General features: G+C 34.0%; 2 protein-coding genes, 1 non-coding gene and 1 pseudogene across 3 annotated transcripts; 3 read left to right on the top strand and 1 right to left on the bottom strand.

Moving 5' to 3' along the window:
* The first annotated feature begins 11,290 nt into the window (after window positions 1-11,290).
* On the top strand, window positions 11,291-12,154 carry LOC112720831 (14 kDa proline-rich protein DC2.15). The gene has a single exon (XM_025771926.3). It carries the CDS (start codon window positions 11,449-11,451, stop codon window positions 11,845-11,847), a length of 399 nt encoding a protein of 132 aa, XP_025627711.1. The 5' UTR covers window positions 11,291-11,448; the 3' UTR covers window positions 11,848-12,154.
* Window positions 12,155-13,687: 1,533 nt separating this feature from the next.
* Window positions 13,688-21,040, top strand: LOC112721343 (plasma membrane ATPase 2-like; annotated as a pseudogene).
* A 7,496-nt stretch (window positions 21,041-28,536) lies between these two features.
* On the bottom strand, window positions 28,537-28,644 carry LOC112724569 (small nucleolar RNA R71). Its single transcript, XR_003163725.1, has one exon. It is a non-coding gene; the product is annotated as a small nucleolar RNA R71 (small nucleolar RNA).
* Window positions 28,645-49,253: 20,609 nt separating this feature from the next.
* LOC112720830 (14 kDa proline-rich protein DC2.15) lies at window positions 49,254-50,136 on the top strand. The gene has a single exon (XM_025771925.3). The coding sequence runs from the start codon at window positions 49,361-49,363 to the stop codon at window positions 49,880-49,882; it is 522 nt and encodes a 173-aa protein (XP_025627710.1). The 5' UTR covers window positions 49,254-49,360; the 3' UTR covers window positions 49,883-50,136.
* Window positions 50,137-72,089: the final 21,953 nt, after the last annotated feature.

The following is a 72,089-nucleotide window of genomic DNA, read 5'->3' as shown; positions in this document are numbered from 1 at the left end:
ATATTTATATATATATTTTATTTTTTTTCTTCTTCTTCTTTCTTTTTCTTTAACCAGAGTTTTATTGGATTTTTATAATGTAAATAATATGATCTAATATTCATCTATAATTCTTGGGTCTATATTTCTGGCTAATCTAAAAATATCCCTCTTAAAAATATATTATATATGCTACACATCCAAGTATTTTTTTATCCAAGTTTTATCCAAGTAGGTCTAACACCAATAAAAACCATTCATTAAAAGAGCGTCATTAGGGGTGTTCAAAACCGATTCGGACCGACCTAAACCGACCAACCGAACCAAAAAATCGAAAACTGAATAAACCGAAAAAATATGTTTTGCTATTTTTATTGCAGTTCGGTTCAGTTTTGGGTTTTGATTATGAAACTCCAACCGAACCGAACTGAACCGGTATATTAAAAACCTTAAAAAACCAATCCCCCACCCCCAAAACGTGCGTGACCTAATCCCCCCCCCCCCCAAATCCCCAATTGCCCCAATGTAAACCTAGCTCTATTCTCTCAGTCTCGCACTCTCGTACTCTCAGTCTCGAGCTCGAAGCCCTTCCTTCCACCACCTGGCAGCGCTGCAGAAGCCTTCTTCCTAGCGCCACCGAAGCCTTCTTCACAGTGCCGCCGAACCTTTCCTCCTCGCGGACACCACCACCGATCCCCAACCAGCACCACCCTCGCGAAGTCGCGGTTGTCGACACACATCGGCGCCACCCCCAACACCGTTTTTGGCCACCCGCAGCACCGAGCCACCCAGCACAGCACCACCGAGACATGAAGCCCGAGCCTCTGAATTAGGTATGTAATTATTTAAATACTTATCATACTGCTCTTCAGTCTCTGAACTAACTTCATTGTTAGATTCTTCTATTAACTAGAAAAGGAATTTAAAGGTTCAACATAAAAAAAGGGTAGAGAGCCAACAGAGGGTAGTTGTTTATGGTGAACAAGAACAAAGAAAAGTTATTGTCATCAACATAATAATCCTGTGATTTACTTGTTATTGATACATTGTTATTGCTTCATTGTTCTGATTGCTAGTTCACTGATCATTGTTCATTTTATTTGTTGTTCTATTTTTATTTATTTGTTGTTGTGTTTCTGCTCTTGATTTTGTACTATTGCTATATTATTATTATTATTATTTGTTGCTCTTTATTTGTTGTTGTGTTTCTGCTCTTGATCATTGTTTAATTTATTTGTGGTTGGCTTGTTCTTGATTCTATGGTTGAGTTGTTGATTCTGATTTAGTTTTTTAATTTTAAAATTTTTGTTCTGTTTTGATTTAGGGAAACTCTGGTTTTGGGTTGATTTTGAACTTTTTAGTTTAGAGGAAGACTTTGGAAGAGCTAAGGTATATAGCTAATGTGGGAACCATGAATTAGTTCAGCAGGCGATCGACAGTTGGTATGTCTATGAACATCACTCTAATAGACTATATTTATTGATCATTTCTAATATTATTGTGCCTGTTTTGACCGTGCCTTGAACATGATTACTTCTGCTGACAGTGAATGTAATAGACTAAGCTGACTTTCATGAAGCTGTTCACCATTATATGATTGATGAGAAGCTCCTGAAATTGAACAAGGATGGCCTAAGATTGATGAGAAGGTGTAAAAGATTCACCATTATATGATTCCGACCATTTATTTTATACTTTTTCATAACCTCTGTTGCATATAATCTGTTTGAAACCATTTATGTAATTCTTGGATTTACTTGTGCTGCAGGCGGATATGTACAACTTAGGTGAAAGAGAAAAAAATTGTGGAATTGGTGCACCACATGAACATTTTTGGAATTAGTTTGGTTGTATTTTTTACTTAGTTTGGTTCTATTTCTTGATTCAGTTTGGAATTGGTGCACCATTTTTACAAAATTTTTGAAATTAATTTGTTAGTGATTTATAAGTTAATCATTGTTCCATCTGCATCTACTGATTTTGCAAAATTGTTAATTATTTTAGTACCCTAGATATGATTTGATGATTAGAATAGGAAAGGTTTTCAAAACAATTTAAAAACCGAACAAACCGAACCAAACCGAACCGCACTATTAATATAACATTGGATCGGATGACTTTTCATTAAAAAACCGAACCAAACTGCACCGCAAACCCCCCTAAGCGTCATTACACGCAGATTCTTCTTCTTCTCCTCCTCCTCCTTCTCCTCTTCTTCTTCTTTTTTTTAAAGAAACTAGCTCAACACAACAAGTGGAGCGTACGAAGAACAATAAACAAGATCATCAAAACTATAAAAAGAAAAGAAAAACTAGTCAACACAAAGAACGATAAACTTTATTCTTTGTTATTTTCGGTATTGCTTGTCATCAACAACAAAAATGATCCACACCTAGCCACTCCTTGTAGTTTGTACATCACAAATGGGTAACTTCTTCAACCCCTTTTCCTTTATGCTGAAAAATCATTGTATTCCTTTTTAGCCAGATATTCCAAATAATCGCACAGAAACACACCATCCAATTCTTACGCACCTCCTTGCTATTGGATATCTCAGTCCAACTTAGAAAATGCTCCTTCAACATCCCTGGACATGTCCATTGCCTACCAACAAATGATAGTCAAGCACACCAAACCTGTTGAGAAAAGTCACAACAAAGAAACAAATGGTGACAATTTTCAACACCTTTGTTACATAACACGCAAATAACATCTTCATGGTTGATAACCCCAAACCGACTCAGCCTCTCCTTAGTGTTGACTTTTCCAGTCAATACAAACCAAACAAATAGTTCAACTCTTGGTGGCACTAGCCCTTTCCAAATTGTCCTCGTGAAGCTATAGCTTGTTATATCCTCCAGAGTTATTTCCGCCTGCAAAACCTGCACAAAAGAGTTAGTAGAAAAGACTTCTTGTTTATCAAATTTTCACACGACTCCACCCTCTCTGCCATTAGCAAGTTTGACCAGTCTTAGTGTATCATGTAGCTGGTTCATTAAATCCAACTCCCACTGGAATAACTCTCGTCTCCATTGGAAGTTTCAGATCCACTAAACCCCATCCCAAAACCCACAGTCCCCTATAACGAATCCTCTTTGGTTTGAAACTGAGAAGAGTCTTGAAAACTGATCTTTCAGAGAACCACCACGCAACCAGACATCCTCCCAAAAATGAGTCCCACTTCCATCACCAACCTCCATTGACAGTCCAGTAACCATCTTCTGTCTTACTTGCTGATCCTTGAACTATATCTGGCATATATTCTTCCAAGGGCCTCCTCGAACAGGTAAAACCTGGGAGGACAACATCACATTTGGGTCCAGGTTATTACAAGAGCATACCACCTTCTTTCACAACGGGCACTCCTCTTTAGAAAAACGCCACCACACTTAAATAAAAGGGCTGTATTACGCACCATGGCATACCCAACACCCAAACCACTAAACTTTTTGGGTGCCTGCACCATCTTCCACCTGACCAAGGCCATACCATTCTTCTTACCATCTTCCTTGCTCCACATAAATCGTCTCTGTAGAGAAATCAATTTTTTTGCAACAGCCTTTGGCATCTTATATAGACACAGATAATAAATAGGGAGACTATTTAACACAGATTTGATGAGCACTAACTTACCGGTTTTATTGAGGATCTTGGCTTTCCATAAGCTCAATTTATCCTCCACTTTGTCTATAATTGGCTTTCAAGTCTTCACTAATCTCGGGTTAGCTCCTAGCGAGATCCCCAAGTATTTAACTGGGAGAGAGGCTTCCTGACAGCACAGTATGTTGCATATACGCTGTACCCATCGATCATCACAGTTGATTGGAATCAAGTTAGATTTGTCAAAGTTAATACTTAACCCCGACATCAATCCAAAGCAACGTAGAATCCTCCTATAATTTTTAACGATCTCTTCCTCTGGAAGGCAGAACAGAATCGTGTCATCTGCAAACTGTAGATGCGACAGCTCAATATGATCTCTACCAACTAGTAGCGGAGATATGCGCCCTTTTTAACCGCCTCCCCAAACATCTTGTGTAGGGCATCCACAACAAGTACAAACAAAAATGGAGACATTGGATCACTTTGCCGAAGGCCCCTTTCCACCTTGAATGGATTAGAAGGTGAACCGTTTATCAATACATATATAGAACACGTACTGACACACTCCATGACCCACCCCCTCCATCTCCGACCCGTCCATATCCCATCTTCTCTTCTTCTCTTTTGTTATCGTCATCACCAACAATACAAACATTTTGTTAATGGATTATTTTTTCAATCGAATTGAATAGAATGAAATTGCTAAATTGAATTGAATGGACGCAAGTGTTCTGAATATGAATTGAATTGATGATCTTTAAATTGTAAACAGAGGTGTTTTGAATTTGATTTTATATAATGGATTATGTTTTATTCATTTAGTACTATACAATTATTTCACCATGAGTACGTGTTAGGTTCATTATGCAGAAAGCTGTTTGAATTTGATTTTATATCATGGATTATATTTCGTTCATTCAGTACTATACAATTGTTTCACCATGAGTACATGTTCAATTGATTATGCAAAAAACTGTTTGAATTTGATTTTATATAGTGGATTATGTTTTGTTCACTCAGTACTATATAATTTTTTCACCATGAGTATGTGTTCGATTCATTATGTAGAAAGCTGTTTGAATTTGATTTTATATAATGGATTATGTTTCGTTCAGTACTATACAATTGTTTCACTATGAGTACGTGTTCGATTCATTATGTAGAAAGCTGTTTGAATTTGATTTTATATAATGGATTATGTTTCGTTCACTCAGTACTATACAATTGTTTCACCATGAGTACATGTTCGGTTCATTATACAGAAAGCTATTTAAATTTGATTATATAATGGATTATGTTTCGTTCACTCAATACTATACAATTGTTTCACCATGAGTACGTGTTCAGTTCATTATGCAGAAAGTTGTTTGAATTTGAATTTATATAATGGATAATATTCTATTCATTTAGTACTATACAATTGTTTCACCATAATAACATGTTCGATTCATTTCTATTATGCACAATTCAAAACTCTTTTTTCTCACTTTCTACTGCTTCTTCACCAGGGAGAGAAGGAGGAAAAGACAAAAAAAAAATACAGGAGTAACAACAACAAAAGAATGACGATAAGGAGAAAATACGTGAAGAAGAAGGAACGCGAAAAAGAATGAGGAGAATGAGGAGGATGAGGAACGCAAAGAAAAAGGCGAAAAAGAAGAAGAAGATTCATGCGTAAATATGCGTGAGAAGAAGAAGAAGAAGAAGAAGAAGAAGAAGAAGAAGAAGAAGAAGAAGAAGAAGAAGCGCGAGGGAGAAGCGAAAAAGAAGAAGAGAAGCGTAAGGAAAGAGGAAAGTGAGAAAAATGTGTGACCTAAAACTATTTGGATAAACTTAAATGCCAAAATTATTTGGATGCGAAGAATATCTCTAATTCATAAAAGATATAATTTGAATCATCTCTGTAAAAGTTTTTGTGTATATCTCGCATAGAAATCTATCTAATTTCTCTCCAAATTCATTATATTCTCCAAATGCTATAAATAAATAATTTAATATATGTCAAAGTATATTATATACCCCTAATTATTATATATTCTTCTTAGATTATTATATACTTGAGTCTTAGGGTGTTTTACAAATACCCCCATTTTCGTAGACATGCCAACCCAGAATAAAGAAGCTCACTGCAACCTCAAGTCACGATCGTACATATATAGTTATATTGAGGATTAAGAGAGATACTCTTAAATTTACCTTGAGAACAGCAAATATGTATAACGCTATGTCTTTGGAAAGAACATATAGGAGCGAGATAAGAGTTGATAGGAGGTCCCAAATTTAAAACTACAAGTTCAACTACTCGTAACTCCACAAAAATTAACACAAAAAAAATTATATAAAAATTTTGCCCGGGAGATATTTCATTTGTCAAATTTATTTATTCATTAAGAATGCTAGTAGGTTTTGTAATTTGTAGTTATTAATTAGCTATGATTAATGTTTTAATAGTGTGAAATAATATTTAATGATGTGAGATTATTCATTTTTTTTGCTGATTAAGTGTTAACTAAATTTTAATAAAAGTGCTGACTTTTTAAACTTTAATTATGTTTCTAATAAGTTTTCCTTTTTTGTTACGTGAATTTGTATAGATTTTTTTTTTATTAGTCTTATGCTAATTTTTTTTCTTTTTGGAGTTAATAAGAATAAAATTTTAGACTTTTTGACTATAGAAATTTTGGTACCATAATATAAAATCACTTCTAAAAATTTAGACTAATAAAAAGATGCATATGTATGATTATACCTTTAATACTTACTATATAAAAATATATTGGGAACAAAAATCCAATAAGATAGTAGATGAACTAACCCAAAAGTTTAATTTAAATTATAATTCTATGATATAATTTTTTGTCTCAAAAATTAAGTGATTAAATAAAAATAAAAAATATTATTTGTATATTAAAATTAGTTATTAAAATTAATTATTATGTATTTTTGTATGAATATATGTGTTATTTATCTCATTTTTAATGTATATTTTGTATTTTAATATATATTTTATATTAGTAATTGATCTTAGTAGCTGATTTTAGTGTATACCTAATATAATTGAATAAAATATATAAACAATTATATATATGATAAATACTATCATTAAGTACTAACTAATTTTTATAAGAGGAATGTTAGAAAATTATTAAAATTTATTATTTTTGTCTATTACTTAATTATTAATATTTAAAAATATAAAAAAATTATGTTGTTAAATTATTAAACTAAAAAAATTAAACTAAAAAAATTAAATATTATTAAATAATAACAAAAAATAATAAATTTTGATGTAGTAGCATTTCTCATTTCATAATACTTAATGTTCTCGCGGTAAAGGACCATTATATTGTTAACGTATCATAAGCTAAAATTCAATTGCTTTGATAATAAACTAGCTTTCACAACGTACGTCTCATCCTGGTTGTCTCTTTTGTCTCCCAATCACATCATGATAAAACTTTTGCATTTGTTTACACCTATGCATTCAAAGACATCGATGTATTGTACATATAGATATAGATATAGATATATAGTTAGATACAAGTTATTAGAATTACTAATTGTTAATGTGAAGATCTGGTGTGTTGAGTTGGGGTGTACTCATGACTCATTACTAGATCCGAATTTCAAACCCAAAGAGTGACGCATAATGGGACCCACTATTTCACGGGCGAATGCTTGCGTTTGAAGTCCGCGAATTCCGCTGGTATAACTTAATTATGGAATTATGGATTCACAGACAAATTTTCTTCCAACCTAGTTGTTTTTAACTTTTTGTTTCCATGTTTATCAATAATTGAATAATATATTGTTTGATTTAAGAATATATTATTACAGCTAGAGAATAACATATAATAAAACTGCTCATTACTAAAGTAAATTACAATTACTACACCTTTCTGAGTTTTTGATTAGTAATTAGTAAAATTATAGTAAATTTCGATCCAAACTAGTTACAAAATTACACTTAATCCAATTTGTTTTAAGGTGGATATTCCTATAATTATCTTTATATAAAAAAAAATTTATTATTAAATGATGGATTATAAAATTTAATTTTAATATATTATAAAAATATTATCTTTATTTAAAAATATTATTTTTTACAAGTCACACTTTTAAATATATATTTTAATGGAAAAATAATTTTGACATTTTTATGGAATAAAAATCTTTTTAACTATTGTTGTTGTTATCTCTTGTAATCTTAATTAACTTGATGTATATCACGTACGTCAGGGAAAAAAACAAAAGCTTACTGTATATATACTTTTCTAATTACTTTTATACAAGTTTTATTATGCAAGTATCTGGCTTTTAAAATTTTACAAAAGTAACATTTAATAAATACTAAAATATAAATAAAGTTTAGTTTATTTTAGTTTTCTTTAGTCTCATCTACTACTGGCACAAGTAAATTTGTTGTGATTCAAATAGAATTTGGCTTATGTCATAAAATTATTTCTTCGATTATAAAAGTTAAAATCAACCCAAAAAAATACATATATAATTATATTTTAATATATTCTCTTACGTAAAAGTTTTTTATTTTTATATATTAAAGCTTAATTGTGTAGATGTATTTTTCTTTTTGTCTGGCCTTGCTTTATGCTGAATTTATTGCTTCTTGAAATAATAAAAATAGAATTTTAAATTTTTTTATTTTAAAAATTTTGATATCTATTATATTTATTATATTATTATATATCTCTAATTTTACGACCAAAATGTGCTACATATCATTTTTTCATTATAATTGAAATCAAATTTTTTCCTCTAAATTAAAGAATTCTCCTATTCTTACTAATTTTACAACAAAAAAAAATATGTCACATATTACTCTCTCATTGTAATTGAAATTAAATCTTTCCCTTCAAAATTAAAGAATTCTTCCCTCCTTATATATTTTACAACCAAAATGTACCACATAACACTCCTTCATTGAAATTGAAATCAAATCTTTCCCTTCAAAATTAAAGACTCCTCTCCTCCCTCTTCCTTTCTCTATTTCTCTCATTCTTTCAACCACTTTATCTATTTTATATATCATTATCAATATCAATGACTAATTACTAATTTGACAATCAAAATGTGCAACATGATATTCTTTAATTGTATTAAAATTAAAATTGAAATATTAAAATTGAAATTGAAATATACCTATATTATGTATCATACATTACTATATAATTTAATAATCAAATGTGTCACATGACACTCTCTTATTAAAATTGAGAGAAAATATTTTTTTTCAATATTAATAAACTCTCTTCTTAAATTCTCTCATCTACCTCTTTCTATTTTTCTATTTCTCTCTACTATTTTTACTCTATATATAATTTATATTTTATATTAATAATTTGACAAATCAAAATATGTCATTTGATATTTTTTTACAATTAAAATATTTTTTTCTTCTAAAATTAACAAACTCTCACTCTCACTCTCATTCTTCATCTTTATCTTTCTCTCTCTTTTCTCCCATTCTCTATTTTTTCTATCTTTCTCTGCTATAGAAAATAAAATTAACAAAATAATATAATTTAAATAAAAATATTATTATTATTATTGTTATTATGAGATAGACTCGATGTAATAAGAATTCTACTTTCTCTTTTTGGCCCTAATCCTAAAGACTTCTATTCTCTCTTATTTTCTATCTAATTCTCTATTTCTTGATACAAATTTGTATTAATTTAATTATTCTATTAGTCAGTTTTACCAAATATATAATCAGGTTCTTATAGATTTTTTCCTTTCAATTAGATTTCTACACTACTTTTAATTTTATAATTAAGTTATTTTCGTCTCAAAAATATTAAAATTAACATAATATTCCTCTAAAAAAATATGTGGTCAAAGATTTAATTGATTCTTAATTGTTGGTACATTCAAATTTAAAAAAAATATTTTGTTAAATTTAACATTTTATATACTGACAAGGATTTTATTATAAAATTAAAAACAGCGTAAAAATCTAACTAAAAAAAATAGGATTACAAATTCAGTAAAATTATAAAAATCATTAGAATAATTAAATTTTTTTAATTAAGCGTTAAATATTTTTTTTTATGTTAGCGTTGGCTGCCATGTTAACTATTCAATGTTAACTCTTAAGACTTTTTGTTTATTTAAATAATAGATCATTCAAATGTAACTTATGTTTGTTCAACCAATTCAACCTTTTCATTCGACATATAATCATATCATATATGAGAGCTTCTTACTAATGGCTAATACCAATAATTTGTAACTTTCAGTGACTTTACTGGCTTACTGGTTGTAACTACTCATGGATGTCAATCTAGCAAAAGCTTTGATCGATCATCTTGTCCTTGCAAGGCTAATCACTCTTTCTTATATATGAATTAGTGTTTTTTTTTTTTTTTTTTTTTTTTTTTTTTTTTTTTTATGGATGAGATATATATCAATTGAGGAAGAAACAGAGTATTCGTACCTACAAAAAAACACTCCAACTCTAAGATTCAAGTTAATAAATTAACAACATATTCTTTTTTTTTGTAAAGCTATTTCTTTTTATAAGTATAATAGAATTATAGTTGTTGGCCAGTTACAAATAATTTACTAAAAACAGAAAATCATAACGTAATTATAAAGTTAAAATTCAATTTATAAATCCATTACAACTGAATTATTACAGACATATCACATTTTATTGTTGCCCCTCACTACGAGTACATTATCATTAATTTGTTTGAGCATATAGCTTGCATGTCATCCAATGTGATCAAAATTACGCACTATCATTCGTATTCAAATAGTTTAATTAATACTCCTATATTCATCACCTTCATAAATATCTAGGTTTACTATTTGTTTCCTCTATAATCATGATTCAACTATGGCCTTTGCATGGTGACATCGAGTTTGAAACGGGTGATAAAGCACAATAAATTTATTAAGATTCAAATTTAGATTTTCAAAATTTAACTTAGTATAGAATCAATTACTATTGTAATCAATTTCACTTACTGTAAATCAAACCTAATAAGTATTGTTTAAGCATAATTCGGAATGACAAATAGACCGAAATTCGTCCAACCAATTTGTTTAACTCACTAATAAAGACGGACCAAGTTAAAGTTTTGAGTCCACTAAAATATAAAAAAAAATCTCGCTTAATTCGCACGGGCTAATTCATAGACTTTGGTGGATTTCGACGAAATAGATTAACAAGCTTGTCACCCTTAAATGTTATTGCAATATTCTTTTCTATATATTTATTACTTAAAAAAAATACGGATAATCAAATTTTAGTTAGTCAACCTTAATTAACTTTTTTAAGTTTAGAATTTATAATTTCGAATTTAGAGTTAAAAATTTATAATTTAAGATATAAAATTTAAGATAATTAAAATAATTTAAAAAAATAGACGGAAATATTAATTTCATAACATTACTTCTTATAAGGAAAATGTGTTTTGGATTTTATCTTTGTAAAGTTTTATTAAAATGACAACACTACTTATCCAGAGATTCGGCAACTCCCCAATATATCCTCTTATGTCACAAGACTCCAAAACCTAGTTACGTGAGATTACTCTGCCAGCTACTACTTTCATGTTCACACATGCATGACTGATATTTTATTAACCAATCATTTAGTTTCGTCTCTTGCTCGTTAAATTTTTTTATAACAATCATTGTACGTTTAATAAATACATATACAACTTAGAACAACTCATACCTCACACTTTGGTCCTCTTAAATCAGACACCCCCAACACTATATAAACCCCATGCACTGCGAATTAATTCTCATCTTCAACTCAATAAGCTCTATTAGCTATAATACATAGCACACTTAGTGAGTCAATTGAAGATTCCGAAAACCCTAGTGTTTGATATGGCTTCCAACAGAGCTAGTTCCTCCATTGCTCTTTTCCTCATAATCAATGTTCTCTTCTTTGCACTTGTCTCCGGATGCGGAAACAAGTGCAATAATAGACCTAGTCCTAACCCAAACCCTAACCCTTCAGGTGGTGGAGCATGTCCACGTGACGCGCTCAAACTTGGCGTGTGCGCCAACGTTCTCAACGGCTTGTTGAATGTAACTTTGGGGCAGCCACCGGTGACTCCTTGCTGCTCCCTCCTCAACGGCCTCGTCGATCTTGAAGCCGCCGTTTGCCTCTGCACCGCCCTTAAGGCAAATGTTTTGGGCATCAATCTCAACCTTCCCATCTCCCTCAGCTTGCTCCTCAATGTTTGCTCAAAGAAAGTGCCACATGGATTCCAATGTAACTAAGCGCTTTGGGGGTGCACGATAAATAATGCATTATATATGTTGTTGATTCATGCATGTATGCATGCTATAGTTGTGGTTTCCTATTAGTGTTTGTTTTTCTTTTCTATTACTTATTGGTGTGGGATTGGTTGTTGTATGTACGTGCATGGTTGATTAACGACTCGTTGTCAACCTTTAATTTTCAGTTTATTGTATGTTGCAACGCGTTGTATTTTTACCGTGTATTTGAGATAGTTTATGTTCTTTATTTCATTGAGAAATAATATATTGTAATAATCACCCAGTTAATTATTTATTTTGTTCTCTCTCTCTCTCTCTCATGAGACCAGCAGCTTCTCTGACAAAGAGAAAAATTAAATATGTAACAAAGGAAAAACAAATAAACATGCAAATCCTGAATGAAACACCCGTGAGTAATGTGGTATATAGTCCACCGAGTCCATGCATATCTCCGGAGAGAAAAAAAAAACTAGGTATGCATTGTAAATGTTGCAAGGGTGAGAAGAGTACAAAGTTAGTTTCACATCAAAGTAAGTAAAGAAGAGTGAGAAGTTTATAAGATGAGAAATCTATTAACTTATTACATTAAGGTTTTGAGGTGGATGTGATGTCTTCTCATCTCACTACCACATTTTTTATCTATTGCAACATATTTTCAAGACAACATTTTAAAAGAGTTGTCTAAAATAAAAATAGACAACACTTTATACTAATTGCTAATAAATAGAGTTATTACAACATATTTTTAATCAACATATTATAAGTGATGTCTTAAATAAATTAAAAGACACTTAACAAGTGTTGCTCTATCAAATATATAAGACAATTATTATAAAGTCAATATGTTACATTTTATAAGTGTTGTCTTTAAATTTATTTTAAATTTCGTCTCCTAAGTGTTGCCTAAAATTTTTAATACCTTTCTCAAAAATAAATCTTATAATTGGTACATTATTTAGCTTTGCTTCCCAGTTTCCAGTTTTCCACCGATTTTGAAATAAAACGAATCCAACTTATCAGGAAATAATAGAAGTATTTCTCAAACGAGAACGAGCAAGGAAAGGGACTAGGTCTAGGGTTCTACATTGTGTTGAAAAAAGTGAGCACGGCGATGGGGAGGGACACGGAGAATGACGAAGAGAACGAGAGAAAGGGAGATCCGCCATCGAAGGAGGAAGAAGAGAAAGATGGAGAAGGCGACAATGGAGAGAGAAGTCGCCACCGCTGCTTCCTGCACCTCTAGAGCTATCTCTGCCTTGCGCTGCTGTTGCCGTTTCTATCTTGCGCTGCCGGATCCGCCACTTCTGTAATCCCTCTTCTCTGCCTTGCGCAGCCTGAGCCGTCTCTGGTTGTCGTCGCTGCTCGATGGTCGTCGTCGGCTCGTCAATGCCTCACGTCTTCGCTGCTCTGCCTGAGCCGTCTCTGCTGTAATCCTCACTGCTCGCTGCAATCATGTCTCAGGTTAGGGTTTTTTCTCCTCCGTAATCTTAGGAAGCTAATTCTATTCTCAGATTGGGGAAATTGAGGAATGTGTTTATTGTCTAATCATGTCTCAGGTTAGGGTTGCTCTTATGATACTGATGGCTTACCTTTCATACCTGCTTGTTGAGGTGAGAATCTCCTTTTAATTTTAATGGAGGTATTTTTCCATGTCTATTCATTATTGATGCAATTAATTCTAATACTAATAATTTTATTTTCAAGAGTCACAACCAAGTACGTCAAAAATTTCAACATGTTTGATTTATTATGAGATTGCTGATCTGAATTAACCTATTGCGGGCATGTTTTTGCAACATTGTCATTCATTGTTGAGATATTTATATTCCTTTATGTTGGGATGGATGCACTGGACATAGAGAAGTGGCGATTCATAAGCCAAAGGTAATACTAACATTTCTAGATTAATAAACTTTGTAAAACGTGAAAATTTTAATTAACATTTTTGGTCTCTTGATTCATTAGTCCTGGAAAATCAGTTGGGATCAGTTCAGTGCTTCTAGGACTTATCCTATTTGGAAGAGCAGCATTTGTTTTCCCTCTCTCATTCTTATCCAATTTGCTCCAGAAATCCCCACATGTGAAAATTGACATGAAGCAACAAGTATGTGTTTTCTTTTCCTGTTTCAATTTCTTTTCAGAGCCTTCCTTGGTACATGACTCTTATCTCCTATGATCTTGTTTCACAGGTCACAATCTGGTGGTCTGGTCTCATGCGAGGTGCTGTTTCTATAGTACTTGCTTACAACCAGATGAAGTAATCAAACTTCATGGCTAGCTTTCAATACTAACTAAATCTGTATCTGGTTTAGCAATAAACTGAATCTTTGACATGCAGTTTACAAGGCTAGGCCACACTACGTTGCGTGAGAATGCCATCATGATCACTAGTACCATTTCTGTTGTTTTCTTCAGCACAATGGTTAGACACTAATCTTTTCTTGACCAACTTGGTTTGTAAGTAATAAAACAAGTGTTTGATTGAAAATATTGAACTAAAAGTCAACACTAAAAGGAAAAGGGGGACTTTGGTGGATTTGAAAAACAATAGTGTCAATGCATCATTTTCTCATACATGTGATGTGATCCCAGCATGTAATAATGTTTATCTTATTTTTCTTCTTGTTTTGGTTATTACAATTACTGGTTTCATGTCTGTAGTATTGGATTTTGTATCACCTTCTGAGAAACCTAAGCATAATTCTCCACGTTATGGGAGGTTACTGTAGAACAACAATATCTCAGGTCAAATTCTGCCAGAGTTTGGAACCCTTCCAAAGCTTCAGACATTGGATCTTTCCAATAATTGATTCTCTGGGGTGATTCCTTCCACTCTCGGCCAATTAGATAGACTCCAATACCTGTGAGTAGTTTCTTATTTTGTTTTTCCTTTTATTATCATTTTAAGGAGTAAATTGATTTATTAATTTTGGTACTACTTGTGAGTAGTTAATGCAAATAAGTAAAAATTAAACAAAGGTAATTAGATGAAAATGATATGATGATAAAGGTAATATAGTATATCTTTTTTTGTTGCTTTTATAATCTCACGCCCACCCCAGCCCAGGCCAGGTCAGACCAGCGAGCTCCATGAATGAATGAATGAATTGAAGGAAAGAAGGGTTCAAAGTTTGGGGCTGGGATATAGAAAGTTTGGTGTCTCTCTATACAGTTATGGGAATGAATTGAAGGAAAGAAGGGTTCAAAGTTTGGGGCTGGGATATAGAAAGCTTGGTGTCTCTCTATACAGTTATGGAAAGGACTCTGATGTTATTTTCTGGTCTCTTTCTCAGGTATCCAAGTGATGCAGATAAGCATCTCTTGGCGTGGCAGACTGGCCTCTCCAGAAATCAGGTTCCCCTTCCCTCCCCCCTTCCTCCTCTTTATTAACTTTCATTTATTGCTTTGCTTTCATTCATATTCACAAATTACAAATACAAAATCCTCATCTTATATTTATATCTTGCATCAAACATCCACTAATCATTACCAGTTATATATAAATCTCTTACAATAATCATGACAAATTATGGCAGTTTAGCTAGCTATTCTCTTTAGTCTTTAATAGTTGTTAGTCTTGATATTTAATATGCTAATGTGGTGGAACGATATCTTAGATCATTGATTAAGTCTGAAGTTATTAGTTTGGGGGTCAGAATATTGTACTTGCTTCGATCCTCTCTGCTCGCGATTCGAGCTTCGAGTCTCTCCGCTCGGGTTCGAGCTTTGAGCCTCTTCGCTCGCGTTCGAGCTTCGATCCCCTCTGCTCGCGTTCGTTCATCACCACCGGTTACTATTTCACAGGTACCTATGATTCTGCCTATTCTTTTTTCTTTTCCATTTTCGTGCCTTGAATCCTAATTTTAATAATATTGTTGTTGCTATTGTAGCATTTTTGGTAATAATGTTGATGTTTCAAGCTTCTCTAGTTTCTGCTCGCCATTCATCTCTTACCAAAAGAAGAGTGGCAGGAGTTGATTCAGGTTCCTCTCTTATTTAATCTTATGAGATGTTAAGATATATTCAGCTAGATCTAAATTTGCAAATTAATTTAATTGGTTTGTCACATTTCTCTGGAGTTGTTAAGATATAAATAAATATATTTATAATTTTTTATTATTAGAAAAAGTTATTGTGAAATTTGATATATTTCATTTCTACTTTTGATTGTTTGGTGAACAGATCTCAACAATTAATATGTTCGCCATTGCGTCAAAGTTAGTTTTCTATCTTCAGTGTTTTAATCTTACATAAAAGTAATTAACCTGTGGCATTAAAATTACAAAAAGATTATTGTAGATATAAATAAATATATTCAGTTGTTCTGATTTGGTATGCCAGTTCAATTTCTTAGCGTAGCTATGTTGCTTGCTTGTTTCTACTTTTGAAAATTTTGTTCTTAGACAAATCATGATGGCCTTCACTAGACTTTTGCAGAAACTATTTTTGTGTGTCATTATCTCATTGCTATAGCACTTTAATTTGTCTCCATCTCTATGATCTCTCTTTACACAATCCAAGCACTTTCCATAGGACAAGATGAAGACTTACTAAAAATGTCTCCTAAGCCTTACTTCTATCCATTTGATGAACCTGAAGATAAAGTTTGAGAAGATAACAGTTCAAGGCTATCCTCTAATATGTCCTCAGTTAGTGGTTCCAAAGAATAGAACTGTTCTGTTTGGACTCTGATCTAATATAAATTTGCAAGATCTGCATCTAGCTTTTTTCCTTGGCTATCATATATATGTGTATTTTTGAGGTATATGATAGAATCAATTGATTTGATTAATATATGCTATTGATTTGATTAATATATGCTGAATATGATAGAATCAATTGTTCAAGAGCTTTGTGTTTGTCATAGATTCTGCTAACAAAAACACTCATTCTACTTATTAGAGATCAAGTACAAAATTCAATATTAAGATTCCCAGTTTCTTTCAATAAATGTATTTTCCTTTGGATTCAATCAATGCTACTAGATTAGGAGTTCCTCTTGTTTTTTTGCTAGCTAGGCTACCAGCGAAGTTAGTAGAAGTGGTAGTTTACAAAGAAGAAATTACAATTTTTGTTGTTGGATTAAAGTGATTCAAGTATCTATTTCAAAGTTTCATGCAATTTCGATAACAAATTTCGGAGAACTTCTAAAACCACTTTTTAATGAGGTAGCAAGAAAAGTTGCCGGATTTGGTCCTGAATGATAAGAAATCATGTATTTATAAGAATTAAGATGGTGACTTGCTAATTTTGCTTTAACAAATATTCTATTAGAAAAACTACAAAAAATACTGCTCATGAATATATATATATATATATTTGTTAGGGGAATGTACAATTTAATATTCATGTATAAGAAACATCTCCAGAGGTGAGGTCCTATTACCTTTCACTCTTGTTGTTTAGAAGGAGTTTTTTAAACCTATTTATTGCTTTTATATCTATAGTAATTAATATCATAAAGAAATTTTTATTATAATTTTTCAGTTTTAATGGTAAGTTGCTTATTTTTTATTTTGTATTATTTGCAGATTTAGCATATGGGACAAGTCAAGCATGGATATAAAATAGGCAAGTAGATTGACATTTTTTTGATAAATATTAATTACTATTTTGTTATAACAATTATTGTTAGACAATAATTTTATTATTTTGTTGAGAATTATTGATAAACATGTATTTGAAATACTAATTGAACTTTTTAATATCTATTTTAATTAGAATTTTATTATTAGTTATCTTGTCTCTTTTATAATTTTTTTCTATTGTGCACAAATTTATTTATTAATTAAAATAATTACACATGTATGAACAAAAAATTTTATTGTAAATTTTATTTTTTGTATTTTTATTACAAAATTAATTTTTATTTTTATAAAAAAGGCAACCCTTTTATTAGTTGCATATTTTGAATATTAGACAACACTTGTATGGTTGCATATCCAAAAGAAAAAGCAATACTTGTATAGGTTGTATATCCAAAAGAAAAGGCAACACTTGTATAGGTTGCATATCCAAAAGAAAAGGCAATACTTTAAAGGGTTGCATATTCAAAACTAATAGGCAACATTTCAAAGGATTGCAAATTCCAACTTATAAGCAACACGTAAAAGAGTTGTATTTTATTGCAAATAGGCAACACTTTTTAGTAGTGACCAAAATACGAGAGAAGAGACAACACTGCAAAAGTGTTGTCTCAAACACACCTTTGAAGTGTTGTTGTTTTTCAACCAAAGGCAACACTTACCAAGTGTTGCTCTCAAAAGCGTTGCTTTTGAAACAAAAAAGTGTTGCCTTGATCTAAGGCAATGGCTGCATATGCAACGCCGCCTAAAATCGTTGCCTTAGGTCCAAAAGTGTTGCCATAGATCAAAAGCAACCTTTTGTCAGCCTTTAGGCAACACTTTTTAAATGTTGCTTCAACCTAAAAATGTTGTAGTGTCTTATCTTATCTCACTTAATTTTTTCTCGATTACTCGTAGTGGAGGAGCTAGAAAGAGGGGCATCACAAGTTACTTCCACATAAAAAAAACAAAGAAAAATGAGAATTTTATAAGATAAAAAATCCATTAAGCTAGAACTCCCATTTGATTCTTTAATATGTTTATTTTGCTCTTTTTTCAAGTAGTTTTGTTGAATAATTGAAAATTTTTTATTGTCTAAGTTATTTTATTTTTATTTTCATAAAAGAAATTCTCCTTCTCTAAAGTAATAAAATTACAGTAAGAACATTGATTTTAAATATATTGGGATGTCACTACTATATTTTAGACTTTCGGTAACATTTGTTAAAATATTAGTATTGTAGATAAAATTATATTTAAGATAACATTTACAATGAAATGTTATTAAATATAGTTAATTTTTTTAAAAAGTTTAAAGAAATGTTACCTATTCTTATTCCTAAACACAAAGGGGTTCATAGTTTCCCAAAAACCCTCTCACGAACCATTGCATGTTTTCAGTTTTCTCGCTCAGTGCTTTCAATCGGTGCTCACAATCATTATTTCCTTTGAAATCAAGAATAAAAAAAATCATTCTCCAAAACAATCTCTTCCTCTCTCTCTTTCTCTATCTCTAGATCGTGATTTGTTCTCCTTGGAATCTTTCTCAATCTCAATCTAATTCAAGGGTTTGATTATTCTCAATTCTGATTATTTCATTTTCGTTTCATGCTTGTTCTGAATTTTTTTTTTAAATTTGTTCCCAAAAATTACGTGCAGAAGAAGAGTTGCATTATTCGAATCTGATCGTAGTGTGCGTGAGTGATTGAATCGGAATTGCGATGAGAAGGGAAAAATTCAAGAGCAAACCCACCGGTCGCCACCAGTTCTCCACGCCGGAAGATCTCCGTAAGCATTGCATGCTCTCACTCTCACTTTCACTCTCAGTGCTATGAATCTCTCAGTCTTGCTCTGTCTCCATCTCAATCTCTGAATACTTTGAATCTTTGGATTTCATTCTGCCTCCTCAGTTGCTTTCTACTTGTAAGTTAAATTTTCATTGTCTTCTTTCTTGTTCTCTTCAATTTGGGAGTTTAGGTCCTTTAGATCATGTTTTTTTTAATTAATGCTGATTTTATATTAAATCCTTCAAGTCTTGTAAACCATGCATACTTGAGATTAATGATTATGAATGTTAGGTCTTCTCTCCTAGAATTGAGCTATTTTGGCCAATAAAATAATCAGAGGTGGTTGCTCTTCCACACCTGAGGCTGAGGTTGAAGAATCTACCGTCAAGACTTCCAATCTTTTTATCCTCTGGCAGGTAATTCCATTATTTCTTTCTCTCTCGTTTTTCTTTTTCAATTATTTTAAATTAATTCAATTTCTGTGTGATTTGTTTTAATGAATAAGCAAACTGGAATCGCTTCTCTTTGTGTGGCTTGAACCTATCACGCTAAAGGTTATTATTATTATTATTATTATTATTATTATTATTATTATTATTATTATTATTATTAATTTGTTTTTTCTTTTTTTCTGCTTGCTGATTAATACCAAAGGCACGTGCAGGTATGCAAGAAGTACATTTTCTTCCTTTCAATCCAACTGATAAGAGGACTGCATTGACCTATATTGATCAAGATGGTAAAATGTATAGAGTAAGCAAAGGTGCACTAAACAGGTAATTTACCATCATTTATATACTTTTATAGTTAACTGTTAATATTTTGTCTTTTTTATTCTCATTGAGTTGTAACATGATGGCTAGATCCTACACCTTGCCCACAACAAATCAGACATCGAACACAGAGTTCATGCAGTGATTGATAAGTTTGCAGAACGCGGTCTGCGATCTCTTGCTGTAGCATACCAGGTAATTGATGAATTCGTCACATTGTCATTTGCTATATTTGCTTGCTTATATTTTAAGATAGTAGAAATGGTATGATTATGTTAACTTCTCCATTTCATAAAGGAAGTTCCCGATGGAAGGAAAGAAAGTGCTGCAGGCCCATGGCAGTTTATTGGCCTTATGCCCCTCTTTGACCCACCTAGACATGATAGTGCCGAAACAATACGGAGGGCACTAAATCTCAGAGTAAATGTCAAAATGATTATAGGTCCATAGTCAACACCTTTGACTTGGTTGTGTTATTGTACAGAATCATTGTAATTAAGTTTGCAAAGATTGGGAATTGGCTGTTGTATTGATTATCATGACAGTTAAGAATTTGGGCAACACAAAGTATCCTTTAGAAATGAATATAATCATTTATATATCTTTCCTTTTTTTGTTATCAGGTGATCAACTAGTTATAAGAAAGGAAACAGGATGACGCTTGGGAATGGGTACCAATATCTACCCTTCATCTGGTTTACTTGAACAGGACAAGGATGAATCCATTGCTGCCTTGCCTATTGATGAACTAATCGAAAAAGCAGATGGATTTGCTGGTGTATTTCCTAGTATGTCTCGATATTATCCCGGGGACTTCACGTGTACTCGAATAAGTATTAATATGATTGTTGTTTTATATTTTTGGTCAGAACACAAGTATAAGATTGTGAAGCGTTTGCAAGTGAGGAAACATATCTGTGGAATATCTAGTGATGGAGTGAATGATGCACCTGCTCTAAAGAAGGCAGACATTGGTATAGCTGTCGCCGATGCCACGGATGCTGCTCGTAGTGCATCTGATATTGTTTTAACAGAACCTGGTCTTAGTGTTATCATAAGTGCTTGCTAGTTTTCTTGTTTAAGGTGATTTACCTTGCCTAGTAACGTTTTTTTTCGCACTCGTGAATATGTGGAGGAAATATCCAACTCCGCTCGACCCTCTCATTCGTTCCAATAAGCCAAAGGATAAAAGGTAAATTTAACTAACTACCACTCTCACCCTCACTCTGGCTCATTCCTCTACATTACATTGTTTATTTCTAGTTCTGATATGATGCGAATGCTTCTTTAGTTGGATTTGGATATTTTAATATGAAAACTGCAATAGCAATTTTGAGCTCCTCTATCTGCATTATCATGTAACTCAGTTTAGCAGAATATCTACAGGTTCCCGTTTGACTCTAGCCTTGTTCAACCAAAAGATTCAAGAGGCAACCGTGATGCTTCTGCACTTCTTGATGAGGTTAGTTGCTTCTTGTACCGCACCTTTGGTATGCATTTCCCATAAAAGAGGATTTGTATGTTTCGAATTGAGGTATCTTCTCTGTCTACAGGTTGATATGCTCCACGAAGAGAATGAAAGCATACTTGACAAGGTATTTTAATATTATTTCTTTATCCCTCTTGATGCTTATAGTACTAACCTTGGTTGAAACCGATACACATAGCTCAGAGTTGAGGAAGAGAGATACAAAGAAGTAGAGGCCAGAGTTAGGGAGCTTGAGAAACAATTACTTGCTTTATTTCTTTCTTGGTATATGATTGAGGTTTACTAAATGATTGTCTACTTGTTCTCTGTTGACATTCTTAAATAGTTCACCTTTAAATATAAATGACAAAAAGCTAAGGAGGAATGTTAGGAAAAAGGCATGAAATAAAGACTTCTTATTCTTCATTTCATACTAATTTGACAGCATTATAGGATAAATATGTTCTCGTGTTATTTCTTCTTTAGTAATAATTTTTACTTTTCTGTTTCATGAACCCTTGGTTTTTCCAGATATAATTATAATCAGTTTTAAGCAGGTGATGAAGCCCCAGATAAGAGGAGCAAACTTGTTCCAGACTTGAATGATCTTACTAGAGAAGGAAATATCGAGAGTATGCTTTCAGTTAAAATGGGACTGAAGGAGCTTGCATCTTTAAAGGTTTCTTTGAATGCATTGATTTTCTTGTTTTCCTAAAATTCCTCTAGTGCATATTTTCATAATTAAACCATTTAAAATTTTCATGTTTTTGTTTATAAGGCATTGTATTTGCTGCTATGAATTCCCAATTAATAGTTGTCATGCATAACCTGTCAAATCATTTTTTCTTTTTCATTTTGGTTGCTTACTTTAGGTTGAGGATACTATTGTATAAGTATTAGCCCAACAAATTTGATTTTTAAACTGTTCAGGTAGTTCTTATTTCTTAGATTAGAACATTAGAAATCATCTTCAGCTAGTGGAAAATAGTTTAATTTTTGCTGCATATTACATTAATGATTTTCAAGTGGTAGGTAAGCTCATCCTTTTTCCCTTTGTCTCGAGTTCGAGCCCTTGGATGTATATAAAACTGTATTGAGAAAAGCAGTTATAGTTCCTCCAGTCATGTTAGTATACCAGCGGCAAAGACTCATGGTTTTCATTCTTACCTTAATTGTGCTTATTAATGGAGTGTAAATAGAGAATATAAAAGAGGTTATAATTTCAATTCAGGATTTTTATTTTTGGGGTAGAATCAGGTCATCTTTTGCTATTAATATTGTGAAAGCAAGTTTTTATTGACATGCATAAAGATTGAAATAATAGATGTTGTGGAATGGATGGAGTATTGGAGTATGGTTCTATATGGAAGGAATGCACAAAATTTTGTATGTTATATGTCAAAAGTTTTCCCCTTATCACAGTACATGTGAAAGTGGAGCGTATGTATAGGTGACTCCATGTTGTTTTTGGCTTAATATGTTCAATTGCATAAGAAGGCAGTGATGAATTTTTTGCAGATTCCTGATCTCTGCATGCTGCAGGAAGTTGGGAAGACTGAGTTAGTGCTTCAGATTGCCAATAACTCATGTTTTATATTCCTGATGTGCAGAAAACGATCTGACACAAAACTCACCGGCAAGTGTACCAGGTCGCATCAAGTAATAAAACTCACGGGAGTGAGGTCGATCCCACAAGGATTGAAGGATTGAGCAACTTTAGTTTAGCGGTTGAATTAGTCAAGCAACAAGTGTTGATTGTGTGAAATTGTGTCGACAGGAATTAAATTGCATAGAATGTAAAGGGGAGTGGGTGATTTGCAGGAAATTAAAGGGAACAAAAAGAAAAAGAGCTGAATCTTAAAGAACAAGAAATTAAATGGCAGAAACTTAGAACGCAAGAAATGTAAATTGCTTGAATTATAAAGGGAATTGGGAAGTGGATTTGCAGAAATTAAACAGGGAAAAGTAAAATTCAACAAAAAGAAATGTAAAAGATGGATTCAATTAAACTGGATCTCAAATGAAAATGAAAATAAACTTGGTGTAGCAACGAAACAAGGAAATTGAAATTGAAAAACGTAGATCTCAGGACCCAAGAGACTAGATAACCAAGTCTAGATCTCAATGCCTTCCTAGATCCAAATTGAGAATTCGACTGCAAGAAAAGTAAAGATCAAGCAGTAGAAGAAAGGAATGCAAATATAAATTTCTTAGAAAGTGCAGTAAATGAAACAGAGGGATCTTAGGGTGAGATTGAAACAGAATTCCTTCAATTCTCTAACACCCAAGATTCAGACAAAAAGTAAATGAAATTGAAAATAAGAAAACTAAGAGGAAGAGAATTCAATTCTCCTTCCCCGAGACTCAGAGACTCAAAACAACTCAAAACCAAAAGCTCTCCAAAAACTACTCAGCAAAACTAAAAGAAAAGCTCTCCTAAAACTTCAAATCATAAGCTATTTATACACTTTCTTCAAATGATCATTAAGCCTTGAATTGGGTCTTTAGTCTTGATGAAATTGGGTTGATAGTAGCCTCCGTTGATTGCTCTTGGTGTTGGAAAGAAATCCATTTGTGAACCGGGCCATGAACCATTTACGTTTGAATCAACGTTTGAGGCAAACGTTGACTCAAACGTCCCTTGTGTGACATTATGCAGCTCGGCCAAGTTGCTGTCTTCCACGTTTGAGGTCAAACGTGAGCTCAAACGTGGTTCCCCCATGCTACTCCTTTGGCCAACGTTTGGCCCAACGTTTGAGGCAAACGTTGGCGCAAACGTGGCTCAATTAACTCGTCAATCAGGGACTCTTCTTTATGCTAAATTGGCGCCAACGTTTGACCTCACGTTTGAGGCAAATATTGGCGAAAATGTTGGTTTGCTCCAGGGGTGCTGATGAGCGGATAATTTATACGCTTTTTGACATTGTTTTTAGTATGTTTTTAGTAGGATCTAGTTACTTTTAGGGATGTTTTCCTTAGTTTTTATGTTAAATTCACATTTCTGGACTTTACTATGAGTTTGTGTGTTTTTCTGTGATGTCAGGTATTTTCTGGTTGAAATTGAGGGACTTGAGCAGAAATCAGATTCAGAGGTTGAAAAAGGACTGCTGATGCTGTTGGATTCTGACCTCCCTGCACTCAAAGTGGATTTTCTGGAGCTACAGAACTCGAAATGGCGCGCTTCCAATTGCGTTGGAAAGTAGACATCCAGGGCTTTCCAGAAATATATAATAGTCCATACTTTGGCCAAGAATTGACGATGTAAACTGGCGTTCAACACCAGCCTTCTGCCCAAATCTGGCGTCCAGCGCCAGAAAAGGATCCAAAACCAGAGTTGAACGCCCAAACTGGCACAGAAACTGGCGTTCAACTCCACAAATGGTTTCTGCACGTGCAACACTCAGGCTCAGCCCAAACACACACCAAGTGGGCCCCGGAAGTGGATTTATGCATCAATTACTTACTCATGTAAACCCTAGTAGCTAGTTTATTATAAATAGGACCTTTTACTGTTGTATTAGGTATCTTTTGATCATCTTAGGATCTTTTGATCATCTTTGGATGCCTGGTTCTTAGATCAGAGGGGCTGGCCTCTCGGCCATGCCTGGACCTTTCACTTATGTATTTTTAACGGTAGAGTTTCTACACTCCATAGATTAAGGTGTGGAGCTCTGCTGTTCCTCAAAGATTAATGCAAAGTACTACTGTTTTCTATTCAATTCTTCTTATTTCGCTTCTAAGATATCCATTCGCACCCAAGAACGTGATGAAGGTGATGATTATGTGTGACGCTCATCATCCTTCTCCCCTATGAACGCGTGCCTGACAAACACTTCTGTTCTACATGAAATAAGCTAGAATGAATATCTCTTAGATATCCTAACCAGAATCTTCGTGGCGTAAGCTAGAATGATGGCGGCATTCAAGAGAATCCGGAAGGTCTAAACCTTGTCTGTGGTATTCTGAGTAGGATTCAATGATTGAATGACTGTGACGAGCTTCAAACTCGCGATTGCAGGGCGTTAGTGACAGACGCAAAAGGATAGTAAATCCTATTCCGGCATGATCGAGAACCAACAGATGAATAGCCGTGCCGTGACAGGGTGCGTGAGCAGATTATTCACTGAGAGGATAAGATGAAGCCATTGGCAAGGGTGATGCCTCCAGACGATTAGCCGTGCCGTGACAGGGCATTGGATCATTTTCCCGAGAGATGACCGAAAGTAGCCATTGACAGTGGTGATGTATCACATAAAGCCAGCCATGGAAAGGAGTAAGACTGATTGGATGAAGATAGCAGGAAAGCAGAGGTTCAGAGGAACGAAAAGCATCTCCATTCGCTTATCTGAAATTCCTGCCAATGAATCTACATAAGTATCTCTATCCCTTTTATTGTTTATTTTAATCTAATAAAGTATCATGTTTAAATCCGCCTGACTGAGATTTGCAAGGTGACCATAGCTTGCTTCATACCAACAATCTCCGTGGGATTCGACCCTTACTCACGTAAGGTATTACTTGGACGACCCAGTGCACTTGCTGGTTAGTTGTATCGAAGTTGTGACATATTATGAATTAAGATCAGAGCACCAAGCTTTGGAGCCATTACTAGGATTTGTTTGAGCCTGGAGATCACAATTTTGTGCACCAAGTTTTTGGCGCCGTTGCCGGGGATTGTTCGTGTTTGGACAACTGACGGTTCATCCTGTTGCTCAGATTAGGTAATTTTCTTTTTGTTTTCTTTTCAAAAATTTTTCAAAAATATTTTTCAAAAATTTCTCCTTTGTTTTCGAAAAAAAAAATTAAAAAAATAAAAAAATAAAAATGTTTTCAAAAAATTTTATTCAAGATTTTTAAGAATGAATTCTAGTGTTTCATGAAGCATGTTGAAGCCTGGCTGGCTGTAAAGCCATGTCTAAATTCTTTTGGACTGAGGCTTCAACTAATAACTTCAATGCATGTAATTCCATATATCACAGCTTGGCTGGCCATTGGCCATGTCTAGTGTTTTGGACTGGAGCTTTCATTGAAAGCTTGGCTGGCTAGTGAGCTATGTCTAATTCCTGGACTGAAGCTTTAGACTAAGAATGCAAGATTCCTGGAATTCATATTAAAAATTTTGGAATCCTTATTTTTTCTTTTTCATATTATTTTCGAAAAAAAAAATCCAAAAAAATTAGAAAATCATAAAAAATCAAAAATATTTTCTGTTTCTTGTTTGAGTCTTGAGTCACATTATAAGTTTGGTGTCAATTGCATATGCATCTTGCATTTTTTCGAAAATATCATGCATTCATAGTGTTCTTCATGATCTTCAAGTTGTTCTTGATAAGTCTTCTTGTTTGATCTTGATGATTTTTTATTTTGTGTCTTTTCATGTTTTTCATATGCATTCTTGAATTCTTAGTGCCTAAGCATTAAAGAATTCTAAGTTTGGTGTCTTGCATGTTTTCTTTGCATTAAAAATTTTTCAAAATTGTGTCTTGATGTTCATCATGACATTCATAGTGTTCTTGGTGTTCATCTTGACATTCATAGCATTCTTGCATGCATTCATTGTTTTGATCTAAAAATTTCATGCATTGCATAATTTTCATGTTTTCATAAAAATTTCAAAAATAAAAAAAAATATCTTTCCCTTTTTCTCTCATCAAATTCGAAAATTTGAGTTGACTTTTTCAAAAGTTTTTAAAATCAAATTGTTTCTTATGAGTCAAATCAAATTTTCAATTTGAAAATCTTATATTTTTCAAAATCTTTTTCAAAAATCAAATCTTTTTCAAAATTCTTAGTTATTTTCGAAAATTTCAAAAATATTTTTCAAAAATCTTTTTCTTATTTTTATACCAAATTTTCGAAAATAACAATAACAATTAATGTTTTGATTCAAAAATTTGAAGTTTGTTACTTGCTTGTTAAGAAAGATTCAAACTTTGAGTTCTAGAATCATATCTTGTGATTTCTTATGAACCAAGTCATTAATTGTGATTTTAAAAATCAAATCTTTTTCAAAACTAATTTCAATCATATCTTTTCAAAAATATCTTCTTATCTTATCTTTTTCAAAAATATCTTTTCAAAATATCTTTTCTAACTTCCTAACTTCTTATCTTTTAAAAATTTGTTTCAACTAACTAACTAACTTTTTGTTTGTTTCTTAACTTTTTCAAAACTACCTAACTAACTCTCTCTCTCTAATTTTCGAAAATATCTTCCCCTTTTTCAAAAATTTCTTTTTAATTAACTAATTATTTTTATTTTTATTTTTGATTTCAAAAATTTTCGAAAAAAAAAAATACTAAACATTTTTCAAAAACTATTTTCAAAAATCACTAACTCTTTTTCAAAATAATTTTCGAAAATTTTCCCTCCCCCATCTTATTCTATTTATTTATTCATTAACTAACATCTCTTCCTCACATCATCACCAAATTCGAACCCCCTCCTCTATCTGTGTTCGAATTTCTTCTTCTTTTCTTCTACTAACAATAAGGATCCTCTTTACTGTGGTAAAGAGAATCTCTATTATTATTATCATTTTTCTATCCATTCTTCCTTGTCATATGAGCAGGAGCAAGGATAAGAACATTCTTGTGGAAGCAGATCCAGAACCTGAAAGGACTCTGAAGAGAAAATTAAGAGAAGCTAAAATACAACAATCCAGAGATAACCTTTTAGAAATTTTCGAACAGGCAGAGGAGATGGCAGCCGAAAATAATAATAATGTAAGGAAGATGCTTGGTGACTTTACTGCACCTAATTCCAATTTACATGGAAGAAGCATCTCCATTCCTGCCATTGGAGCAAACAACTTTGAGCTGAAACCTCAATTAGTTTCTCTGATGCAGCAGAACTGCAAGTTTCATGGACTTCCATCTGAAGATCCTTTTCAGTTCTTAACTGAATTCTTACAGATATGTGATACTGTTAAGACTAATGGAATAGATCCTGAAGTCTACAGGCTCATGCTTTTCCCTTTTGCTGTAAGAGACAGAGCTAGATTATGGTTGGATTCTCAACCTAAAGACAGCCTGAACTCTTGGGATAAGCTGGTCATGACTTTCTTAGCCAAGTACTTTCCTCCTCAAAAGCTGAGCAAGCTTAGAGCTGATGTTCAAACCTTCAGACAGAAAGAAGGTGAATCCCTCTATGAAGCTTGGGAAAGATACAAACAGTTGACCAAAAAGTGTCCTTCTGACATGCTTTCAGAATGGACCATCCTGGATATATTCTATGATGGTTTATCTGAGTTATCAAAGATGTCATTGGATACCTCTGCAGGTGGATCCATTCACCTAAAGAAAACGCTTGCAGAAGCTCAAGAACTCATTGACATGGTTGCTAATAACCAGTTTATGTACACTTCTGAAAGGAATCCTGTGAGTAATGGGACGCCTATGAAGAAGGGAGTTCTTGAAGTTGATACTCTGAATGCAATATTGGCTCAGAATAAAATATTGACTCAGCAAGTCAATATGATTTCTCAGAGTCTGCATGGAATGCAAGCTGCATCCAACAGTACTCAAGAGGCATCTTCTGAAGAAGAAGCCTATGATCCTGAGAACCCTGCAATAGCAGAGGTAAATTACTTAGGTGAACCTTATGGAAACACTTATAACTCAACATGGAGAAATCATCCAAATTTCTCATGGAAGGATCAAAAGCCCCAACAAGGCTTTAATAATGGTGGAAGAAACAGGTTTAGCAATAGCAAGCCTTTTCCATCATCAACTCAGCAACAGACAGAGAACTCTGAACAAAATGCTTCTAATTTAGCAAATCTAGTCTCTGATCTATCTAAGGCCACTGTAAGTTTCATGAATGAAACAAGGTCTTCCATTAGAAATCTGGAAGCACAAGTGGGCCAGCTGAGTAAAAGGATCACTGAAATCCCTCCTAGTACTCTCCCAAGTAATACAGAAGAGAACCCAAAAAGAGAGTGCAAGGCCATTGACATAAGCGCCATGGCCGAACCTGAGAGGAGAGGAGAGGACGTGAATCCCAAGGAGGAAGACCCCCAGGGACGTCCAGTGATCAATAAGGAGCTTCCCTCTGGGGAACCAAAGGACTCTGAGGCTCATCTAGAGACCATAGAGATTCCATTGAACCTCCTTATACCCTTCATGAGCTCTGATGAGTATTCCTCTTCTGAAGAGAATGAGGCTGTTACTGAAGAGCAAACTGCCAAGTTTCTTGGTGCAATCATGAAGCTGAATGCCAAATTATTTGGCATTGATGCTTGGGAAGTTGAACCTCCCTTGTTCATCAATGAACTAAGTGATCTGGATCAACTGACATTGCCTCAGAAGAGATAGGATCCTGGAAAGTTCATAATCCCTTGTACCATAGGCACCATGATCTTTAAGGCTCTGTGTGACCTTGGTTCAGGGATAAACCTCATGCCCCTCTCTGTAATAGAGAAACTGGGAATCTATGGGGTGCAAGCTGCTAAAATCTCACTAGAGATGGCAGACAGCTCAAGAAAATAGGCTTATGGACAAGTAGAAGATGTATTAGTAAAGGTTGAGGGCCTTTACATACCTACTGATTTCATAGTCCTGGATACTGGAAAGGAAGAGGATGAATCCATCATCCTAGGAAGACCTTTCCTGGCCACAGCAAGAGCTGTGATTGATGTTGACAGAGGTGAAATAGTCCTTCAATGGAATGAGAACTCCCTTGTATTCAAAACTCAAGGATCCCCCTCTGCAACCATGGGGAGGAAGCAGGAAAAGCTTCTCTCCAAGCAGAGTCAACCAGAGCCCCCACAGTCAAACTCTAAGTTTGGTGTTGGGAGGCCACAACCAAACTCTATGTTCGGTGTTGGAGAGTCTCAACAAAGCTCTGCACATCTGTGAGGCTCCATGAGAGCCCACTGTCAAGCTATTGACATTAAAGAAGCGCTTGTTGGGAGGCAACCCAATGTTTATCTAATTCTTATTTTTTATTGTTTTTCATGTTTTCTTAGGTTCATGATCATGTGGAGTCACAAAATAAACAAAAAAATCAAAAACGGAATCAAAAACAGCAGAAGAAAAATCACACCCTGGAGGAGCATCTGTCTGGCGTTCAAACGCCAGAACAGAGCATAGTTTTGGCGCTGAACACCCAGAATGGGAGCATCCTGGCGCTGAACGCCCAGAACAAGCATGGTTCTGGCGTTCAACGCCAGAAATGGCAGCAAATGGGCGTTGAACGCCCAAAATGGGCACCAACCTGGCGCTGAACGCCCAGAGTTGTGTGCAAGGGCATTTTGCATGCCTAAATTGGTGCAGGGATGTAAATGCCTTGATACCTCAAGATCTGTGGACCCCACAGGATCCCCACCTACCTCCACTCACTCTCTTCTCTCTTCTCAATCATCCTCTATTCCCAATAAACACTCTTCCCTACTAACTCTTTACCACTCACATCCAAACACCCACTTTCCTTCAAGATTCAACATCTCTTTCCCACCCAATCCCACCCATATGGCCGAATACACATCTCCCTCCATCTCCTCCATATCTTCTTCTTATTCTTCTATTCTTTCTTCTTTTGCTCGAGGGCGATCAACATTCTAAGTTTGGTGTGGTAAAAAGCATAGCTTTTTGTTTTTTCCATAACCATTGATGGCACCTAAGGCCAGAGAAACCTCTAGAAAGAGGAAAGGGAAGACAAAAGCTTCCATCAAGGGTCTATAGCTCAGTGGTAGAACATTTGACTGCAAATCAAGAGATCCCTGAGATACCTCAGGGGATACATTTTCTTCCACACAATTATTGGAAGCAACTAAGGGTGGAACATCAAGAGCACTCCATCATCCTTCATGAAATCAGAGAAGATCTAAAAGCAATGAAGGAGGAGCAACAAAGACAAGGAAGAGACATAGAAGAGCTCAAGAACATCATTGAAACGCCATCATCACTAAGGTGGATTCATTCCTTGCTCTTATTTCTTCTGTTTTTCGTTTTTATATGTTATGTGCTTATATATGTTTGTGTCTTCATTACATGATCATTAGTAGTTAGTAACTATGTCTTAAAGATATGAATATCCTATGAATCCATCACCTCTCTTAAAAGAAAAATGTTTTAATTCAAAAGAACAAGAAGTACATGAGTTTCGAATTTATCCTTGAACTTAGCTTAATTATATTGATGTGGTGACAATGCTTCTTGTTTTCTGAATGTATGCTTGAACAGTGCATATGTCTTTTGAAGTTGTTGTTTAAGAATGTTAAATATGTTGGCTCTTGAAAGAATGATGACTAGGAGACATGTTATTCGATAATCTGAAAAATCATAAAAATGATTCTTGAAGCAAGAGAAAGCAGCAAAGAACAAAGATTGCAGAAAAAAAAGGGGCGAAAAAAAAAATTAATTAGAAAAAAAAATAGAAAGAAAAAGAAAAAGCAAGTAGAAAAAGCCAATAACCCTTAAAACCAAAAGGCAAGGGCAAATAAAAAGGATCCCAAGGCTTTGAGCATCAGTGGATAGGAGGGCCTAAAAGGAATAAAATCCTGGTCTAAGCGGCTAAACCAAGCTGTCCCTAACCATGTGCTTGTGGCGTGTAGGTGTCAAGTGAAAACTTGAGACTGAGCGGTTAAAGTCAAGTTCCAAAGCAAAAGAAGAGTGTGCTTAAGAACCCTGGACACCTCTAATTGGGGACTCTAGCAAAGCTGAGTCACAATCTGAAAAGGTTCACCCAACTATGTGTCTGTGGCATTTATGTATCCGGTGGTAATACTGGAAAACAAAGTGCTTAGGGCCACGGCCAAGACTCATAAAGAAGCTGTGTTCAAGAATCATCATACTGAACTAGGAGAATCAATAACACTATCTGAACTCTGAGTTCCTATAGATGCCAATCATTCTGAACCTCAATGGATAAAGTGAGATGCCAAAACTATTCAAGAGGCAAAAAGCTATAAGTCCCGCTCATATGATTGAAGCTATGTTTCATTGATAGTTTGGAATTTATAGTATATTCTCTTCTTTTTATCCTATTTGATTTTCAGTTGCTTGGGGACAAGCAACAATTTAAGTTTGGTGTTGTGATGAGCGGATAATTTATACGCTTTTTGACATTGTTTTTAGTATGTTTTTAGTAGGATCTAGTTACTTTTAGGGATGTTTTCCTTAGTTTTTATGTTAAATTCACATTTCTGGACTTTACTATGAGTTTGTGTGTTTTTCTGTGATTTCAGGTATTTTCTGGCTGAAATTGAGGGACTTGAGCAGAAATCAGATTCAGAGGTTGAAAAAGGACTGCTGATGCTGTTGGATTCTGACCTCCCTGCACTCAAAGTGGATTTTCTGGAGCTACAGAACTCGAAATGGCGCGCTTCCAATTGCGTTGGAAAGTAGACATCCAGGGCTTTCCATCAATATATAATAGTCCATACTTTGGCCAAGAATTGACGACGTAAACTGGCGTTCAACACCAGCCTTCTGCCCAAATCTGGCGTCCAGCGCCAGAAAAGGATCCAAAACCAGAGTTGAACGCCCAAACTGGCACAGAAACTGGCGTTCAACTCCACAAATGGCCTCTACACGTGCAACACTCAGGCTCAGCCCAAACACACACCAAGTGGGCCCCGGAAGTGGATTTATGCATCAATTACTTACTCATGTAAACCCTAGTAGCTAGTTTATTATAAATAGGACCTTTTACTGTTGTATTAGGTATCTTTTGATCATCTTAGGATCTTTTGATCATCTTTGGACGCCTGGTTCTTAGATCAGAGGGGCTGGCCTCTCGGCCATGCCTGGACCTTTCACTTATGTATTTTTAACGGTAGAGTTTCTACACTCCATAGATTAAGGTGTAGAGCTCTGCTGTTCCTCAAAGATTAATGCAAAGTACTACTGTTTTCTATTCAATTCTTCTTATTTCGCTTCTAAGATATCCATTCGCACCCAAGAACGTGATGAAGGTGATGATTATGTGTGACGCTCATCATCCTTCTCCCCTATGAACGCGTGCCTGACAAACACTTCTGTTCTACATGAAATAAGCTAGAATGAATATCTCTTAGATATCCTAACCAGAATCTTCGTGGCGTAAGCTAGAATGATGGCGGCATTCAAGAGAATCCGGAAGGTCTAAACCTTGTCTGTGGTATTCTGAGTAGGATTCAATGATTGAATGACTGTGACGAGCTTCAAACTCGCGATTGCAGGGCGTTAGTGACAGACGCAAAAGGATAGTAAATCCTATTCCGGCATGATCGAGAACCAACAGATGAATAGCCGTGCCGTGACAGGGTGCGTGAGCAGATTATTCACTGAGAGGATAAGATGAAGCCATTGGCAAGGGTGATGCCTCCAGACGATTAGCCGTGCCGTGACAGGGCATTGGATCATTTTCCCGAGAGATGACCGAAAGTAGCCATTGACAGTGGTGATGTATCACATAAAGCCAGCCATGGAAAGGAGTAAGACTGATTGGATGAAGATAGCAGGAAAGCAGAGGTTCAGAGGAACGAAAAGCATCTCCATTCGCTTATCTGAAATTCCTGCCAATGAATCTACATAAGTATCTCTATCCCTTTTATTGTTTATTTTAATCTAATAAAGTATCATGTTTAAATCCGCCTGACTGAGATTTGCAAGGTGACCATAGCTTGCTTCATACCAACAATCTCCGTGGGATTCGACCCTTACTCACGTAAGGTATTACTTGGACGACCCAGTGCACTTGCTGGTTAGTTGTATCGAAGTTGTGACATATTATGAATTAAGATCAGAGCACCAAGCTTTGGAGCCATTACCAGGATTTGTTTGAGCCTGGAGATCACAATTTCGTGCACCAAGTGCCTTTTCTCTTCTTTTTGGCGCCAACGTTTGACCTCACGTTTGAGGCAAACGTTGGCACAAACGTTGCCTTCCCTTGCTTCCTCTTCAGCCAACGTTTGCCTCAACGTTTGAGGAAAATGTTGGCGCAAACGTTGGCTCTTCTCCAGGGTGTTCTTCATCTGCTTCTCACGTTTGAGTTAACGTTTGAGGCAAACGTTAGCTCAAATGTGAATCCCTCTTTTCAAGCCCATTCTTGCAGCCTTCTTCCAAGCTTTATTCCACCTATCATCAATCAACAATTGTATCAAAGCTATGCCATAATCATGAGAGTTGTTCTTCTTCTTGTCACATGAGCAATTATGGCACAAAAACTCATAAAAATGCATCAATTTATCCATGGTTGATTGAATCAAAGGAAACATGAAATTCAACCCAATTGGCTTACTTATGGCTTAAGAAAGTGCATAAAACTAAATGAAAACAAAGGAAAAAGACTAGTGAAACTAGGCTAAGATGACTTGTCATCAATTCCCTTGTATCACTTTTTCTTTTCTTTTTTATATAGAATATTCATAGAGTTTGAGTGCTATAAGTATTTTTTTTCATTTTATTTGCATCACGAAGCAAACTTGTACAATGATTATTGATTAATGAAAGAGGTTATAATAATTTCATTTTGTGAATTTGTGAATTTAATGAAATATTTCATGTTGTAGTAATTAATTTTAGTATATTTATATTGTGTATAATATTAAATAAAAATAGTATAACTAAAAAAATGTTACTAAAGATCTTTTGCAATATTTTTTAAGTGTTACAAAAAATATCTACGGTAACATTTTTTCAAGTGTTACAAAAAATATCTATGGTAATATTTTTTAAATATTACATAAAATATCTATTGTAATATTTTTTAAGTGTTACAAAAAATATCTATGGTAATATTTTTTTAAGTGTTACCAAGAAATGTCTATTGTAACATTCTCTTAATATTACTATAGAATATCTTTTGTAACATTTTTACTAAATGTTATTAAATCTTTAAAAGAATGTTAGTAAAACTCTTTAGTAACATAGGGTATATTTAACATTTGTTAAATGTTAGAAAAAGTCAATTATGTAGTAGTGTGTTATATTAGATTAAGAAATTACAAAAATAAGTCATTGTAGTTTGATTTTCAATAATTTTATATCTTGTTCTGTTTAGGATCGATTCTTGGTTGAAGAATTTGAAATTGAGGTGCATTTATGTCATTGGTAGCTAGCTTGTCGTAAAAGTTAATTTTAATTTTGATTTTTATTCTTTACTTTTTTTTAGAGAGAGATTTTTTTAAAGAAGTTTGAGGAACTTTGGTGGACACTCTAGGACTTGAACATTGTAATTTGTTGATCCATGACCCTATAAGATTTTTATTTTGCTTACACTTGTTTGCTTTCAACGTATATTATGTACCTTTGTGCAATTTTTTTTATATTGATAATCTTTTGATATTTAGTCTACTTTTGGATAACTAATATAACTTTTTTTAAATTTTAATAATAATATTATTTTGCGCCATCTAATGAATTTATACTAAATATGTATGAACATTTTTATTTATATGCTTAGTTAAATAGTAGTAACAATATATGAATAATTGGATGAGTTTGTCGAGAGATAAAACTGAATTTAGTAATGGTGACAATAATTTCTTAGATTTTACTTATTCTATAAAAAAATTCACAAGGAAAAAAAATCGTATACCCTTATACAAAGTGTTGTAATTTCTTGTGACAACAAAGGCAAATGATTTATATCCATTTGATTGTTTTTGGATTTGTTATACGAGATAAATTCATCATAGGGAAAGCGTAGTCGGCATGGATGTTGATGGTGATATTGATAGTGATAGTGAGAGTAAGACTAACTTGTATGACAACATGGAGGCTTTGTTGAACAATAGATTTAAGGATGTGATACAAGAGGAAAGAATAAAAGAAGGTAAACTACAAGAGACACGCCGAATAGCGGCGGTTTTTTTAGGAATCGATTTTTAACCACCGCGAAACGAAATTTCAGCGATTCCACAAGCGTTGCCTATTTGGGGGGGTGGAGATTTGATTTTGCGGCGGTTTTAGAAAACTGCTGGCACAACCGCTGCAAATTAGATAATTGATTTTGCAGCGGTTGCAGAACTGCTGCTATTTGGTAAATAGTTTTTTTTTAATTGTGGTGGTTTTTAACCGCCGCTATCGTGCACGATGGTTTAAAAAAAATTGTGGCAGTTTGAAACTACCACAATCTGAAGATTATAAAAAAAATTCTAAAAGTCAAAACACTTTGAAATAACCCCCTTTTATGGGTGAAATACCTACGTACGCTAGAAAGGTTGTGAATTTTATCTACATAGCAACAATCAGCAAAAGAAAGATAAAATGCTAACTTAATACATCAACAAAACATGTATATAAACATAATCTTCAGAACTCAACACATTACAAAATTCTAAAGAAAGCACTGCTGAATTATTTACTTTCCATTATATTTCTAACGAATAAGCAAAACCAATTTCTCCATTATATACTTCCCCCAAAGCTGTTCTAAGAAGATACAGATAAAAAATCAACTTTTTAATTTGCAATTCTAAAATAGTCTGATGGGCTAAACCACGAATTTTAGATGTCATAATCATTCATAGTAAGTTTTCAGTTAGTAGACCATATAAGTTATTATTCTAAATGATATAGCAGTTTACTAAATTAAGCTACCTAAAAGGACTTAAAATCAAAAGCCAAGTTAAATTTTCTTTAAATCAATGTCATTATAGATAAATAGAGTTGATACATCATCAACCAAAATTTACAATTACAAAATCCATATTGTAAGAACAGGCATAACCGTTTTAATAAAATAATAATTTTTAAGTGCCTGAAATAGATTCAAAATTTAGAAGTTTTAATTTGAAAATATAAAGGTGAAATTTGAATTCAATGATTTTTTTGAGTTGGAAAATGTATCTTTTACGAAAAATTTTTGTAAAAAAACGTACCGGTCCTTAACCCGGCAGTACCGGCTCTAGTATGTCCGGTACCACGTATTTTGAAAAATAAGATTTTGAAATTGATTTATTGTTTTGAAAGGACAAAAAATAATTTAGAATTGAAAGTCGGGCACTAATCTTAAAGGTTTTTGCCCAAAGTGGGCCAAACGAACCTAAAACGCACACGGGTTGGACCGGACCCAAGTTGCGCCCAAGCCCAACATATATATGCATCCTTTCATGAGCTTTCAGCTCATTATACCCTAATGGAGAGAGGGAAGGCCCTGATGAGAAGAGAGAAGAGAAGAGTTAGGGTTTCACTATTCACCCCAACCTTGTTTTGATCATATCTTAAGCTATGGAGCTCCGATTGACGAGCCGTTTGCGGCCAAGCGAAGTTCTCATCAAGCTGTTTGTTTCTATCTAGGCTTTGCTGGTAAGAAATTGCAACCTAAGCTCTAGTTTGCTGCCCTAGTTTCTGTGCATTTTTGGTTATAGATTTTGATTATATTTTTGTGGTTTTGGTTGTTTAGGGGTGATCTAGCATTGGAATATTGTCGGGTTTTGCCCCAATCACCATTGGATAAGGTAAGAAACCTCTATATCCTTGAAGTTTGATGTAGTGTGAGCTTTAGTTGTTAATGCATGGTTATGTTGTATGTATGAAGCTTGTTTTTGGAGTTGGTGGTGGCTTTTAGTTTGGCTTTGGTGGTTTGGAGCTTGGTGGAAGCTTGCTGGAATCAAGTTTGGTGTTTGAGCATATTGAAAATCGGCTAAGGTATGGTTTTGGTTTCCTTTATGTAATATGTAATGTTTCTGGAAACTTAGACCAGTGGACCTTAGGATAGGATTGAATTGATGATAAATGATGATAATTGATGATGATTGTGATGTTGATACGGGGTATGATGGTCATTGGTGTTAATGATGTATTGTGATGTTGGTTGATGTTGATAAGTGTGTATGTTGATTGTGGTAACATGGATGTTGATAATGATTGCTAATGTTGAGATTAATTGATGAGGAGTATGAATATTGATGTTGATGACAATTGGTGAAGAAAGTGAGTTTTATGAGGATAATTTGAGGAATTGGAAATCGGTGATGGTTATGAGTAGTTGTTGTTTAGAGTGTGCGGGGATTATATCCCTGGCGTGGCAGATTTCTCTGCTGCATGAGTGTGCAGGGCCTATATCTCTGGCGTGGCAGATTTTTCTGCTGTGTGAGTAGTTGTGGTTGTTTCCTTCTCTGCTGCATGAAGTGTGCGGGGCCTATATCCCTGGCGTAGTAGACTCCCTACTGCATGAGTGTGCAGGGCACTATATCTCTGGCATGGCAGAAAAGGCTACATCCGGAAGGATGCGTCGGGTTGGCATTTACGGACCGACAAGTGATATCACAAGCCAATAGGACATGCATTCATCATATGCATCTCTTATGTGCTTGTTTGCTTTGATTACTTGAGTTTGCCTAATTGTGTAATATGCCTACTTGCTTCTTGAATTACTTGTTATATACGATTACTATCTGTATCATACTTGCTTGCATTATCTGTGATTTGTCTGGTGTTGAGGAGGTTAGGTAGGCGGTGACGATGGGATCGCACAGAAGGTAGGTTGGTGAAGGCTGTGGGACAGCGGTGACTAATTTTAGTTAAAAATCCCCTACGTTTAGATAACCCGGTTTATGGTTTATGGTTTAAGTTATTTATTTTTGTTAAGCTTGAATATCTGTTTTCGATGTGAAGTTCTATGATTGCCTTTGGCATCCCGGAACCTTACATCTTATATATTGGGCACTGTTACCATATTGAGAACCTCCGGTTCTCATACCATATGTTGTTGTTGATTTTCAGATGCAGGTCATGATTCACCTCAGTGAAATTGCGGACATGGTGACAGAGCGGGGTATGGTTTCTTCTTGGTTTATTTCTATTTTATTTTGTTGTAGTATTTTCTCTCACCCTTTCTGTTTTAGACTTTATGGCCTTAGAGGCTTACATGAGAGATAAGTTGTATAAGCTATTTTAACTCAAATACGCTGTATTTTTCTGTTTGTAACTAGTCGGCCTAAACTCCGTGGGCTACGACTAGAGTTCTTTTGTTTATTACACTTATGTATATCTATCTTGACTATTATTTTATTAAGTCTCATGTTGTACCCTGTGCCTTTACGCTTTTAGTTATCGTGTGTGGATGCCTCGCGCTTGTAAATCTGCTTTATGCGATTTTGAACTTTATTCCTTCATCGGGCTCCTAGTGTTATTATCTCCTTCTATATTTATTAATGTATAAGCTTTAGAACTGTCGTGACACTTTGTTATTCTTTGCCTTACGACTAGAGGTAAGGCTTAGGGTCACAGGCTGTTACACATATTACATATATGCATATTCATTCACAAAGAGATGAGCAAGGATAACTGAGAGTAGGATAAGAAATTTGCTAAAAAAAATTAATAAAATAAAACACCAAGATCATCCCCCACAGATGCAATAAAACACTTAATTTTTTTGCATATGATTGATGGAAATTCAATTGAACCAATCATGAGCAGAGGAGAAAAATCTCATATTTCTTCTTTATATGCAAAAAAATTAAGTACGAAGGAGCAGCATTTAATTAATCTCATATTTCTTCTTTATATGCAATAATTAATCTCATACGATTAGGGCCTTTGTGGTATAGGCTAGAACCCAAGGAGCAGCGTTCTCTGATCCGGAAGATCCGACCTTGTCTGTGGTATTTTGAGTAGGATCACCAAGGGAATGGACTGCTAGAGCTTCACCCCTGTTCAGATTGGATGACCCCTGACCCGGCGTTTGATCTGAAGCAGAGGAGATTAATGACCGCTGACTCGGCATTAATCATATACAGCCTGCCATGGAATGAATCAATCAAAAGTTGGAGTTGATGGTGAGAAAAGTTGATCTAGAAGGAAGAAGCATCTCTGAAGCCTCAACCGTTTTCATACCATTGATTTCACACCTATCTAGTAACGTTTTATTTATTTATCTGTTTTAAGTGTTCTCTCATGACAACTATATTTTCTATCCACCTAACTAAGATCTACAAGGTATCCACTTCTTGCTCAAACCAACAATCTCTGTGGGATCGACCCTCACTCACCTGAGGTATTACTTGGACGACCCGGTATACTTGCCGGTCTATCTGTGCGAAACGTGCAGAGTCAGTTTTGTGCACCAGACGAGCGGAACGCAAACTGAGAGGAGAGGGACTCGCCAGAGGAAGAGAAAACCCTGTCGTCGTGCCTGTCTGCCAGAAAATAGCGATACGGTTTCGAGTCAAAGGCTCCTATTTTATTATTAAATATATGGAAGTCGTTGTAATATCCTTGCTGTTATAGTGACGCAGCCGGAACCATGACATTCTGGTAGTGAGGGTGTTACATTATGGTATCAGGGCAGTTTTTCCTGTAAAGTCTGAGGAATGGACTGACTATGCCTTAGTTGCATACTCTGAGTGTCTGTCATGTACTAGGTCTTGTTTGAATGACAAGAATTAGAGCTTTTTGCACATGACTGCCTATTGATTAATGTTGTTAGTCTTCCATTGCATACATCACGGTATTAAGTTTGGCCGGCTTAACACTGATAGTTTATGTATATGAGAGCACTAACGTGTTATCCTAGGCAAAATAGAACTAATAGGTAACGCATATTGTGGGGTTTGGAAAGTGTTAAAGGTTGAAGTTTGGGGAGTTGAAGCTCTGAAGTTGGTACGAGATAAGTGATCGGATATTAAGCACGTCGTTTTAACCCCAGCTTATTTTATAACCTTTCGCCGACTTGTTTTACCATCGCATGTTTGAACTATATCATCTTTTACATCAAGCTTGCCTTGCAACTTCAGCTTTGTAATCGTACTTCCACCCTTATACCTTTATGCCATATGAATCTCCTGGTGTTTGCAACTACACACACACACGCACGCACACACACACACACACACACATGTATTGAGACTTTTTGCTTTTTCTTAATATGTTCAAAAGTGATGCTAATATGAACCTCTTTCATTTGGTAGCAATTCTTGAGGACGAAATTTTTTATAAGTAGGGTTGGATGTAAGATTCAGAATTTTTAAAAATTAAATAATAAATTTATTTATAATTTAATTTATTTAATTAAAATTTTATTTTTAAGAGATTTTATATATAAATTAAGCAATTTCTTATTTATGATTTAAAACTTTAGTAATTGGATAATAATAAGAATTTTATTTGCTTTAAGTTGAATAGGTTTTTAACTTTATTTTATACTTATAAAGGAAATTGATTTTTATGATCTCAAATAATTGAATTAGAGTATTTATTTGAAAATAAATTTTAAGTTGATAACTAAATAGTACTTTTATAGATATTATTATCGAATTAAGATTGGTTTTTAATTACTCTATTACCCTAATTTTATTAAAATTACCTAAACTACCCAAAAATCTCCGAATTTATCCCACTAACCCTAACCTAACCTAGCCACCACCTCACCGCCACTCACCCACCACCACACCCTCTTTCCCCAAATACACACACACAACACAAACCACACACACACCAATGGAAAAAGAAAAAGAAAATGGGAAAAGGAAAGAGAGAAGAAGGAGATCAGAGGGAAGGGGAGAGCCGAGAAGAAAAGAGAGGAAGGAGAGGTGGTTCCGGCGAGGAGGAACGCCGCCGTTGTTGTCGAACTGTCACCGAAGGAGAGATACACACATGAGAGAGACGAGCTCGCGAAGAGAGAAAGAGAGACTGACGGAAGAAGGCACGCCCACGAAGAAGCTGCGTCCTGTGCCGCTGTGCCTCATCGCCGAAGATCCACTGCAAAACTGTCACTGTCATCGAGCCTGAGTCGGACAGGAGAGAGCGCAAGTGAGAGGAGGAGCCGTTCATCATCGCGTCTGTTGCTGCGAGCTTGCCGTCGGGATTGCCACCATCGCCACCATCGAAGCTTTGTTGCCGTCGCCCCTGTTCGGGTCGTAACTGGACAGGGTCACCGCTGCCTGAAATGAGATAGGACGAGCAGAATGCAAACTAAGAGGAGAGGCACTCGTCAGAGGAGGAGAAAACTCCGCCATCATGCCTGGCTGCCGTAAAACAGCGATACGGTTTCGAGTCAAAGGCTCCTATTTTATTATTAAATATATGAAAGTTGTCATAATATCCTCGCTGTTAGAGTGGCTCAACCAGAAGCGTGATATTCTGGTAGTGAGGGTGTTATGAAGAGAGCAAAATCGTCGGCTAAGAATTTCTTCTCGGTTAAAGGAAATAACTTCGTTGCAAGTATAGTTCCCAACCGACAAGCAATGCTCAATCAAAGTTTAAATTGGTTGTCACTAGTTCAACCCCAATAAAAATAACCGAGAGTATTAATCCCAGGTCGTTCTCCCTAGGAATTACAATGAAGTGCTTTATTATTGGCTATGAAGGGACAAGGGGTTTGGTTTATAAGAGGGGCAAGAAAATAAATGACAAGAAAAGTAAAGTAAATAATTAAAGAAAGTAATTAATAAAGAGAGACATTCATGGTAAGGATTGAGAATATTGGCTTTCGATCCTAGTCACTCATAACAATAATTAACAAGAATTTATCATATTTCGTCATCTCCAACAATGGAAGAAGGTACAATGTTATCTTCACATTGAGAGAAAGTCAAATAAGACTAGCTAATCTCAATCCAAAAGTCCTAATCAACTCACTAATTGAATTAGCAAGAGATTAGAGTCAATGGAAACAATACTAGCTAACAACTCTAGATCACCAACGTAAGTTGGGTCTTAATGACTCAAAATTGCCTAATTCCTCTTTTCAAGCCAAAAATGCTCAAAAATCTACTCTAACAACCAGCCAAGCATTTTGTCAAACACTTGGAAGGTCTAAAAGAAAAGCATGGTAAATTGACAACAAGATTATTAAATCTACAACTACCCAATACAAGAAATTAACAACAACTCAATTAAACAACAAAGGAATATAAAACATGAATTGCATTAAAAGGAAATCCAAATCCAATAATAGTGCATCAACATAAAAGATACATCAAAGGGGAAATTGACAAGAAAACTAAGAGAACATAGATATAACAACAAGAAATTGAAATGGAAATAAGATGAAAACAGGAAACTAAACCTAGATCTAAGAGAATTTAACCTAATTCTACCCTAATTCTAGAGAGAAGAGGGAGCTTCTCTCTCTAGAAACTAACTACATGCTTCCTAGTCTACAACTAATTGCTCTCCCTTGTCCAATCTTCAATTTTGCATGAAATAATCTCTGGAATCAGTTGGATTTGGGCCTGGGAAGCTCAAAAATCGCCTCCAGTGTTTTCACTTTAATAAGGTCACGTGCGAGCTGTGATGCGTACGCATGGGTCACGCGTACGCGTCGCCTGGCGACCTCATCTCCACGCGTGCGCGTCGATGAATGCACTCCGAATCCTTGATTTTCCATGAATTCTCTACTTTGCATGCTTTTCTCTTCATTCTTTTGATCCATTCCTAGCCCTTTTTCAACCTGAATTCACTAACAAACACATCAAGGCATATAGTGGAATCAAAGGTGAATTAAAACTAGCAAATTAAAGGCCTAAAAAGTATGTCTTCACACTTAAGCACAAATTTAAGGAGACTTACAAAACCATGCTATTTCATTGAATAAATGTGAGAAATTTTGATAAAATCTCCTAAATTAAGCACAAGATAAACCACAAAATTGGGATTCATCATGTTACATTTGTCCATTAGACAGTATGTAGAGTGTACGTGTAAAATCCAAGAAATTAACTAGTAAATTGATTAACTAAAACTATGTTAATTGGGATTAAGGCGCCCGGAATATGCAAAAATATTAGAATATATAATTTAGAAATTTAACAGTAAAATTTGGATTAAGAAAATTAAATTAATCGCGAAAATATAATTATTTTGGAAAAAATACATACCAGCGTTAAAATTGTCAATACAGGATTAAATCTGTCCGGTACTATGAGTGAGAAAAATTAAAAATGTGAAAATGATAAAAAAAATATTTAGAACGTAAGCCCGAGCTCTTATCTTAAAAGTTTTGGCCTAAAGTTGGGCTACACTTAGGTCCAAGCCCAAGTATATAACACCACACTTAATGAAATTTTAGCCACTCTCCCTTCATTTTTGGGAGAGACACATGAAGAAGATAAGAGAGGGAAGAGGGAAGAGAGAAACCATACCCTAGCATTATTCACCATACACATTTAATCTATCATAACTTTTGCTCCGGAGTTCCAATCGCCGCACTGTTTGCGGTCACGCAAAGCCTATCTCCTCCTCTTCAATGCTATTTGATTGGTTTTGTAAGTAACCCAAAATTCTAGCTCCAGTTTTCCATTCAAATATGAATTCATGTTTTAAGCTTAGGTATTGAGGATTTTTGGTGATTATGATATTATAGGAGTTCTCTAGCTTGTGTTCTTGGTGGTTTTGATGTGAATTTCCAAAATCACAAACGATTGACAAGTGCATCGAGTCGTACCAAGTAATACCACGAGAGTGGGTTATCATTCCCACGAGGATTAACGGACTAAGCAGACAATAGTCAATTGATTATTCTAGTCAGACAAGCACAACCTTAGGGTTTCAACAACAAATAGCATGAAAACAGAAAATTAAACAAGAGCAAACTAAAATTGGTTGAGAGAGTAATATAATTAAGAGAATTAAGGTTTCAGAGATGTTGAGACTTCTGGAAAAATACTTTTCACATTCCATCTTGATCATGCAAAGATGTATCTATGGCAAATCATTAGTATTCAAACTCCAATTCCTTGGTAATTCAATTTCTTTTTAACCTAATTATTCACTAGTCCCTTAGTCAATTATTTAAAAAAAGAGGTGAAGTGCTTTCATTGATTTAAGAAAAGAGGTAAAGCGCTTTCACTAATTATTCACTAATCCCTTAGTCAATTATTTAACCTAATTATTCACTAATCCCTTAGTCAATTATTTAAGAAAAGAGGTGAAGCGCTTTCATTGATTTAAGAGCCACACAATTCACAAGAATTATTCCTAGTTGATTCAATGTCACTTATCAGGTCTAGTTTTTAAACTTAAGAATTGTGAGAAGAAATTTTCAAACTTAATTCAATTAATTAACTTTTTCAAGATATTAAAAGAATTCAAATCAAAGAAGAATTATTTTCTAACACATTCAAATCCTTTGGATGAAGAGCGAAAACTTTTTCTTAAGAAAACATCAATGCATTAATCAAGATAGAAAAGCTATAACATTAGTCCATGGGAATCAACAGAGCTCCTAACCTTAACCAAGGAGATTAGTGACTCATGCTTCAAAAAAAAAACCTAAATTTTTATGAATTGTAAACTGCTGAAGAAGAGAACGCCTATGTGACTTTTCTCCGTATATACTAAAACCTAAACAAAATCTAAGCATTAAATACAAATTTAATTAAAACAAAAACTAATCAAATCTTTTGCAATTAATCTTCAATTCTTCTAGTCATTCAGGTCCATGACTTGATGATTCAATCCTTGACCTGGTGGTTTATTATGGGCTTGAGGAGAGCTTTCTTTCAACATGTGAACTTGGACCTTTGGAGGCATGTGACAAGTGTAATGGTGCATCAAATTGGCCCTCTGGAGTTCTAGCCCAACATGCCACGTCTTGCATCTGCGTGTGGCATGCCCACTTTTTCTTCAATACTGTGAGTTCCAACCATTGCCTGTGATATGCCCTGGCCTTGGCGTATTGCACGCCAAGTTTTCAAATTCACTAGGGTATGCCTCTTTCTCTCTCTCTCTCTCTCTCAATCCACTCTTAGTCTCGATCCCTATCTCCTTCCTGCTCAGCCCTCACCCAAACACCCACTATCACTAGCCTCATTCATTCTTCTTCTCCGTGTCGGTGCTGCTCTGCTCGCCTTCTTTTCTGCACTACACTACTTGAAGACTTCTCGCGTTGCTCTAATCTGCTCTGCGTGTGAAGTGCGAATCTCTCTGTCCTCTTGCGACTAAGTCTGGCCACCATCATTAGCCCCTGCAAAAGTCAGTTCCGTTACCACCAGTAGTTCCTGCGAAGCTTAGTCACATCACTTTTCTGTTTCACTTTGCCACTACCTCTACTATGATTTTGTGTCGTTGCTGCTTCTGCTATATCGCTGTTCTTAAACTTTGTTTCTTATCGTATCTGTTGCAGTAATATAATGTTTAATCATCTTTTGTATAATGATATTGCTTAGATCTATTATTTGAATATATATTGTACATGGTATTTAAATTTATATGTAAGTATATTTATTTTGGTGCTGATAAAAAAAGATAGTATTTTTTTTTATTTTTGTTTTTTCTAATTCAAATTTGAGTTTAAATTTGGTGCAAACAATCTAAAAGAAACGGCCCAAAATATGAAATTTTTTTTAAATCTAAGTTAGATTTGGGTCAGATTATAATTTAGATCTGAATCTAGATCAAATCAAATTTGATTTTACTCTACCTATAAACACTGCTTTTATTCAGTGTACATCGTCTATACAAAATTAGTAGATGTAATTTTTTAGTGAGCTAAGGTAGTGGTTTAAAATTAAAGCTAATTTATTACCGGGTTAAATCATAAATCAAATTCAGTTTTAGGGGACCGCGATCAAACTAGTTGGGCTTGATTAAGCTCATGTCCATCTATAATTACTAGATCTAGTATTACAAACTTTTTCAAATTAAATGGACCAGTACCGTTCGAAAAAGAAAAAAAAAATGGACCACTTTCATAATTTCCGTTTTCTTATTTCTTTCTTCTTCGCTGAGCAGAATTAGTTCAACTTTAGAAGAAGCTAATTCAATGAATGAAAGTAGACTTGCACTATTTTTTGAATAAAAAAAATTTCAACACAACACCCAGTGGAGTATATATGTCTACTATTTTTACGTTATTTCAAATATTCTCGTTAATAACTAGTGGAATCAAACAGCACACCACTCTTTATAGCTATTGAATGACCTGTTAATAATTTTTGCAACCTCTGTTGTTATATATATTCAAAAAGATATTTTTATTCTTTCCAACCAAATATTTTAAACAACAGTAAAAAAAAGTCAATAGTCACTTATGCACTTCCTTTCTCATTAAAACTACTATATATTCAGCTCTCAAAATATTACTTTATTGTTTTAAAAAAGATCTAGTGTAAGACCAAAATAAAAAAAATTAAGCACATCATACTTATCAAATAAATTTACAAGTAACAAATAAATGTTGAATAGATTTAACATTATTCTTACAAAGCACACATATATTAGCACTTTGACCAATAATATTTCATCTACTCAAATAGTCCTTAGTATTAATCCAAGGATCGGAACAAAAACAAAGTAAACTATAATTTATTATATCGTCTGAGATAGTTACTACTAACAAACATACACAAATTAATTAACAGAACATAAGTATTTGTTATCACCCTTATAAAGCTTACCGAGCCGGTTTCTTCAATTAATATGAAACTTGTAATTGATCCTCTCACACTTAAGATTGGAGATGTAAGAAATGACTCAACTAGAATATATATTTTTTTTTTAATAAAAGAGTTCAACACACAATAAAGTGGAGCGGCAAGGTTACCAACAGAGTCTCAAAACAAAAATACAGAAATAAAAAGAAAAAATAAAAATAAAAAAATAGTGCCTTCCAGCAATTTTTTGTGTTATCTCCGACATTGCCATCAATAATAAAAGGGATCCAAGTTACACCAATCTCTATAACTGATCAAAGATTTGTGGAACACCTTTTCAGCTCCAGACTCCTTGTTATTAAAAATCCGCCCGTTCCTCTCTAGTCACACATTCCAAATAACTGCAAAAAAACATATGAACCACTTCTTCCGCTCCTCTTTTCTGTTGACAACGCCCGTCCAACTCTCAAAATGTTCTTTCAATGAGCCCGAAACAGTCCACTTCCTCCCAAGGTCAGATAGCCAAGCACCCCACACCTGTCAGGTAAATTCGCAACCAAGAAACAAGTGATAGATATGTTCAATATCTTTATTACACAATACACACATGTGATCATCGTGGCTAATAATTCCTAGCCTAAGCAGCCTCTCTTTGGATTAGTCTAATAGTTAGTTCACTAATCCATTTAATTAGGTGTTGGGTTTTCAATCCCATATTGTTTATGCAGCAATCCATTAACCATCAAAAATCCTTAAATAGAGTTATGATCCACGACAAATTAATCTTTAGACTGTCGGAACAAAAAATTACAGCGAAAACATATATATAAGATATATGATAGAATATGCATGATATTTTGTTAGAATTCCAAAAAATTAATGTCAGAAGTGATGAAGGATAACTTAAATTTATAAATCGTTCTACACAACCATATCTTCATATTTCCCATTTTGTTCCCCTTATAGCACATAAAAGTCTTCTTTCAAATGTTTAATTAATAAATTAGATACCCTAAAATCGAATTCGAATCACGGACATGTATTCAAATTCAAACTTTCGCATGTGTAACGGGTCCAATCATAAGTGCCACCCAATGGAGAAGTTCTTAAAGCAAAAGAATTATCTTGCAAATTTTCAAAAGAAAAAAAAAATGAAAATAAAAAGATCACAAAATCTTTTTCTTTCAATCCACCGGCACTCTCCAATGTATGCGAGATATTTACTTCTAAATGTTTCAAATCTTATTGTGGAATCAAGTTTCTTCATAGTGCAAAATTTTGCGATCGAGTTATAGACCCGCAAATTCATGTAGCCCCCACATACTCACAAGTCACAAAAATCCAAAACCTAATTACCTGATTACTCTGCCAACTACTAAAGCTCTCTGATCATGTTCACACATGGTCATTTTTCGTTAGCTTAATTCTTAAATTTCCCTACCACGTTTAGTTTTTTAAAAATAACAATCATTGTACGTTCACTCAATAGTTACAAGTTGCAAGAAACAACTCATCAACCCACCTTTGGCCCCTCAAATCAAGCACCACACGACCGCTATATAAGCCACTACTCCCTTCAAACAACCCTCATCTTCGTCAAAAACACTCCTAAACCCTAGTAGTAAAACTTGTGATCATAACAAAGACTTAGCTACTAGCTTCAAGAGTTTAAGATGGCTTCCAAAACACCTTCTTCCATTGCTCTTTTCCTCATTGTCAATATCCTCTTCTTTTCACTCGTCTCCGCCTGCGGGACTTGTCCTGGTCCTAACCCGAAGCCGAAGCATCATAAGGGCAGTCCAGGACAAGGCCCTTCACGCGGTTCCGGTGGTTCTGGTGGCTCGACGCCTTCTGGTGGATCCACTCCATCAGGCGGTGGTTCCACTCCCTCAGGTGGAACTACTCCTTCTGGTGGATCCACCCCATCAGGCAGTGCGTCATGTCCACGTGACGCACTCAAACTCGGCGTCTGTGCAAATGTACTCAACGGTTTATTGAATGTGACTCTGGGTCAGCCGCCAGTGACCCCTTGCTGTACTCTTCTCAATGGTCTCGTCGATCTCGAAGCCGCCGTGTGTCTCTGCACCGCGCTTAGAGCAAACATTCTCGGCATCAACCTCAATCTCCCCATCTCCCTTAGCTTGCTCCTCAATGTCTGCTCAAGGCAAGCTCCACGTGGCTTCCAATGTAACTAAGCACAAAAACATGATGCTTAGTGTTTCATATAGTTCTGGCTTTAATTTACTTCTGCATTCAAGATCCCATTGATCACTATTGTGTGATATTTACGTCTGTGCATGGATGATTAACTGCTTGTTATATTGTCCCTTCAATTATTCACTGTATGTTTCTTAGTCATGGTGCAATAGCTCCAAAGCTGTTGAATTAGTGTTCTTTACTCCATTGAGAAATTATTATATTTACTAATAATCATTCCTTCTAAACTTAATTCTTGTTTTTCTCTTAGTTTCTTTTTTTCCTTTTGAGTAAACTACTATTTGGTCTCCAATATTTAGCTTAAATCTCAATTTAGTTCTTAATATTCTAAACACCCTATTCTAATATCAACAAGTTTTAAATAGATTGAATATATTGTCTTACCATTAAATTTAACTCAAATAATTAACGAAAAATTTTTTATTTTAATAATTATTAATGAATCAATTTTACGTACTGAAATTCAACTGTTATATTAAATTTTAAATATGTTAATTATTCATATCAAATTTAATTGTAAAATAATATTGAATTTGTTTAAAATTTTGTAGAACTAAAATAAAACGTTTAAAACATTAAAAATCAAATTAAGATTTGACCTAAACATGATTATAATAGCATTTATTTTTTTCTAACTAAATAATATTGATTATTCAAATAATAATGTTTAAGAGATAACAAAAAATCAATTCAAATAGTATAAAATTATTTTATTTAATATTTATTAATTATTATTAAAATAATTATATAATTTTAGATATAATAAATATATAATTATAGATATTATATATATAAAATTTTAGATATTAGATTAAATAAAATAATTTATTTATTGTTCCTATATGATTACCTTTAACTGAATTATTGTTTTTCTTTTCAAAAATAAACGGTGACATTGAGATCTGAACCTAATTATATATATATTTTCACTATTCGATTATATCTAGAGGTCGATTAACTAAACTATATATGGCCCTTGTCCCTTCCTTTCTCAAGTCCCCAACAAAACATAAAATAAGAAGAAAAAAATCTTTTAAAAAGAAGAAATGTTAAAAAAAGAAAAAGATAAATACTTAAAAACCCTGCAATGAGCCCGTGAGTTATGTGTGCTATATGACTCACGAACGGCTATTATTTTAATTTGCCACGAAATAAAGTAATTAAAGCTTATTATTAATTAATTAAGCTAATGAAACCAAATCTATAACTGAGGTTTAATTAGGCCAACTCGATTATTTCCGTTACTGGTAATTGCAATTAATATTTTAATAACTGAATGGTTTTTATGTACAAGCATCATATTCGATCCCTTTTAAAATATATGATTGGGATCTAGCTATCAGCTGGTATGTCGTTTTTCTTTTTGGACTGGTATCCCAGGAATTAAATATCGAAATACTAATTCATAAAAAAAATGAAAAATAATAAAACTGATGAATACTTTATCTCTTTTCTGAGTGACAGTCGGGTACATTGGATTTGTTGAAGTTTAGGGCAAAATAGGATTTAGATTTTCAAAGCACTATTTGTCCCGTGACATGCAACGTGCGCAGAGTTCATATATGGAGGTAGAGTATATTATTTATTCATAAGGGTGTGCTGCTATTTTCGCTCATTAGCATTTAGTTTTTACTGAATTATGTTACACCAACATAATTAACTATATACTTATAGTGAAATACGATTATTATCACCTATTTATATTTATAGTAAAAATTTATATATAGATAATATATCAAACTTTATAAGAAATATAATAAAATTTGATTCATGCATATTAAAATAATCAAATTTCATAAATAATATAGTAAATTGTATTTATTTTTGTTGCTAAAATATAAATATATAAAATTGTAAAAATATAGTAGTAACTAATTTTTAATGTTTATAAAATGTTTAAGTATTTTACTATGAAAAAGTTTAATTATTTTATAATTAAATATTTTGATTATTATTGCTTTGATAAAAACTATTAAATAACACATATAAATATGATGAATATTTTATGATGTTCATTGGACATTATATATATATCATGTGCAAATTGAAAACTTCTGTAATTCTGTAGGTTTTTCAACAAAGGATTGATCACATAGGTTGAGCCATGTGCCTTAGCTGTAAGCCTGTAAAAGAAAGATAAGCAAGGATTTGGAATATATTTACGTACATTGAAATCCACTATTTTTCAGGTAACAGTAAATTTTTTAAATTTTTTTTCATATTAAATTTTAAATATTAAATACTAAATTATAAATACAAAATTTTAAATTTTAAATTAAATAAAAATAAAAAAACAAATTTTAAACTCTAAATAATAATAATAATAATAATAATAATAATAATAATAATAATAATAAATTGTTGGAAGAAAGTTATTTGACTATCCATTCAACCTATTTTAACAAAATTAAGACGACCAACCATCAAAATGCAAAAAATTATAATATGTACACCCACTTAGAAAGGCTTACTTATAAGTTATAATAAAAAAAATAGAATTATTTTCAGTGGTAAAAAACGAATGGAGCAGCATATAGCACCTAAGAACACACACACACAAAAGGTGGACGATTAAGGAGTCACGGGATGGAATTAAATGAGCTAAAGGTTGACAAGCTCAGGTAGCATTCCACTAATTAATAAAGTTGGCTAGAAATTTAGACATTAAGTTTTGTAAAACAATGAGAAAAAGTATTTGTCTTATAGAGCTTTTATGATCTAAAGATCTAGAGTTTAATTATTATTAATTTTAAAAAAAATTTTTTAGTATAAAATAAATAAAAAGAAAAAAACAAACTATATACAAAATTAAATAAATCTAAAAAGATACTCTTGTATAAGAAAACATACTAGAAATATAATTATAAATATGACTCTTATTATTAGTTTAAGATTTTGAGAGATAATTTTATGGCAAATACGACATAGTTACTTAATAAAAGTATAAAACCATACACCGTTATTGAAAAAGCCATCAATTAAGCTGGAAAAGCTGAAAATGTTACTTATTAGCATGCAAAGAGTTTCTCCTTTGCATTGCAATGAAGCTTCAAATTATATATATATATATATATATATATATATATATATATATAGTGTCTATAGTGGTTACAATGTCTTAAAAAATTATTATTAAAATTAAAATAATATTTTTTATTATTTAACTATACTTAAAAAAAAACTATTATTAAAATATAAAAAATATAATTTTAAGTTTAACCATACTTATCATAGTTACAGTATATATGTGTGTGTGAAGAGAATCTTTCTATGTTTAATTAGCCACCAAATAAAAGAAATTAAATCGTCACACTGTTTTTATCTGAAAGAGGAGGGAGATAATGACATAACTAAAATTGACATACCTATCGGTAAGTACGGGTCACTTTTTCTAATATAATTAATGATTTTACTAGTGGTTAAAATTAGGATTTTATTAGTCTGTGTTTTAAGGATATTGGTTAAGGTATATTATAAAAAAATATTTTAATATTTTTAATATATTTAATATATTAAAAACATAAAAAATTATTTTTATAATAAATAATATTAAAATATTTTTTATGGTATATTTAATTAATCCTCTTAAAACACAAAATAATAAAACCCTTAAAATTATAATTTAAGATGACATTATTGTTGAAGCAAAAAGTATACCTGGCCTGGTAATTACTTAAAATGTACAAGCTTAAACTCTCATCACATGCTTAATATTAGGGGTGTACATCGGATAAAATTGGGTTCGTTTTGACTCAGATTTGACTCTGAATAATGATTGGATCTATTTTTAAGATTTTATCCGATTTTAATTAAATCTAATAAAATCACACTACTTTCGGGTCATACTAAAACCAGGTCTAAATTGGTGAAGTTCGGATCTTGATAAATTTTATGTCAAAAAATTAGGGTAAAGAATATTTTTTATCCCTGAAGTTTGGCAAAAGTTTTAAAAATACCCTTAAATTTTATTTTGTTTTAATTTTGTCCCAAAAATTTTTTATTTGCATCAAATATACTCCCGATGGCTGAATTTTCAAAAAAATTAAGACCAATCTAACAATAATGCATGAAAATGATGCTTGATTTACTTGTGTTGAGGATTGTTCTTGTGAAATTGTTGTTGAATTGGTCTTAATTTTTTTTAAAAATTAGCCGTCAATGCATATTTGATACAAATCGAAAATTTTCTAGAACAAAATTGAAACAAAATAAAACTTAGGAGTATTTTTGAAACTTTTATCAAATTTTCGGGACAAAAAATATACTTTACCCTATAAAAATTATGATGTACTTAGTTATAAAAAAAAATATATTTGTTATTAAAAAATTGATATCTATATTTGTACTTAAATTTGTTCATAAATTCTAATTTCATACTTTTTTTTTTTAATTTAACAAATATGATTAAAAATAAAATAATAAATTTATAATTAATATAACATAATATTAAAATTAATTTAAAATATAAATATATTTTTTAATCTTTTTAAAATATACATAACATCAGATAAAATCAAATTCCTCTCGATTCAAATTTGACATATTTTTAAAACTTTTATATAATTTTAAATCTAATAAAATTACACCAAATTAACTTTTAAAATATTTGGACCTGAGACGACGGGTTCGGATAATGTACACCCTTATTTTTTTTGGTGACAATGTACACCCTTATTTAGTATAGTACTTTTCTATTCTTACTATATATCGTTCCTACTTTTTCGCCTTGGCTCTACATGCAAACATTTGAGGATTTTTCTACCGTATAGATTGAAAAAATTATCTAGACGTGTAGAACATGACGTGTTGGGACCGTATGAAGAACACCTGCTGGGTCTGCTAATGAGGATGGTAGGTTCTTTTTTTGTGATTTGGGCCCGTCTTTGAAGTATGAAAGACTGGGCAGTGGCCAGCGGAGTTTCTCTATCTTAATGTTTGTAGTGTGTATTGGTGGCCTAGAAGAAAAAGTTAAAAAACATTTGAACCGTTTTTGAGTTGCATTGGAAAAACTTGAAAAATTCACTAAATTAATATTTGAACTAATTTGGAAAAAATTTGAGGGATTTTTTTAATTGCATTGGAAAAACTTGAAAAAATTCACTAAATTAATATTTGACTTAATACCAACAAAAAATATTTAACTTGATTCGGAGAGAAAGTGTTTGACATTTAAAAAAATTTAGATATTAAAATTATCTTTTAAAATAAAGTTTGTTTATTTATATAAGAAATTTAAATTGTAAATTTAAGTGTTAACTCAAACTCTATTTGGTGGGTTTGTACGAGTAATTAAGGATAAAGTTAAAATAATGTTATACGTAGTGATAGATTTAGAAAATTTAAAAAATAAAAACAAAAATATATATATTAAAATAAATTTTGTTAAACATTATTAATTATATTATATATATGAGGGATATGGAAATTAGAAAGAGTTGGTGTACAATTTTCATCCTTAAAATATTATTTAGTATATATAATTTATAAAAAACTTTTTTGTACTATTTTTAAAATTTGACCTTAAAATCTCTTAATTAAATTATAAATAACTTGTCACTAATTCTAGTTTCTATTTATTTTTATACATATTTAACAATAAAAAAAGTGAATCAATAAACACATTAGTATCTATTTTGATACTCTAACATTTATAATTTAAAACTCAAATTATACATAAGTACCAAAAGAAAAGCTAAACCTATATATGAAAAATATATTGATATAAAATAATAAAAACTTATCTTACAATGATTTTTCTTTTTTTTTTTTTTTATAAATAGTTAAATATTTTTTATATATTTTTTAATTTAATTTTGATATATTATCAATTTAAAGATTTTACGTATTCATTTAATTATGCATTGTAACATAAAAAAAATTACCTTTTATATTTATCACGGAAATACTTCTTTAAAAGAATAAATATATATTTTAATACATCGATTCTCAATTTTAAATGCAAAATAGATCATATTTTTGTTTAAAAAGGTGTTATTTTGCAATTCGTTTTTTAAATTTTAATTATTTTAATGTTTAATTTTATGGTGGGTTTAAAAACCAAAAAATAAGTAAATTTAGAAGTGAATAATTAACCAAAAATTATTTTTTAAAAAAAATAAAAATCTACTTTAACTTTTAAAATTTAGAGTTGAAACTTCAAAATTAAAATATAATTTTTATTTGTGTTCAATTTTTCTTCTATCTTATTAGTTGCCACTCGTTACTAATAAATCAATTTTCAGGCATGTATATATAATTTCACTTTACCATATGCTCTGAGGTTCACATATAACATAACAACAATAATAATAACATTATTTTTAACATAATAACAATAAAAACACTTGGCCCAACCTTATGCCTTTTTCTGTGGGCTGCCCAATATCCATGACAAAAAAAATGAATGTCATTAACACAGTAATAGCATTTGTAACCTAGTTCTTAGTTGGAGAGATATATTTTCTCTTAATAGGAGAGACCCTATGTTCAATCACTCCATTAAGAGCACCTCTAACGGTGAACAAATGAAGGTCTCATTTATTGTTTGTCTGACAAAAGATGAAGACCAACTGTTGGAGCCAATTAAAAATTAAGGCTTTGTTGAGAGACTTAGTTTATTTTTATTTTGATCAATCATATTCTAACATGTGGTAATTAAGTTAAAAAAAAATTAAATAATATGCTATTAGTATAATAACTAACTTTGCATAATATGTTAACCATATATATATATTTAACTTTACATATATAATTAAATATTATAATTATTTATAAATTAAATATGATTTAAGTATTTAATATAGTTATTTAAAAAATTATATTAAATAATTAAATTATATTTAATTTATTAATAATTATAATAATTAATTATAATTCTATTTAATTAATAATTTATATTAATTATTTAAATCATAATTAATATAAATAATTAAATTAATATTAAATATTAATTATATTATTATATTAAATTAGCCGTTGTAAAACTAGCTGTTGCAAAATTAGTCATTGGAAACTAGCCGTTATTATGTTACTGTTATCATCATTAACAAATTAATATTCTGTTACTATATATATACCACTTAGATACACTTCTATTCTCACACTTTCTACTACTCTTCTTCATCTTCCAAGTTTACAAAATCAAAGTTCTGCTAATATTATTTTTTGTTTGAAAGAATAGATCCAAACCAACTCAACTCTTTCTTCAATTACTTACAAAATTTTTCTCAAATTCCAAATACCCAACAATCTCAAACCGCAAACTCTCAAGTTCCAAATCAAAACTTCACACTACCGAATACATTTCAAAATCCAAATCAACAAAATCTTTCTAATTTCAATTTTCAAGCTCCTTATAATAATCAATTTCCTATATTCCAATCGCAAAACCAAAATTCACAAACACCACATTTTCCATTTTCATCCATATTTAACCCCTTTATCGGAAATGTTACTCCAACTTCCTTGCCGTTTCCAACTCAATTTAGTGCATCAAGACATAACTCATCTGGTGTTGGTGGCTCTTCTAACCCATCCTCTCAGAATCCTATACAATCTAGTCCAAATTCGCAATATTCAGAATTTGCCAACCCTCGTGGATTAGATGCTATCGACCTCAATGATGATGATATTGAAGATCGGAGGCAAGATAGTATTCAACACTGGCATTGAAAGAGGATGAAATGCTGATCAGTGCATGGTTATATATTTCAACTGACCCTATAGTTGGTACCGATCAAAAGGGGGAAACATTTTGGAGTCGAATTCATAGCTACTGTGTAGAATTTTGCTCCGACATGACAAGGGGGTTGTTGCATGTAAGAAACGATGGTATAAGATCAATAAGGCTGTTGCACAATTTGCTGGTTGCTACGATCAAGCTAGTCGAAATATAAGGAGTGGTTCAAACGCTGATGATATAAAGGAGTTGGCCTATAAACTTTATTCCACAAATTATGGTAAAAAATTCACTTTTGAGAGGCATTGGAACATGCTTCGGTTGGAGCAAAAATAGAGAAGCCAACTACCTACACAGAGTGGCAGCTCGAAGAGAACCAAGGTTAGTGCAACTGGAGCATACTCATCCTCATTAAATCCAGAAACACCGTTGGCTGACGAACTCGGTGTGGACTCTCCCGTTTGCCCACAAGGATCAAAGAAGAGCAAGCGAAAAGGTAAGAGAAAAGCACAAATGTTTGAAGATTTTAGCGAAAAGAAATCATCGGTTGTTAAAAAATTATCTCTCATGGAAGATATTAAGAATGTTAGAGAAAAGAAACTAATGGATAGGGAAAAAGAAAGAGAAGAGTAGAGGGAACATAGAGCAAATATTATGGCAATCAAAGAGAAGGAGTTACAAATTCAAGCGGCAAAGAAAGAACAAGAATTACAAGCTCAAGCGGCAATGAAAGAACAAGAATTACAAACTCAGAGGTATATTAAAGAAATGGAGATAAATGCAAAAGAAAGGGAAATGGAAAAGATGGCCAAGGAAAGGGAAAGGGAAATGGATATGCAAATACTTAATGCTGACACGTCTACAATGAGTGAAAAATGACGAGCTCTTCATGAGATTGCATGTGAGAAAATAATCGCCAAGTGGTTTACTTAATGGTTCCTTGTATTCGTAGAGTTATGTAGTATGTTCTTATTTTTATTGCGTATTACTGGTATGTGATGTAGTTTCTTTTATTTATTTTTGATGTAATTTTTTAAATTAGTCAATATTATTGTGCCGTTATTGTTCATGAAAGTGACCATTGCAAAACTAGCCGTTAAGTAGCCGTTGTAAACCTAGCCATTGAGGAGTAGGTACTTATTGCAGACACACTTATAAATATCAACTATCAATGACTCTGCAACTCCACTTCAACTCTTCTTTCTCATCTCGAAAGAGAACTAAAAATTACATTTCTAGATATGGCTAGAAATTTTGCAGATGAACAGGTGTATAATGCTGACATTTTTCGACGGAGATTTCGAATGAGAAGACATGTGTTCCTTCGGATAGTAAACGCTCTCTCAAACGTCTATCCATATTTCCAACAGAGGGTTGATGCAACTGGAAGAAGAGGCTTGTCACCACTCCAAAAATGTACCACTGCGATACGGATGTTAGCATATGGTGTAGCAGCTGATGCTGTTGATGATTATGTGCGCATAGGCGAGAGCAATACAATTGAATGCTTGGAAACATTCGTTGAAGGTGTCATTTCGGTGTTCGAGGATGAATACTTGCGAAAACCAAATCTAAATGACATTCGACGCCTGCTACAAATGCCAGAGGGTCGTGGCTTTCCTGACATGTTGGGTAGCATTGACTGCATGCATTGGCAATGGAAAAATTGTCCAAAGGCGTGGAAAGGTATGTACATGAGTGGTTATCATAGGGTTGCAACCATAGTACTTGAGGTTGTAGCATCTTCAGACCTTTGGATATGGCATGCGTTCTTTGGAGTTTCTGGTTCAAATAACGATATCAACATGTTAGATCGTTCTCCAGTGTTCGATGATATTCTAAATGACCGTACTCCGGAGGTAAATTATACTATTAATGGTAATAATTATACTATGGGATACTATTTAGCAGACGGTATTTATCCTGAATGGGCCACATTTGTCAAATCAATCTTAAAGCCACAAGGGGAAAAACGCAAGTTATTTGCACAATACCAAGAAGGGCAAAGAAAAGATGTGGAGCGAGCATTCGGAGTGTTGCAAGCACGCTTTGCAATTATACGTGGTCCAGCTCACTTTTGGGAAAAGAAGAAGCTTGTCAACATAATGAGAGCTTGTATTATATTGCATAATATGATTGTTGATGATGAAAGAGACACTTATGCAGAAAATTTTGTTCAAGGCTTAGAGTATGATGATGTCAAAAATGGCTTATTACAACCTCAGCTGGGAGAAGAAGATTTTGCACCATACCATCAATTTCTCCAGAGAAAGGCCAAACTTCGAAATAGGCAGCAGCATAGACAATTGAAAGAGGACTTGATTGAACACATATGGCAATTTCACAATGCTTGTCGTCAACTATAGAGCTTAATTATGTTTTTCTTTGTATTAAGTAATTTTACAAATTAGTGTAATCCCGAATTATATATTGTGTATTATTGTTATATATGAATTTATTTAATATTAATATCTTTTAATAGTGAATTATTTTTAAATTTATAAATTTAAATTATATTATTGAAAAAAATTAATTACATTAATTTTAAGTATTTTAATTAATTAATTAAGTGGGACTACAACAAGGACTAAAGTTAGTTCCTCCTAATGGAGAAGAGAGAGATGCTTTGAATTCCTATTTATTGTTTATGACGCAAAAGCTGATGTGGAGTGATAAACCACTATTTTATGGTTTATCTTGTACTCAATTGAGTGGATTTTATCAATCTTTCATACATTTGTTCATACAAAATGCATGTTTTACATTCTCCTTCCTGATTTTGTGCTATGATTGAAAATATGCTTCTTTGGACTTATATTTGCTAATATTAATCCTCTCTTATTACCATTCGATGCCTTGATATGTGTGTTAAGTGATTTCAGAGATTACAGGGCAGGAATAATCCAAAGGATGGAAAGGAAGCATGCAAAAGTGGAAGGAATACAAGAAGTTGAAGAAATTGCTAAGCTGTCCAGCCTGACCTCTTCGCACTCAAATGGTCATAACTTGAGCTACAGAGGTCCAAATGAGATGGTTTCAGTTGCGTTGGAAAGCTAACGTCTGGGGCTTCACAACGATATATAATTTGCCATAGCTGCCTAAAAGAACTGAGGATTGATGGTTTAGAAGTTATAATAAATACTCGTTGTAAGTATAGTTACTAAACCAAGCAATCAACCTTTCTTACATAAGTTTTGATTGTCACAAGTAACAAACCCCTTTTAAAATTGATAACCGAGTATTTAAACCTCGGGTCATCTTCTCAAGGAATTGCAGGGAGGTGTTCTTATTATTGGTTGAGTTTGTAAATTGGGAGTTTTTTTATGTATAAGATAAAAAGCGAGAATAGTAAATGGCAAGAAAGTAAATTGTATTAATTTAAATAGATAATAAAACTCTTGGCAAGGTATAAGAACTGGAAGTCCTATCCTTATCAATTGTGATGAGAATTGGATTTTAATCCCACTTTGTTAACCTCTAACCACTTTATAAATCAAGTGGATTAATTAGCTTAATCCTCAGGTCCTAGTCAATTCCTATGGAAAGACTAGAGTTATTGGAGCAACTCCCAATTTCAACCACTGCTTTATTTGACAGTTCAAGCGTTACCAATTACTTAACCCAAGCCAAAAGGGAGAAAATATCTAAATTAAATTAAAAGCATCAATATAAATAAAGCAAAGCAATCTTAAATCTGAAATACCACAAATAATATTAATTAAGAAAATCAATCTAAACATAAAGAGTTCATAAACTAAATTGATAAAATAAATAAAAGGAACATTGAACCTGAGAAGAAGTTGAAATCCTAAATCCTTTAAGAGGAATCCTAATCCTAAATCCTAAGAGAATGGAGAGAACATCTCTCTTTAAAAACTACATCTACTCCTAAAATTGTGAATTATGAAAGCTTGTTTATGAATGGATGCATTTCCCCACTTTATAGCCTCTAATCTGTGTGTTCTGGGCTGAAAACTTGGTCAAAAACAGCTCAGAAATTGCCCCCTGCGATTTCTGTTACGTTTAGGTCGCGAGAAAGTGATGCGGAGGCGTCGTTCACGCGTTCGCGCGGATTGCTATTCGCAGATACGAAGCGGGCGCGTCATTCACGCGTTTGCATCGCCTAACGTCGGGGCAGCTATGCCAAATTATATATCAAATCGAAGCCCCGGACGTTAGCTTTCCAATGCAACTGAAACCGCATCATTTGGACCTCTTTAGCTTAAGTTATGACCATTTGAATGCAGAGAGGTCAGGCTGGACAGCTTTAGCAGTTCCTTCAGTTTCTTGTATTCCTTCCACTTTTGCATGCTTCCTTTCCATCCTCTGAGCCATTCCTGCCCTGTAATCTCTGAAATCACTTAACACAGATATCAAGGCATCTAATGGTAATAAGAGAGGATTAAACATAGGGAACTTAAGGCCAAAGAAGCATGTTTTCAATCAAAGTACATAATTAGGAAGGCAAATGTAAAACCATGTAAATAGTATGAATAAGTAGGTAAAGAGTTGATAAAAACCACCTAATTGAGCACAAGATAAACCATAAAATAGTGGTTTATCACTGCCCCGAAGCCAGGCGACGCGAACGCGTGGATTACGCGGACGCGCGACCTGGCAGAAACGCAATCCACGCAAATGCGTGGACGACGCTTCCGCGTCACTTTCCCGCGACTTGTACGTACCAGAATACGCTGGGGGCAATTTCTGGGCTGTTTTTGACCCAGTTTTCGGCCCAGAAAACACAGATTAGAGGCTATAAAGTGGGAGAATGCATCCATTCATGAGGGTGTCTTCCATTATTCACTTTTCATTTTTTAGATGTAGTTTTAGAGAGAGAAGTTCTCTCCTCTCTCTTAGGATTTAGGATTAGGATTTCAATTTAGGATTAGAATTTCTCTTAAAGGAATTAGGATTTCTTCTTCTCAAATTCCAGGTTTAATATTCTTTTTATTTATTTTCTCAATTTAGTTTATGAACTCTTTATGTTTGGATTGATTTTCTTTTATTAATGCAATTTGAGGTATTTCAGAATTATGATTGCTTTCCTTTATTTATCTAAATAATTTAGATTTTTCCCTTTTGGCTTTGGTTGATTAATTGGTAACTCTTGAGTTGTCAAACTCATCGTGATTGATAATTTTTATCTTTGCTGATTGATTTAAATTCCTATAACTCTAGTCTTTCCTTAGGAGTTGACTAGGACTTTAGATGTTAAATTGATTTATCCACTTGACTTACCTTCATAGTTAGAGGTTGACTTAGTGGGGAGCAAAATATAATTCTCATCACCATTGATAAGGATAACTAGGATAGGACTTCTAATTTTCATACCTTGCCAAGAGTTTTATTATTTATTTAAATTAATTCCTTACAATTTACTTTCTCGCCATTTACTATTCTTGCTTTTTATCTTATACATTAAAAACCCAAAAATATATCTTTTTTCATAACCAATAATAAATCATACCTCCCTGCAATTCCTTGAGAAGACGACCTGAGGTTTAAATACTCGGTTATCAATTTTATTGGGTTTGCTTAAGTGACAAACAAAACTTTTGTAAGAAAGGAATTCTTGTCGGTCCAGAAGCTATACTTACAACGCGAATTTATTTGCAAAAATTCTAGATCGCGTGAGAGTTTCATTCTTCATGGAGTTACTTTTTATGATAGGTGGGTCATAAACAGGAACTGGGATGAGTTCCCTTCTGGAGATGGTCTTATGGAGGAGGATAAACTAGAAACTTTAAGTCGTGATCGTTCAACCATATTGATAAATCCCAATTTTGTGGTTTATCTTGTACTTATTTTAGGGGATTTTATCACCTTTTCCCACATTTATTCAATGAAATAGCTTGGTTTTGCAATTCTCCCTTGATTTGTGCTTAAATGTGAAAACATACTTTTTAGGCCCTTAAATTGATGATTTTAACTCACCTTAACTCCATTCGATGCCTTGATGTGTTTGTTGAGTGATTTCAAGTTCATAAGGCAAGTATCGGATGGAAGAAGTGAGGAGAAAAGCATGCAAAGCGGGAGAACTCATGAAGAAATGAAGGAACCGCAAAGTTGTCAAGCCTGACCTCTTTGCACTCAATCGACCATAACTTGAGCTACAGAGGTCCAAATGAGGCAGTTTCAGTTGCGTTGGAAAGCTAACATCTGGGGCTTAGAAATGATATAAAATTTGCTATAGTTGCCTGAGGTATAGGGGTGCGCACGCGCACTGTACGCGTACACGCTGATTGGTGCATGTGATTTACTAAAAGCAACTCGTGGCCAGCGATTTCTAGAACATTTTGGGCCCAATCCAACGCATTTCTAATGCTATTTCATGCAGAATTCAAGCTTGGGCAAGGGGGGGAGCAATTTTTTGTAACTTAGCATCATGTAGGTTAGTTTCTAGAGAGAGAAGCTCCCTATTCTCTCTAGAATTAGGATTCTTAGGTTAATCTCTCTTAGATCTAGATTTGATTTCATGATTTCATCTCATTTCCTTTATGAATTCTTGCTTCTACACTTTCATTCTCATGGTTTGTAGTGTTAATTTACTTTCATGTCTCTTTTATGTTCATGAATGCTCTGCGTTGGATTTGATTTACATTTAATGCAATTTGATTTTGATGTTTCTTTTTATTGATGAATTGAGTTGTGAATTTACTTTCCTTGTTATTGGTAGTTGTTAGATTTATCATTCTTGCACATTTATTATGCTTTTATTGTACACCCACCAAGTGTTTGACAAAATACTTGGTTGGGCTTTAGAGTAGATTTTGAGCATTCTTGGCTTGGAAAGAGTAATTAGGCAATCTTGAGTCATGGAAACCCAACTCATATTGAAGATCTAGAGTTGTTAGCTAGTATTGTTTCCATTAACTCTAATCTCTTGCTAATTCAATTAGTGAGTTGATTAGGACCTTTGGATTGAGATTAGCTAGTCTTGTTAGACTTTCTTCGAGTGTGAAGATAATATGATACCTTCTTCCATCTTCGGGGATGACGTAATGAGATAGATCTTGCTATTATTGTGATATGATTGATTTGTCTCGTTTGACATTCTCCCTATATGAAGATAACATGATACCTTCTTTCATTTGTTGGAGTTGACTAAATAAGATGAATTGATCATTGTATGACTAGGATAGAACGCCTATGATCTCGATTGTTGCCATGAATGTCTCTCTCTTTATTACTTGCTTTCTCTTATTTACTTGTCTTCTTTAAATACTTGCTTGATTTACTTTTCTTGTCATTTATTTCTTGCCCTTTTACCAAACCAAACCCCTTCCACATTCATAGCCAATAATTGATCACTTCATTGCAATTCCTTGTGAGATGACCCGTAGTCTAAATACTTCGGTTAATTTTCATTGGGGTTTGTACATGTGACAAAACCATATTTTAATTTGATGTGAGAGTTATTTGTTGGCTTAGAGCTATGCTTACAACGAAGAAATTCCTTTCTTTAAGAAGAAAATCTAGACCGACAGCAATTTTTATATCAAATTAATGGCGCCGTTGCCGAGGAATTGCAATGGTGCTATGTTATTGGCTATTGTATATATTGTGAATAGCTTTATTTTTGGGTTTGTTTGTTAGTTTTTGCTAGTTTTAGGATTTAGTTTTCTTGTTTCTTGTTAGCTTTTGTTTTTATTTTCTCTTATCACCATGAATTCTCATCACTTTGGCTATGAATTTGGTTCAAACTATATTGTAGGAGATGGAATTTACAATGATAACATGCATCAAGGAATTGGAGATCAAAGTTTGGCAAGAGTAATTGGGGACATGACTACTATCCTCACGGAGATGCGTGACGACCAAAGGGAATTTATTGCCACCCGAGCTGCCCAAGCGCCACCCCAACGTGACTACTCTTCTGATTCTTATGGGTATGCTCCTTATCCTAATGCATACCAATCTAATGTATGTGATGACCCTCATTGTGATTGTCAACCACAACCACTACATACATATGAACCCCCTCCTCAATATAGCCCTCCACCATACTCACAAGCCTCATACCACCATTCACCTCCACATGATCCCAACCTATACACACCATACCAACCACCATATGAACCATATCTAGAACCACCACCATTCCAATATCAATACTCCCATGAACCACAAAGTCCACACACACCACCTCAAGGATTTCACCAATATGAACCACCTTCCAATTATAACAACCTTCCTTCAAACAATAAACTCTCTCTTCCACCATCACCTTCCGATGAAGCCTCCATGCTAGAATTGAGAGATCTTGAATCACATATCTTAAGGCGACACGAGAATGATGAAAAGAAGTGTGAGGAGTTAAGAGCAAAAATGGCTATCATGGTAGAAGCCATTGGAAACATAGTCTCATCCCGGCTAAGCCTATGCGATCAAGGCACTCCCATTGTTGAATGTAGAGAAGCAACCAATGAGCTTAGTGAGGGAGTGAACTTGAAGCTCCAAGGTGAAGAAGAGGAGTTAAAGCAAGAAATGCAACAAGAGGAGGAGGTAGAGATTATTGAACAAGAGAAAGTAGTGGTTGGAGCCTTAGGATATGTTGAGTACATAGAGAAATCACAAATTGAAGAGCCTTCTTCCATGGAGTTTGAAGTTGATGTTGAGGAGGAGAGTGCACAACCTCCAAGGCACAATGTGATTGAAGAATTGGAAGAAGTGTCCCAAGTAATAGGCCCTCCTATTTATGATGATTCCATACCAACATATGATCCTTTTGAGCTTGAAGAATCCTTTCCCACTATGCTCGGAATTGATGATGAGGTAGATTTCACTTAACCTCCTATGTATGATTTGAGTGATGGGGAAGAGCTAGAGGACATTGGTGAAGAAGAATGTGAACTTGAGGAAGCTTGGCAAGAGGTAGAGCATGAAGTATCTTGCCAAGTGGTGGAAGCCTTCCAAAAAGGATGGACGGGAGTGGAGCGTGTTTTGTCAAGACCGTTGGGAACTCCTCCACCTAGGTTGTCATCTAATCCTTCATTTGAGTGGATAAAACTTCTAACTCTTAGCTTTATTATCCTACTTGAAATTGCTTTTCTTGAAACAGATGGCCAACTTAGAGCACTTTGTGGAATTAAGCGAAAGAGGAGGATGTTTAGTGGTTGGCGTTGTAAGTCTAGGCTCATTATGGTTGGAAGCTCAAAATTGAGGAGCATGGATTGGTGTAGTACCCAATTGAATGGGTCTAGAAGGATAGTTTGGTTCTTCCATGAGAATTCATCTCTCTTGCCACCTGGAGGAAATCACCATGATCAACTCAAGGACGGGTGTGAAAACAAAGTGTGGGATCCCGGATCGCAGAAGGAAGATTAACTTTAGGAGCCTATGGTTTGTGAAGAACTCCATCAAAGCTAGGAGTTATTAACCTTGAATGATGAAGCACAATGGAAGTCCAAGCATTGGTGGATGTTCAAGGATGGATTCAAGCACAAGCCACCTTGATGAGGAGCTCCCCATAAGTCCAACTTAAGGACAATAAACAAAAGTGCTAGGTGGGAGACAACCCACCATGGTACACTCTTTCCTTTTTCTCTTTTGTACATATTAGTAAAATAGGTTTAATTTTATATTTTGTTTGATTAGTTGAGTTTAATTGGGAGTCTAGTACGTTAAATAAGGTTTTGTGGTGTTTTGGTAGCTGTTTGGAGGTTTGGTGCAAAAACATAGAAAATTTTTGAAAAAATAGAGCATCATCCACGCGCATGCGTGCTTTACGCGTACGTGTGAATCAAGCAATTTCGGCCATCCACGCGCACGCGTCATGTACGCGTACGCGTGGATTGAATTTTTCCACCCCTCCATACATTCACCTGAGAGTTGTGCCTGAAGTGTGCCAACTTTGTGCCCCAGGGCACGCGCACGCGTACCTTGCGTGTACGCATCGAATCTCTGCTTTGTCATGCACGCGTACGCGTCAGCCACGCGTATGCGTCGCTTCCATTTCATCAATCCACGCTTACGCGCACATGACGCGCACGCGTGGATTGCCATGTTTCACGCACCTTCTTTTCTTCTCTTCTTTCCATTTCTTTCCTTCTTCTCTTCTCTTTCCACCCCTCAATCATCACCCAACACTACCAAACACCATCCATAACCACTTCTTTTAGTTAGTTAGTTAGTTGTTTAATTAGCACATTCTCATTTTGTTTTCTATTTTTCTTTATAAGTGTTGGATTATTAATCTTATTTACTGTTTACTGCTGCTTATTACTAATAGGATGTTAGTTTAACATCATTGATGTTAATTGTCATTGTTGGATTCTTTGTTGAGGTTATATTTGGTTACTTGGTTCGGGACTTTTTATGTTTAATGCTTTTGAATACCAAGTACATGTTACGTTGCCTTCATGCATCTTAACTCTTTGAATTGCATGTTTTGGCCACCATGCTTTCATTATCCATTGTTAGGCAATTGTACATTATCAATGCATTTTTTTAGGATGCTTGTTTAGAGCATCACTTATTTTATGCATTGAGATTGTAGAGTTGTGAAGTTGGATCGGAAGCTTACCTAGTGACATATTTTTGAGCTTCTCAAGCTTTGTGGACCATGCTTGCTATGTGATTGATTTTCACTTCTATCCTCTTTTTCCTAAGTGCCATAGCATCCATGTGTTTCACCTCTATGTCACTTAGGTATGGCAACAACTTCAATATGTGTCATTGATTGTTGTGTGAGTTGCATATACCATTTTGTTCATGATGAGCGGATATTTTATACGCTTTTTGGGGTTAATTTCATATAGTTTTGAGTATGTTTTAGTTAGTTTTTAGTTTATTTCCATTAGTTTTTAGGAAAAATTCATATTTCTGGACTTTACTATGAGTTGTGTGTTTTTTTGTAATTTCAGGTATTTTTCTGGCTGAAATTGAAGGAGCTGAGCAAAAATCTGATTCAGGTTGAAAAAGGACTGCTGATGCTGTTGGATTCTGACCTCCCTGCACTCAAAGTGGATTTTCGGGAGCTACAGAACTCGAAATGGCGTGCTTCCAATTGCGTTGGAAAGTAGACATCCAGGGCTTTCCAGCAATATATAATAGTCCATACTTTGCACAAGGAAAGACGACGTAAACTGGCGTTCAACGCCAGTTCTCTGCCCAATTCTGGCGTCCAGCGCCAGAAAAGGATCAAAAGCTGGAGTTGAACGCCCAAACTGGCACAAAAACTGGCGTTCAACTCCACAAATGGCCTCTACACGTGACTCACTTAAATCTCAGCCCCAGCACACACCAAGTGGGCCCCATAAGTGGATCTCTGCATCATCCATCATAATCCACTCATATTTTGTAACCCTAGGCTACTAGTTTAGTATTTAAACAACTTTCAGAGACTTATTTTGTATCTCATAACATTTCAGATCTAACTTTGTATTCTCTGATGGCATGAGTCTCTAAACCCCATTGTTGGGGGTGAGGAGCTCTGCTGTGTCTCGATGAATTAATGCAAGTATTTCTGTTTTCTATTCAAACACGCTTGTTCCTATCTAAGATGTTCATTCGCGCTTAACTGTGATGAAGGTGATGATCAGTGACATTCATCACCTTCCTCAAACCATGAACGTGTGCCTGACAACCACCTCCGTTCTATATACGATTGAATGAGTATCTCTTAGATTCCTTAATCAGAATCTCCGTGGTATAAACTAGAACTGATGGCGGCATTCATGAGAATCCGGAAAGTCTAAACCTTGTCTGTGGTATTCCGAGTAGGATTCAAGGATTGAATGACTGTGACGAGCTTCAAACTCCTGAAGGCTGGGCGTTAGTGACAGATGCAAAAGGATAATAAATCCTATTCCAACCGGATCGAGAACCAACCGGTGATTAGCCGTGCTGTGACAGAGCGCGTGAGCGTAGTTTTCACTGGAAGGATGGAAGGTAGCCATTGACAACGGTGATCCACCAACACACAGCTTGCCATAGGGGGACGTGCGTGTGTGAATCAGAAGACAGAGGAAAGCAGAGATTCAGAAGACAAAGCATCTCCAAAACTCCAACATATTCTCCATTACTGCACAACAAGTAATCTTTAATTTATGCTCTCTTGGTTATTCACAATTCAACTGATAAACATAATTGACTTCCTGACTAAGAATTACAAGATAACCATAGATTGCTTCAAACCAACAATCTCCGTGGGATTCGACCCTTACTCACGTGAGGTATTACTTGGACGACCCAGTGCACTTGCTGGTTAGTTGTATCGAAGTTGTGACAGACTGTAAAACTAGATCAGAGTATCTGGCCTAAGAAGCCATTACCAGAGATCACAATTTCATGCACCAAGTTTTTGGCGCCGTTGCCGGGGATTGTTCGTGTTTGGACAACTAACGGTTTATTTTGTTGCTTAGATTAGGAAAAATCTTTCCTTTTTTTTGGTTTAGAGTCTTTTATTATTTATCCCTTATTAAAATACTTTAAATTTATAGCTCAGTTAGTTAGAACGTGGTGTTTATGTTCATGGTAATTGGCTATCATATTTTTAAAAACCTTTTTCAAAAATAATTTTTTCTATTAAATCCTGTGCCAAACTTTAAGTTTGGTGTTTTCTTGTTGATTTCCCTTTGGTTTTCAAAAATTTTGGCTTGGTTTTCTAAAAAAATTTTAAGTTCGGTGTTCTTTCTTCGTGTTCTTGAGTTTTCCTTGTGACTTGATTTTAAAATTTTTAAGTTTGGTGTTCCTTGGTGTTTTCCCTCCAAAATTTTCGAAAATAGGGAGCATTAGATCTAAAAATTTTAAATCTTGTGCTATCTTATTGTTTTTCTCTCTCCTCTTTAAATTCAAAAATATCTTTTCTCTCTATTTTAAAAACAAATTTTCGAAAATTATATAAAAAAAAAAATTTTTAAAATCTTTTCCAAATCATATCTTTTTCAAAACTTTCTAACCACTTGTTCTCTCCTCACTTTTTCGAAAATCATAATTTTTGTTATTTTTATTTTTGGTTAAGTTGTCCTCTTTCCATAAAATAAAATAATTAAAAAGGTAAATTAGTCCAAGTTATATCCATATATCCATCATGGACATAAATGGAAATGAACAGTCCAGGAGGACTTTGGGGTCATATTCTAACCCCTCTACTGCTTCATATGGGAGTAGCATCTGCATACCCTCTATTGGAGTCAGTAACTTTGAGTTGAATCCTCAGCTCATTATCATGGTGCAGCAAAGTTGCCAGTATTCCGGTCTTCCACAGGAAGAACCTACAGAGTTTCTGGCACAATTTTTACAAATTGCTGACACAGTATATGATAAGGAAATAGATCAGGATGTCTACAGACTATTACTGTTTTCATTTGCTGTAAAAGATCAAGCTAAGAGGTGGTTAAATAACCAACCTAAGGCTAGCATAAGAACATGGAAACAGCTGACAGAAAAATTCCTGAATCAGTATTTTCCCCCAAAAAGGATGACACAGCTAAGGCTGGACATCCAAGGCTTTAAACAAGGAGATAATGAATCTCTTTATGATGCCTGGGAGAGATACAGAGAGATGCTACGAAAATGCCCCTCTGAAATATTTTCAGAATGGGTTCAGTTAGACATCTTCTACTATGGGCTTGCAGAAGGAGCTCAGATGTCTCTAGATTACTCAGCTGGTGGATCTATCCATATGAGAAAGACAATTGAAGAGGCTCAAGAGCTCATTGATACAGTTGCCAGGAATCAGCATCTGTATCTAAGCAGCAACCCTTCCATGAATGAAGAGGTTAAAACAGTAACTGCTGAATTCAGTACTGTAAAACAAGCTGCTGAATTCAATCAGCAATTGGATTTTCTAACAAAGCAGCTAGCTGAATTCAAAGACAGGCTACAGGAGACAAGGATAGCTAATATACATATGGACGAACAGCTTAAGCAAACAAAGCAGCAGCTATCAAGGCAAATAGCAGAAGAATGCCAAGCAGTTCAATTAAGAAGTGGGAAAATATTAAATACCCCACCTCAAGGCATCAAAAATTCAAGAAATGAGCGACCCACCAAAGATTCACCTGAGGGTAGTAAGAGCCCAGGGAAAAATAATTCTGGCACTAAAACGCCAGAAAATGGGTGGAAGGCTGGCGCTGAACGCCCAGATCATGCCCAAAACTGGCGTTCAGCGCCAGAAACAAGGCAGGATTGGCGTTCAACGCCAGAAATGGGCAAGAATCTGGCGTTGAACGCCCAAATGGGGCAGAATCCAGCGTTGAACGCCCAAAATGGGCACATTTCAGGCGTTCAGGCGCCAGGAACAGACAGTGAGCTGGCGTCTAACGTCACTCCAGCTTCTGACTCTGGCACTCAATTGCCAGTGAGGGATCAGACACACACAAGTGCTGACAACAACCCTTCTAAAAAGGCTTCTTTAACCACTAAGGTTGAAGAATATAAAGCCAAGATACCTTATCCTCAAAAACTCCGGAAAGAGGAGCAGGATAAGCAATTTGCTCGCTTTGCAGATTATCTAAGGACTCTTGAAATAAAGATTCCATTTGCAGAGGCACTTGAGC

Source organism: Arachis hypogaea, chromosome 11 (genome assembly GCF_003086295.3).
Source record: "Arachis hypogaea cultivar Tifrunner chromosome 11, arahy.Tifrunner.gnm2.J5K5, whole genome shotgun sequence".
Lineage (NCBI taxonomy): Eukaryota > Viridiplantae > Streptophyta > Magnoliopsida > Fabales > Fabaceae > Arachis > Arachis hypogaea.
This window is presented reverse-complemented; position numbering and strand designations above follow the sequence as displayed.

Excerpts from the sequence above, each read along its gene's own strand:
- LOC112720831 (XM_025771926.3), top strand. The coding sequence starts at position 11,449 with ATGGCTTCCAACAGAGCTAGTTCCTCCATTGCTCTTTTCCTCATAATC.
- LOC112720830 (XM_025771925.3), top strand. The coding sequence starts at position 49,361 with ATGGCTTCCAAAACACCTTCTTCCATTGCTCTTTTCCTCATTGTCAAT.